This window comes from Cucurbita pepo, chromosome 20 (genome assembly GCF_057944985.1).
Source record: "Cucurbita pepo subsp. pepo isolate OVF chromosome 20, ASM5794498v1, whole genome shotgun sequence".
Classification (NCBI taxonomy): Eukaryota; Viridiplantae; Streptophyta; class Magnoliopsida; order Cucurbitales; family Cucurbitaceae; genus Cucurbita; species Cucurbita pepo.
The window spans coordinates 3,070,444-3,139,447 of record NC_141817.1 but is presented as its reverse complement, the minus strand read 5'-3'; the positions used below and the strand labels follow the sequence as shown (position 1 = coordinate 3,139,447).

The window sequence follows — 69,004 nt, the reverse complement described above, 5'->3', positions numbered from 1 at the left end:
GCAAAATAGAGAACAGGCTCTCAATTGAACAAGAGTGAATCAGAAACCATAGTTGTTGAAAAATTTGAAGTGTATACCAAGATAGAGCTATAAAGAAAAAAATTAAGAGGCAACGATATGTCGTCTTCCTACTGCTTCCTACTGCAAAGATTCTATTGTTCCTTTCAAGCCACAAGCTCGAAGCGGAAAAATAATATATATTAAGTGAATTGAAGCCATAGGACTTCTTTTTGTCTTTAAGGAAACTTCTAGACGAGCAAGGGTATGAGGAAACTTCTATTTGTGATTCTATAATACAGCAACGTTTCTCAATGTATTACATTGTTCCTCCATTCTTTAATGCTACGTTCTAGATCATTTTTTGTGCTTCCTTCTTTCCCAATCTCTACCTCTTACTCCATATCAAAGGGTTCATGTCTTTGAGAAACTTTAGGGACCTAAAAAGATGATACTCTAAACCACAGATGTCATATTAAAAGGGCAGTTCCTCCATACCGTCTTTTCCGATTTTGCATTTTCAGCAAGCACATACAGGTGGCTGAAGACATAGGTCACCACTGACTAGTTTATTATCAGTTCTATTCCTATATTTAGGCCACTTGTTACAGAGTTCTGATTTAAATCGGGACTGTGAGTTTTCTTGTAGACATTTGGCGAGGAGAGTTCCTCTATCATCCTTCATCCTTCATCCTTCATTGGTTGAGGCAAGGTTGTTCCTTCGGGGACATCCGATAAAATTGGAAGGTTCGTTGGCAGGGCATATGGTTCACAGTTGTTATGTGGGCTCTTTGGTTAAAAACATGAGTTTTCCTAAGATGTTAGAGATTTGTGCACTATGCCGCCCTCTAATGCTTTCTCCATTTGGCGGAGAAAAGAAATTTATCATTTTCTCATTGCTGATGAAATGAGTGGTGTTTCTATGTTGTTCTTAAGTTTGGTTTCCTAAGGCAAACTAGCTCTACCACCCATATGATGGAAAAGAGTTATTTGCCTGACAGGACTTGCATAAGAAGACACATAAACTTGACTCTTGAGCTTCTGGCACTTAAGCTGTCCCTTTAAGCCCACATTCGGAGGTTTGAAAGTCATCTACCCATATTACATTGGAGGTTGTGACAATATACGTGCTTCGATGAGGTTTCTTTTCTTACCCCCCAAAAAAGAAGGTTTTTTTTACCTCCGAGACGAGGTGATTTTCTCCCACAAAAGGCACGCACTGCACCCTTTTTAAACAGGGGACAAAATAAACTTCGCCAATAAGGTTATTGCACCATAGATTTCTACAATGATGATGACAACAACCCACAAAGTTAAGGAGTGCAATTTTAGGGTTATGCTATTAAGTGCCCTGCAGCCATAATTTTTAGCTTATATAGAATCAAGAACTCATGTATTGCTTCAATGAAAAGAGAAATAAGATCTGCTTTCATTTTTCTATGATTTGTAGAAAGACAAAATATGTATTATAGAAGGAAGCCAACCTTGTAAAGAGATGCTGCTGATTCAGATTGCAACGTCTGAACTCCTGTACGTTCGAGGGACTGCAGAGCATTGAGTGCATCTAACGTCAGCTGCCAGCCACTTAGAGCAACTGCATCGACATTGGAGCCACTACTCGTACTGCCAGCAGCAGCAACATTTCCATTTACCCAGGGGCAAAATTGATTGTGATGGACAATCGGATCAAACTCTATTTCATAACTGCTTTCCCCTTTTTGTGGCTCTGAAAAAGAAGGGTTCAACATCACAAACAGAAGAAAATAGGAATAAAATGTTTCATGAGGCCAAATCGCTACGTCAGAGATTTAAGAAACAACACATACACCTTCCAATCAGCCCATATCAAATGGTAGATTAAGTTATAAATCCAGATTATCGCGTTAGTTTTCAAGATTCTACAGCCACAGTATCAGTAAACTATTCACAAGCTAAGTTATTTGAGGTAACGAGGACAATTGAAAACCGAAAGTAAAAGGACCGATGTTGAAGGAGGTAGTAGCTAGGTTTCTCATTTACTACACCAGGTTCTACTATGCTGAATTCTAAAACTATACCTGCATTTGGATCGTCGATCTTATTTTGTCCATGAGTTGCTCGTGTATCAGCATTGTGACTGCTATTCACTAGGATTGTTTTGCAACTCTGACTTGTCTTTCCACCACTTTCAACAGAATCGTCTTTAGCAGAGCCATCGATTTTTGATCCACTATCAGCTCTTTCTACTGGCCGAGAAAACATCTCTTGGCTATCACCATGAGGGTCTTCCCTGATGATGTCCTCAGGCACAATCTCATCCATTAGTCCAGGATCAGGGGCAGACTCACCAGTTTGTCCCTGATTCTCGGCATCTTCTATTCTGGGTTCAACATCACCAACAACACTATCAGTCCTATGAACCGATGCATCAGCCCCATGAATTTCAGCCTCATGACTTGCACACATTCCAACACTTCCACCACTTATTCCAAAACTAAACACATCCCTTGCCTGAGTAGTGATGGTATCAGCATTGAATATTTCTTCACCGTTATTTGTACTACTCACACCCATTTCACCAGGAACTTCAGAAGCCGGTCGAAGAAAAACGCTCTGCTGAGCTTGATTGCTATGTATCAATTCTGAAGTTTCATTATTATCTAAATTCCCATGTGTACTGGAAGAGGGGAAATGAACATCATCAACATCCCCAGGATAATTCTCAACACTTTCCATAGAGTCCTCACCATCATTATGACACAATGTGTCCATTGCAATGACAGATGATGCACGGGTCGAATCCCTAGCTGATTGAATTCCAGTACATTGATCACCTCCTTGCTGAAATGAATTAAATTTTTCCCCATCCATGCAAAGGTCTAAACCCATGGAATGACTTGGACCAGCACCTGCTGAATCTCTTTGATACGAACAAAAAGTGTCAAAAAATTCAGAATCGCGAGTACGTTTTGAAGGGCCAGCTGAATATTGTCTATCGTCTGTAACTTCATCACCGTCACGATCTATAACAGTTCCTTCAACACTATCGGCTTGATGCATCCTTACTAGTGCCCTGTCATCTGAACTCCCATCTTTATCCAAACTGCGTTTGCGGGAGCTAGGACCTCGTGATTCATATGAAGCAGCACGATCACCAACCTCACTGCCTGAAGGTTGCCCAATCATTAGATCCCTTCCCAAATCCCCGTTCAGAATATGTTCATTGGTTGTATTCTTATCTGATTGAGAAACATTTAAGCCCCCTCCCATTGTCAGATTCAAATCAACATCCATGTTCGGTAGTAAGCGTGCCTCATTTGTTGTTGCTACTTCATCACGATCTTCAATACGTTCTTTATCGGCATCATCCGCAGTCACCCATCCATTAATTCCACTAGCTGCACTTACTCCACGAGTCAGTCCCATTTTCTTACTTGAAGAAGGAATGTCAATGTTGTTAGGGGCAAAATGAGCCGGTCGAGCAATCGTTAGGAAGTCCAATATCCTAACTGTAGCACCACATATGCTACAATCTAGTATAGGTGATCTAAATTCACTTCTAGGGTCTTCAACCACCAATTTACCCTTTCCAGTGTCCTTTTTAACGGAAGTAGAGAGTGCTTTCTTGCTTCGAGATGCATCATGTGAAAGATGCAACTGAGCCTCAGTAGGACCAAAAGAACATCCATTTCGAGCTGATTGTGCAGAATGCTCTTCACAGTCTTGAACATCTAAGTGCCATCTTGGTTCCCATCCACAAAGGCTAATAATTTTCTGTGCCTGAAAAATGAAAAAACAAAAAATAATTAGATATGATAAAGCATCAGCTGAAGAATAAATGGGATTTAAAATATTGACCAAAAAATATCATAAACAAATTAGCCTACTTGAGAATACAAATAGAATGCTCTATCTTGAGAGCTTTCAAGAAGTTCACGTGTACCCTCCGGTTTTACACCTACTTCACCCATGGTGAAATTCGGGGATTGTGCCAAAAAGCGATCAAACTGTGCACTCCGACAAATACGCATTTGTTCAATTGCAGAAGCAGCAACAGAAGGCAAAGATTGAAACTGCAGAAGTCCATCACATCTATCCTTAAATCCTCCAACTAAAGCAGACTGGGGTGTTGGAGGGAACTGCACCAAACTTTCAGGGCAGCTATTTCCTCTCCAAGGACAAGAGACTTTGTGCCCAGAATCCAGCTGCTTTGTAAACTCAGCAAGTTGAACTTCAATAACACCCAAAACGGAGAATCAAGGGTCATTATTATCAGCCATTCAGAATTCACGAGTTAATTAGTGAACTATCAAAAAAAAAACCTCAGAATTCACGTGTTGATATACTTTTTCCTTTTATGTGTGTGTTTGTGTGAGTGGGAGGGTGCCTAACAGATAACCGTATATATTTTAGTAATGGCTCTCCATTAATGAATCTAACCTTCTGCAGATGTCCATGACTGTAGTAATTCAAAGCTCAAACTGTTACCACAAGATTCACATTCAATTTTATCAACATCGACGTTCATCCAACCTCTCTGTGCACATGCAAGTGAATTGACTACCTGCGAAAGTTCAAGAAAGAATAATGTTCCTAAGCTTCAAAATGCATTGCCAGTCGAATATTTTTCATCGGTACTTTAAGTAGTTTAAGAGATAAAAATAACGTTGTAAGGAAAAAGAACTGAGATATAAAATCCCAAGCAGATTCCTAAGTTTCAATTAATTCATAAAACTATTATTATTTTATAAAAAATGACAACCTAAACCATCACTTTACATCGGTTCTACCTATAAACCAACTGAATTTATCCAGTAGTTAGAGAATTTTTCTTCACTTAAATTAAGCTCAAGAGATCACCTATGTATAAATTAACAAGATAAAGAGATGACCAGGTTTGAACTAATTCATGATGAATTGTTAATACTTCCAAGAATAAGGCAACAAAGAAAGACTAAAATCTGCTCAATAATCCTCCCAATAAACCCAAGAGAACAAACAGTTTCCTGTTTAAGCGAGAAGTAACAAAAATCCTACTGCTCTAACGAGCTAGTTCTAGAACTGAGGTTTCCATATCAAACACAATCAGCTCCAGTTAAAATGTGAGTTGAAAATTATATAATTGAGCTTCATGCAATGGGACCAAAGGTAGCCAAGTAAAACATATACTGCATGATTTATGTCAATAATCATAAAAATTATAACCTTAGGTTTTCCAAACCAATTTCCAGGCTTAAAGGTAGCCAAACGCCTTAGCAAATCCCCCCTTTCCCATGGTCTGCAAGAGTATCTCGACATGCCGAAAGCAGAACCACCAACACCAGTGCTCAAGGAAGGCTGAGGTGGTTGTGAACCAACACAAGATAAAGACGCAGCTTTTGAACCAAGTCCACGAATTGATCCATCAACACTTCCAATATTTGTTGGAACAGCAGGTGATGAAGCTCCAGCAGAACTGATAAGATTCAAAGAGCAACAAGAACTAAGCAAGACAATGTGAATTCAAATGATCAAACTGCATCTAACCCTTGGATTATTACCCACTCAGATAATAACATGTATACTTTTAGAGTTGTGTTGAATATTACCCTCGATATCATATACAGCTCCTAAAGCAAAATTTTATTCAACCCAAACATGTGATTTAAGCTCCCTCATTGAGCACAAAAATTCCTAGCCGTTGCTAATCATGTAACAAAAGAAACCCATAACCCTTCCGCACCCGCCTCACATTACGAGCATAAACACAGTAGATCTTCTTCCGCGCGACAAACACCTAACAACCGGAAATTAACAATTTCCCTCTTCCTAAAAAAACAATTACGAGGGAAGATTTTCAAACTTCACTTTCATTCTAAACAACGAATTAGGGTTGGCGTCCCAAGTTGAACAATTTCCCACCACAAAATCGCCGCAAAACAGCGGACAAGAAGAAAATTGTAAAACCCTAGGTTGACCAAATACCAGAGACTCGTAGAAGTAATGGAAGGCGGAGCGGTACCTGGCGGCCGGAGTTGGATCGACAGTTCCAGCTGAGCTGATTACCTCTTCCCTCATTCTCACGAATTGATTTTGTTCTGGAATTTTTCAGTAGCTGTGTTGAAAGAAAACAAACAGGTCCAGAAAAATTGAAACTTTCCTCGAGTCTTTGTTGCTTTTATAGTTGAGACCGCTAACTGACATTTGTGCCATTAATTAATTTAAATTTAAATTTAAAACTATCACGTGGATTTTATCATATCATATGGATAAGGTCCAAAAATACTCAATTTTCTCTTTCATTTCAAAATTATTTTTATTTTTCAAAAATTTTAATATTAATTTTTTTAAAACTTTCTTTAAATTAAAAATTCTTTCACATTTCCACACATATTATGTGATATAATATAAATCTTAATTTTCATTTAAATTTTTTTTAAAAAATATTTCTTTTTAAGGGTAATTTTGTAGAGTTTTAAATTTTCAAAATAATATTAAATTTTAGAATTATATTGAAAATTCAAAATTTTCATTGAGCTTTTAAAAATACTCGAAATAGTAGTACTTAACTATTGATGTGTGAATCCGAAGACCAGGTATGCCTCAAGTTGGCTACCCATGTCGGTCGTCTAGGGGTTGTTTTGTTCTATACAATCAATCTAACATTTTCTATGGTCTTATATATATTACGCTTAATGGGATTGATTCTCTCTATTACAACGAGCAAATAAGAATTAGCAATTCAATTAACACCTAGAATAGTAAGGTGCATCCCTTTCTTGGTAATCGATACTTTAGTTTGGTCTAAGAGATAGCTAGGAGACCTTTTTCTATTCGAGAGTGTATGCCCTAGGTGGGTCCCGATGGACCTGAGGCCATTCGCAACATAAAATTATTCTTTTAAAAAAATAAATATTTATAATTTATTGTTTGTCATTACTTTAAAAAAAATATATTATGATTACATTTATGTTACCTATAAGTTTACAATCTTCATACATCTAAACTTTATAATTTATGTTTAAAAGGTATTTGAACTTTAAATAGTGTAACAAGTTCATAACTTTCAATTTTGTGTCTAATACACTCTTGTACGTTAAAAATGTCTAATAATTCTTTAAACGGTTAATTTTGTATTTAAAATGTTCTTAGCAAAATTGAAATTTATAAGAATGAGTTGTTCTTTGGATAAAAATGCATATTTCTATTAGAAACTTAAATGTTTTATTTTATATCTAACATAATTATAAAGTTAAATAATAGGTCAGATCCATTAGACACAATAAAAATTCAATAAAAATTCAATGATGTCTTAAACAGACAAGTTTTCTAAAAGAAGTTAAGTATCCTATCCTTGTGTGTTCCAAGTGTTCAAAAAGAAGTTAAATATCATCCTTTGTTCTAAGGTTACCGTCCAATTCATAAAAGATATCTTGGCGTATGGTCTCTGATGAATCGCTTTTGATCACAATAGTATAGATGGTAGTTCGAAACCTATTTCATATGAATTTTCGAACAATACACTAAAGCTCAATGAAACAACAAATGAGGCCTTCATTCATCTCCACAACCAGAAGAAAGGTGTACATAGCTATGAGATCCCGATTGGAGAGGAGAACAAAACATTATTTATATGGATATAATAGACGGAGAACAAAACATTATTTATATGGATATAATAGACACATTATAAAATCGTGAGGCTGACGACGATACGTAATGAGCCAAATCGAACAATATTTGCCAGTGAGTTGGAGCTGTTACAATAACAAAATCACCGAGCTTTCATTACTCATCTCTATATGTGGCACCAAGCAGCATGGTTTGAGAGGCTCTCACAATACCTCCCCTACAACAGACTTTCTAACCCTAACTCTACTCCCTCTTTGTTCATAGAGATTCAATACACTAACATGGATCGCCATAACACAATCCAAAGATCTAAAAGTAGTCAAACGCATATTGAAATACATCAAAGGCACACTTGGAATGGTTTAATCTTAAACAAAAAGGGTTCACAGAATCTTTATGGTTTTTCTGATGTAGATTGGGTAGGGTGCCCCAACACTACAAGCACATCAGAAATCATATATATTCCTAAGGGAAAATTGCATATCGTGGAGCTCACCAAAGCAAACCACAGTGGTGTCGTGAGTTGAACTCACCTAGATTATGTTCTTACTAAGGGATGTCAGAATTCAACTGCTAAATCCTCCACAACTCCTATACATATGGTAAAGAATCCGTTCTTCCATACCATACACAGAAATTTTGTCGCTCGTGGCCACCTAATTACCAAATTTGTGTCATCCACAAATCATGTAGTTGTTATATTCACCAAAGCACTACCTAAGGCAAACTTCAAGGATCTACGGAGCAAATTAGGAGCGTATAAGATACCCACCGGAAAGATGCAATTTTGAGACTGTTATTTACAAACTGTCAAGACAAAATGGCAGTAAATTCCTCGCAAATTAAACTTCTGAAATGAGAAGGATTGGATGAAGAAAAACAGAGTAAAACTCTTTTACCATTGTTCAGATATTTAGATATGGTATTAAGAATGAATAAAACACAGATACAATTATTATTCTGCAAAAACTTTATTCACGTATAGAAACAATATTTGATTATTTATGGATGGAACCACAATACATTGTTCAAATATGCTGCTGTCAGTAAGCAGGGAGAACTTCTTGGCTAAATCAAATGACAGAAAAAACACCATATGAGTTTAAAATCAAGGTACATGACTGTATTATCCACTATCTCAAACTTCAACCCGATATCAAACAACTTCAAGAGAAACATAATTACCTCGGCTTCGAGACACTCGCACTCGCACCTGCAGCAATAGAGAGAGATGTTTATTCTTTTGTATTCCTTTTCTTCGATCATAACCAAAACCATTAATGTTATAATCAAGCCACAACAGCAGGGTGCTGCCATTTGTATGCACAGACTCAAGATAGCCTCATACTACCAAGTGCAATTAAATGTCTCCTAATAGCTGCATGGTGAGGGAGGGGAGATTTGGTTTTGTATCCTTGTCTTTCGTTTTGTATTGGATGTGCATGTATGTGTGCGTGTATGTCTATTGGACCCAGATCCTGGTTATCAACCGTTCACTAAAATATATAGTGAACAGTCGGTTCTAAAGATGTCGATTTAGAATGCATATCAAATCTGTATGAATTTACAATATCTGAAGAGACAAACCTAGAGGATGCGAAAAGAAAGCACGAAAGAATCAAACGGAAGTTTATGAGTGAATTACAAACCACTATCTCCTTCGTCTCCATCCTCTTCATGTTTCCAGACAATGTCTTTCAGCCCAGTTTTGAGGTTCTTATAAAACTGAAAATCAATGGCACATCACATTTAAATATTAAAAAGAATCAGTACTACACGGGCAAAATCCCAAAGCACTCAGCCAATTAAATAGGTTTCTTTCTACAGAGACTCTAGAATTGCTTATACTTCAAGGTTGCTGATAATTTTCATTTCACTTGGGATACATAATTGCTTGATTCAATGCACATGGACTTCTCAAAACACGTGAAGGTCAAAATCACTGGACCAAACAGAATCACGTTTATTAAGGAATCACATATACCTAAAGACAGATGTTTTAGTCTCTTAGATACCAAGAGTTCATTAATGGTGATCCTACCTTGTGAAATTCTAATGTATCTCCTCCCGCCTTGCGGAGCTCAACCATATACAGTGACGGAGCAACCTCGTAAATCTGTAAATAATACCATCATAACTCAACTAATTGGCATACAATAGAAGCTTCTAAAATATAAAGAAGTAAAAAGAGAAGCACCTCTGTTGCAACTGATAAATGCCCTTTACGACCTGTTTTTTCACCTTGAAGTTTCATCTGCAAGGAATGCATCAGATTAAGATATACTCGGAAGACAGAATTTTGGATGGAAATCAAATTTTAATGCATAAAAAATAATTATTAATGACTTCGATAAACTAAAGAGTCGAAATTGGTATCCATCATGTCCTCCACAACTTGCATTTCTTTTTCCAAATTTATCATCATCAACTTTATAAGGAAAAATAGTTACCTTGTAGTTATTTTTCTTCACATCAAAACCCAAAGGTGCTGCAGTTTCCTCAATTTTAGAAAGGATCTCTTTTGCAGGTCGATTGGATGTGAACCTTGTTTCTCGTTTAACAAGCCCCTGGTACAACAATTTTCATCAACTCATTTCAAATTCAAAAGTAATGTTTGTGAACAAATCATCACAAAAGAAGTTGGTAGGTATGGATAGCTCAACTATTAGATTGCAGTTTAACATTTTTTATAGCTAGAAGTAAAAACTATTTCATTGAAGAGATACAATGTGAAAGCTTTTTCAATATTGAAGTACTAGAGGGAAACACACCATTTGTTTCTCAAAAAGAGAACTGAGGTTGAGGCCTTGAGATTTAGAGATGAGCTCGAATGCATTCATCGTAAGAGGGGCTGCAGGTCTTTCCTCTTTCCTTTCCACTACGAGATTACCCGAAACCTGAATGTCAAGGGCAATATGAAGATCCTGCTTAAATGATGGATTAGAAATACCCAATTGTACTTTGCTTACCCCTGTTTCATTGAAGATAGCATCCACATCATCCAGACTAATATCAGCTTGTTCAAAAGTGGGGGGCTTATAACCTTTTCTAAACCATTCATTTTCAATGACCTCTGGAATGGTAATTCTCTGTTGCAAAAGTCAAGCTGGTATATTAAACATTAAATAATGGAACACCCATTTATTAGTCGATAATCAGCAGCTGTAATTTTTTAGAAATACATAAACACATGAACTATAAAATTTTCTTATTGTATAATAATGATACATATTTTTTTAAAAACGCGCCTTTTCTATGTCAGTGTCATAACTGTCTCATAACCATATCTATGCTTCTTAAAAATTCTGTCAATAAACTAGCATGGTTTTGGAATCTTTGTACTTGAAGAGGAAAAACACCAAACCAAATTGAGAAAGGGGTCAGAACTCACCGTAGCGGGATTGGGATCCAAAATTCTTTTGATTAATTTCTTTGCGTTTGTAGAGAACCATGGTGGACAAGTGAACTCAGCCTTGTGTATCTGATGATAGAATGAACGTGGAACTTAACAAAGAACAATTCAATGGCATACAATCAAGGAATTTGATGTATAGCCGGGGAACACTACAGAACTTGAAATCCTTTTCATCGTAGTTATCCAAAAAAGAACGTTACTCAAGAACAGAGAACCATTCATACATACATGCGCATATACATAAACAAGTAGCAAATAAACATTGTAGCTGTCAAGGTAATTTTTTATCCCGGATTGATGCTTAACCAAGAATGGACAGTTGCAGGTTTAAGAGAGTAAAAGAACAATTGTCAAGTTTGAAGGATTCTTATCCCTAGTCAGAAAATTTTCAATCATGGTAACAGAAAGAAGTGTAAAGAGATAAAAAAAAAAAAAAAAAAAAGGCAACATGATGATTTTACAGGAATATAACATGATTCAATTAAATTTTAGCAGAAAACCCATCAGAGGTACTAATCTGGTTGTACTTATGCCTAAAAATTAGACAATTCGAAGAGACAAAGGGTATATAACCATGTACTTAACTCTCGAATGGTTTTTTTATATTTACGGAAGGAACAAACATATTTTAATTCATCAATCCATTTTCCCATCCTATTTTTTAAAAAAATGGCACAGATCTACGTCAGCTAAGGGAAAACACCTGGAGTTATGATTCCTCCAAGAAATGCCAATGCCTGAAAGCCTAATTTAATCAAATTAGAATGGCTGACTAAGGACAAGACAGAGCGGTAAAAATAGTTTGGGTGAGTCCTAAAGTTACTTGAAAAAAACGTATTTATTTTCTTATTATTCAAGACAAAATATGAAAACAAATAAGGATTAAAGCTTTAGTGAAAATAAGTTCGTTTTATCTTTTCTTTTTCATGTTGCCTGTAGGAGGTTCAGGAAAGGGAGTCTTGCCTTCTTATACAAGGCAACCAGGTTGGAATCTTCAAAGGGTAAATAACCAGCCATCAAAACGAAAAGAATTACACCACATGACCATAAGTCAGCCTTTGCCCCGTCATAGCCTTTATTATTGATCACCTAAAATACACATTTAAATGGATTAGTTGTGTGTAAACGAACAAATTTTACTCAAACCAACATTTAATAGAATATACCTCTGGAGCAACATAGTTTGGTGTTCCACAAGTTGTGTGCAGTAATCCATCTTCCTGAAATAGAGTATCGAAAATCAGTTACCAATATTTCGATCACAAAATTAACGAAAGATGGCCATTACAGAAATTGAGAAGTAAACATTTCACGTAGTTGAGCATTTTTTAGTGCTAGGGATGCTTATTTTGGACTTGAAATAAGATCACAAAACTACAGTAACTATATAATAAATTAAATCTAGCCAAGCTCACCCGAACTTGCTGAGGTAGTGCACTCAAACCAAAATCTGAAACTTTAAGAACGCCATTAGCATCAAGCAGCAAATTCTCTGGCTGAGATTGTAAATCATATTAACATTTGAATCTAGTATCATCTAAAAAACTTTGCTTTCAATGTCTCGAGTCAGTTAAGAGGTTCTCATAAATATTTTAAAGAAATGCACCTTTAGATCTCTGTGAAAAACACCTCTGCTATGACAATAATCCACAGCATTAATAAGCTGCTGAAAATACTTTCTTGCTTCATCTTCCTTCATCCTGCCTCTGCTAACCTAATCCCAAAATAATAAACAAGAAATTAGGGGGAAGAAAAAAGAAGTAAAGCAACCACCCAAAGATTGTTGACATGCACGAAGGCAGAATACTGAAGCAATCACAATCTTACTATCTTATCAAATAGTTCCCCACCAGTGACAAACTCCAACACAATATATATTTTGGTCTTGCTAGCCATCACCTACACAAAAGATCTGCTAGATGTCATCTCAGATGCAAAATGTACATCAAATAACAGTCCAATAACATAAGTAACCTTAAGGAAAGAGTACGTAAAAATGAGAGAATTAAAATATAGTTTAAACAACAACACACGAGTCTAACCTCAAACATACGGATAACATTTGGATGCCTAATTAATTTCATTGTTGCTATCTCGCGTTTAATCTGCATAAAGCAACCAGAGGAATGAATAATAATAAAATGATCATAAACTTATGTGTTACAAACTCATTCTAAATAAAATCTATAGAGACCTTCCAACGGTTAAAAGAAAATACGTAAAGTAAAAGCTTAAGTTAGCATAAGTTGACAATACCGGTGGCACTGTAACAACTGCCCCCGAATTCAATCAGTTTCTAACAGCAAGATGTTTTTTCTTTAAAACCAGTGAGTTGAGATCAACTAATGCGTGGAACTACTCAAGTTCTTTATTATTTACATTGGCTCTTATTAACCACCAGAAACAATCCTCGTGGTTACGATGCTCAAAAGTTCTCATCTCACGTGATGCTTTTACTCCTGTGTATTCCTTTTCCAGCCTACTCAAGTCCAAACCATGAGGGCCTCTTGAGGTTCTAACCAGAGAGCATACAATGCCAAAATCTCATAGTCTCTCCTCCAATTCTCTTGATATTAAGAATTGGAAATGAAGGAAAAAAAGGATTTCCATCAAGTAAAATCACAAATTGGCAAATGGCTCCATCCCGTTGAAACAGATTCAGAATCAGCAAGGGATATGCCATGAAATTGCAATCAAATAACTTCTTTCTTGGAGTCGAGTTGATCGTCCCAGCACGCACGGTGTTCTTACAAACTTCAGAAAGTTAAGCGTCTGCTAATATATACAGATTGGTGCCATAAATTCGATGTTAACAAACATAAGTTTGAAGTCAAAATTCCAAACCATGTTCTTTCAAATTCTTTAAGATCCAAAAAGAGAAATAGTAAACAATTACCCCAACTGGTTACTTCGTCAGAAAGAGACAAAAGCAAAAGTTGGCGTTCGAACTTTTGACCTCTTCTAACTTTCTCCTCAATTTTCTCGGCAACCAAACATTAGATTAGACAAACAATCAAGCCATATGCTTAAACAATCAAGGGGAAAAAGGGATATCTTGTAAATACCTGACTGATCATCTTGTGCTTAAGAACTTTCTCCTTGTCGAGAATTTTGATCGCCACGTTGTCATCGGTCTCCGTGTTCCGAGCAAACTTGACCTTGGCGAAGTTTCCTTCACCTAGGGTTCTACCCAACTCGTATTTTCCCACGCGGGTTCTACCACCATTGCTCGAACTCGAGGCCTTCAACCTCCCACCGCCGCCGTCCATTTCCGATGATCCTCTTCTCTCTCTGTATCCCTCTCTCTCGTTCTCTCTGTATCTCTCTCTCTCTCTGTCTCTCTAGATCCTTCCGATCAAGACCTCTTCTTCTTACAGGGTTGCCATATCTGAGACTTCATCATCCTCATATTTCCCTTTCCCTTCTTTAATAAGATTCTCTCTCTCCCCCCCCCCAAAGTACAAGAATCAAAATCAGGCAAAAGCCGAGAAAGATTGGTGGAAGAAAACGAAAATCAATGATGGGGGAAAAGGAAAGAGATAATTATACCCACCGTCAGATCAGAGAAACCACCCATTGAATTCGGGGAGAATCGATGGACCATATAAAATCAAACAAGGAAAATGACCGGATTCGCAGCAGGCAACAACCCAAGAATCAAAAAAGAAGATAAAACAACAAGAATCAAAGTGGGAATTTCATCAACAGTAATTCCTAAAACAAAGAAACAACACCAAATTCAATAAGGAAAACGATTGAATTGAACCAGTAAATTCAAAAAACGGAATCGCCTTTGTGATGAACTCCAGAAAACTCTGTAATTTGTGACGAAAATTAATCTCATTGGGAACATGGAAGCCTGGAACAAGCTAGGTTTAGTAAGAAAAGTCAAATCCCCATTGTTCCACTCAAAATTATTTTAATATTTTTTTTTATAAAAAAATTTATTATAATTATTAAATACCATTAAAAATAATTTGAAACATTATTAGGTTAAAATATTATAAATTATTTTTTAAATCTTACCATGTTAGATTTGAAAAAGATACTCATAAAAATATATTTATATTTATATATATTAATGGAATAAATCAACCAATAGAAATGAGACAGCTAGGAAATTAAAATTAATTGGATACAAATATTCAATATTATCTACTTTCATACATAAAAACAAAATATAATTGTAATTTTCTTTTATATATATATATATATGATGATAGTTATCCAAAATACTTAAATTATTTTATTTATATTTTAATAATTAAATTTATATATTTTAAACATTCTTTTTTGTCAAATTATTAAAAATATATTTATTAATTTATTTGAAACTATTTTATTAATAAGTGCAGTAAGATGTGAAGGAGTTGTTATATTTTATTGTTAAAATTGATATTTAATAAATTAAAGCCCATGCCGACCAATCAAATTTCATATTTTATTTTTTTAATTTAAATAAATTCGACCAACGTGACTGAATTATTCATATAATAATAATTCTTTAATTAAATTATTAATTCGTATATGATAACCGAAATAAATGGCATACTTAGATTACAACACAAAATATTTAATTACTAATCTCAGAAGACTTTTGTTCAACCAGTTTTTATAATACTTTATAATTCTCACATTAGCTCCTAATACATTATTAATTTTATAATTAGAGAATTAAATACTATATGACAAATTTGCCCTTTTTTTCTTTGTTTTGACCATACTTTTAAAGGGTTATTTTCGTCTTTCTATTCTCAAAATGTTCTGATTCTTTTTTTTTTTTCTTTTTTATGTAAATTTTATCTGCAATGTGAGATTAACATGGAAACGAATTGACCAAAATGGTCATTTTTTTAAAAATTACGATACCGAAATTAATAAAAGGTTAAGAATATGTCGATCAAGACAACAAACCATTGCAATACGTACAAGTGTTGTCATGCCTTGTGGTTTAAGCATGACCGTGGAAGTAATGAAAAAGAAGGTGTTATTTAGTTGGACCACATACTCGAGAGGTTCGAGTTTCGCTTCTCTAAAGAAGATGATACATTAAAAATATAATAATGTTCGGAACGCATACAGAATATTCTGAAAGTATTGAACAGGAACCATGCCAATATTAAAATTAGGTGACGTTTCTCCTAAATTTCTATGTTTATATTATGGATAAGTCAATAGTATACGATCAGATATTCAAATATTCATGAATATATTAGAATTACGACAAAATTGGAAAAACAATATTAATAATGGAATGAGATATTTCATAAATGTTTAATAAAATACATAGACATTATATAAAAATTATTTAAGTCATTTATTAGAATTATTCTCTATAATTAATATTGCATATCTCTTGCTATTAATTTTTAAGTTTTATCTCTCTCTAATTAATATTATATATATTTTGATCTTGTTTTCTCTAATATTAAAATAAAAAATAGTTACCAAAGATTTTATTTTTATTTTAAGAAAAAATCAACCTCAAATACTAAAATGATTACCATACGAGACTAAATAAACAAGATTTAAGTATGTTCGGTCTCGTTCTTACTTATCTTGTCTGTAGTATAATATTGGGTACATTGATCCACAAGGGTATTTTAGGTATAGTTTGAGGGTAACTAGCGTTTAAATCTTTTTTCTTTTTTTTTTTAATGTCAAACTCACCATTTTTTTTTCACAAACGCGCAATGGTTCTACAAATCTCATCCTACTCTCATCGTACAATCAACAAACGATCTATTCTTTTATTAATATTGGTCAATTGAAGCAACGTTATTTTTTACCGTCCGAGAATCAAATAGCTCCAATATTGTCTTGATCGTTGGCGACACAAAGGACAGTATAAACAACTTCCGAATACCATAGAATTATTTGATTATGACAAAACCTTTCCAATCGGAGAATCTTAAAGTAGAGAATATTCAAATTATGATAAATATTTTTAATAAAAAAGAGTAAATATATATTAATTTAATGGGGGAGATAAACATGGACAAGAGCATAATGGTAAGAAAATATACATCAATCCTAAAATAAATTCTCCTATTTATTTCATAAGATCTTATAGATTAGATTTATTTATAATTTGTTAAATATTTAATTATTACTTATTTTGTTAAAATAAAAATATTTGTATTAGAAAAATAATTAGTTAAGACAAAATCACATCAACGGTCAAAATATTTTTATTACTATTTTTAATTAAAAGTTAAAAATACATATTATTTGGCTTTTAATAAGTTAAAAATATATATAAAGAAAAATTGTATTCAAGGGTGTCTTGCCACGGTCAACCAGGATAATCTTGCCTCTAAGAGTAGCACATGACTTGAAAATTTTAAGAAATACTCAATAATGGTCAGAGAATGCAAACACATGCGACATGAATATGGACTTATTATTTAAAATTATAGTCTCTTGAGTGTCCTCTAGTTCAAACAAATTGACCCATACATGCGAGCGTGGACCCACCAAGCAGGCTTGCACCCCCTTGGACCTACTCATCGGGCTAACTCTCTAAGCTGTAGCCAGACGTCGGGAGGTACAGCGACAATCATGCATCATACCAAACATAATGATCATCTCATTATCATAATGTACGTGTTTGTACTCATCATAAAAAGAGAAATATCGTAACGCATGTGAACATGTAATTATGCATGAGGTCCCTATACTTTTCATCTTAAACAAATCTGGTAGCACAACCTCGTTTATTCCTCGCATTTTACTCTAGGTAACATGCATGCACAAGTTTTCATGAATCATATCATTCGTAACATCACTTAGGGGTTGTGCATCGTAAAACTTCTCATTTACGTACCTGTTGTAGCATGTCATACCTTTCATTGCCAAGTATATTCATGTCATAGTACAACAGAGTTGTTGGTCTATCTCTCCAACTAGAACATCAAACTATTTCCTTCGATCTCGTCAACTGTCGTACTCCAACGAGGAAAGTCGTTTGTCGTTGTCTTATCCTCTACATTCCAACGCTCTCAACAGGTAAGGGGGATGATTTGGTGACCGAATCGTTACGTGGGGGGTTTTGTAGGAACGTGGATCGTTTTGTTCCATGAGATCTCCGACGCCTAACCAAAAAATCTCGCAATTTCGGACGACTGATATTTTATTTATTATTTTTTCTGTACCGTTACAAATTATATATACTTTGTCCAAGAACAAAATGAATAACTGAAACGCAATTGCTCGTCTTCAGGCCATCTGAATCTCCAAGAATGAGTGCATTCAAAACTAAACCATTCTTGTAAGAATTCCTTTTACAAATATTTTCAATTTTATCTCTTATGATTATACTATGAATTCGTGTGCATCAAATGTGTAAACATTCTAAAATTTAATCTCCATGATGATAAAATTTCCGAATAAATACATAAAAATCACAAGTTATTTTATATTTTCTTAGAGTTTCATTGCATAAGACAATGGAGCACACAATACAGGACGACCACCATCACCGGCGGCATCCGAATCCGCCGTCGATTCGATATCTACAACACCATAACCGGCCGGAATGGACCCGATCCGATTGGCGCAAAAACGAAAAGCAGATTCCGAAGGCCATTGAAACTAAAAATAGAAAGTAATTAAAAACCGAATCTCAGTGCTCGAAAAGGGAGAAGGACCTCAAGGGGACCTGATTGAGAAAGTATTTGGAACTAACGGCAGCGGAAGTTGCAGGAGACGGCGGCGAAGCAGCCATGGTAGACGGCAGCGAAGAAACAGAGAATTTGTCGATCTTCAAGGAGGAAGAGGAGGAGAGAGCTTCTCTGTGATCTTCTTCGTTAATGGTGTCTAGAACTTTGGGGCTTCTGCGCCTCATTACAGAGACGAATTGGGGAGGGCAAGCTTCGCTTATGAATCTGGCCAATCGAGATGTGGCTGCCATTTTTGAAAATTAGGGTTTCGAATTTCAAGGGAAAAATGGAGACGAAGGAAGAAGGTTATCTTGTTTCCGTGGAAGGGGATTTTTGCTTGTGGAGACGGAAGCACGACGATGGGCTTTTATAGACGATGTGTATGGCTATGACCCTTCCACGTCATGTTTTTCAACGGTCAGGATTTAATCTTATGAAAAAAAATAACTGAGTGGATAATTCTGATTTATTTATTTATTTTATTCTTCCTCTTTTAAAATTTATTAAAAATTCTCATTTTATTAGTCATTTAAAATAAATAAATAAATTGTTAACCAGGGTTAATATAAATTTAATTATTATGTTATTTCATATTTAAATACTTGAGTACGTCAAAAACAAAAGCATATATTTATTTATTTTTAAATAACTAATAAAAATTTGCTAATTTTCAAATAATTAAAAATTATTTTTAAGAGTCGTAGGAGACTAAATAATTATAAAATTAAATAAATATATGTATATATCACTATATCATAAGCAAAAATGTATATTTTGAAATTAAAAATAATTTTGGGTTAGTTTGATTAAACTCAATCTAGTGATTTATTTTGAACATTACCCAACTCATATAAGTTCATAATCCAACCCAAATCGTACTGACTAGGATGAGTTGATCAGGTTTTTCGAGTTACAGAATTTTTTAGTGGAACGGAGACGTTTATTTTTTCAAGCAAAAAAAAAAAAAAAAACTTCAATAACTATCCAACATTAAATATATAAAGTAGTACGCTTTAAATAAGGGCAAATGATAGTGATTTTTTTGAAGCATACATGAAATTAGGTCATAATAAGTCTTGGATATGCATGGGTGGGTTGAGATCGTTTAGGTAGTCTAAGTCAAAGGCGAGACTGGGAAACCCCTTTTTGAGTCTTAACGCCTTGTGCCGCCCCTTCTTGCTTTTCGTATTAATTGCAAAAAATGATAACATTAATGTAACAATCCAAGTCCACCTGTACTAGATATTGTCTATTTACACGTTTGATAAGAAGAGGTTTACACACCCTTATAAAAGGAATGTTTCATTCCCGTAGGACCAATGGGATCTCATAATCTACTCACCTTTGGGGCCGCGTTCACGCTGACACTTGTCCTCTCTCCAACTGATGTGAGATCTCACAATGGTTATGTTATGAAGATGGTAACGACTTTAGGTTAGTTAAATCTAGAGTCGTTAAAGCTAAAATAAATCATCTCTGCAAAAGTAATCATAGTTCAACCGACATAAAATGTATACTTTAATCAAAAGATCTATGGTTCAAACTTCTTATCTTATGTCGAACTAAAAAAAAAAAAAAAAAATTAGAGTCACCCTTTTTAAAGATTTTCTTTTTAATGAACGAGATTTCTTTCCGGTCGATCCCTCCAAATTTTCACTTTATTTCGTAGTCTTGTCTCACACACATCCACTTCGCTTCCACGTTTCTATCTCTCTTTGATGGCGAAAACCCATCGCCCATTTGCCAATATGTTTCATGTATTCTTCTCGACTCATCCTTTAATGCGCTAACATGTATGTCATAACATGAGTTTGAACGACTTTTTGCGAATGTAGTTCTAATCAATTGCAAAAGTGCTTTTCTAAAAGCGTCATTTCCAGTTCATTTTCAAAGCAACTAGGTCGTTTTAAAGTGCATTTAGAACAAACACTGATTTACTTACGAATAAGATTCTAGTGAGGTGAATGAATTCTCGAGAGATTAGAGCTAAGGTAACTCGTTCTATACCTCTTAAGTTCTACGAGTGAATTTGAAGATAAGCCCATATCTTGGAAACACCCCATAATTGTCTCATCGATCCTCGACTGACGAGGTTCAAAATAAATAGAAAAAAATCGATATTTCCGTTATCTGGAAACGCGTAATAAAAAAAATGAATTGGGCCATTAGGATTAGACGAAGAAGAGATAATCCAACACACTATCCTTCTGTCATCTAAATCTCTATGAGCCTTTGCCCTCCAATCCAAGGCATCAACCTTTCAACGTCCTTCTTCCAAACGAACACTTTCTATTTAATGCATCTTTTAGATTCTTCTATTTTTTGGATGGGACTAAGCAGCCACCGACCGTTCCAACGCGTCTTTGATCTATTTTAATTAAGACCAAAGACTATATAAAAAAAAAAAGGATTATGTTCAATCTGGTCTAAAACGCGTTAAAAAAAGTTAATATGATTTGAAAGATTGAAAGACATTCTTAATCTCTTTTACGTTTTTTTAATGTTAAATACCGAAAAGATTAATTTTTTTTTTTGTATCATTCTCAATCTCTTAAAAACTTTTGAAAATTCTAATTATTCTTTGATTCCATATGGTCGAAACTTGGCCGACCAAATTATTTTGATACTCTAATTTAATAAAAGTAAATAAAAATAATTAATAAAATTGTTGAAAATACTTTATTTTATTTATATAAATTTCTGATAACATTTTTGGTATTTTTAAATATTTTTCATACATTTTTTAAACCTAAAGAAAATTTTCAAAAAAATAAAATTTTAATAAAAAAAAAAGAATATATGAGACGTAATTAACATCTACTTGAAATTCTCATGCATAGTCTATAATTCATAAAATTGTAAAAATATTTAAATATTTATATTATTAAATTTATATAAAGTTTTAGTGTATTTAATAAATTAATATTTTATGATTTAGATTTCAATTAAAAATAAATTGACCTATATATATACCATTTAATTAGAGTTCTATATATATATATATATATATATATAAATAAAGGAACATAAATATAATTAGTTAATTGTATAAGATTGTTCGTCATTAAATGAATAATATTGATTTATTTTAATTATAATACGATAATAAAGAAGAGTAATGGATATATAAAAGCTCGATGTTTTCTTCCTTTCGCTTGATAAGTAAGTTGGATCGATATTCTTAGCCGAGCATCCCCTAGAGCCAGAACATAGGGGCTGACCTCCAAGCTTTTCATGAGCACCGATACAAGTGAATAAGAGAGGATCACGTCTCCGAAGGTAGAAAAAACGATCACCAAAGTAAAGAAAACATATCTAAATACTCAGTTTTGCATATTTAAAACAAGTTCGACCGATTTTTTCTCGTGAGCTAATTCAATAAGAAACCGTATAGTTTAGGGATGAACAAAGAAGTATATGCTCTCCCTCGTTCGATAATAGGTTAGAGATGTTCAATTATGTCTCGCTAAGCTTTAAAAGAATTATTTTTCTTTAGAAAGTTTTAAAAAAATATTAGAACACGCAAATAATTATAAGACATACATGACATCATTCACATGTCATCCAGACCAACCAGGTTAATAAGACAATAAAGCAGCCAAACATCCCTTATTGGCTATGCCCACTTGACATGGACGGGTGTGGCCGCCAGAGCCTTCCGCCTGTCCACACATCCGCCGCTGATTTATCCATAAATTTGAATGTCAACATTGCACATGCCGTATTAACTATGTCACTCTAATTAATGCTTAAAGTTTTTCTTTTTTGAATTAATTTCTCTATTTCCTCATTTATCCGCTCCAATTTATTTATTTTACTTTATTTTAAGCCGAATAATGGATGAATTCATGAATTACGATAATTTTGATACTCTTTCTATCTTAAATCATTACTGAACTCAAAAGTTAGTATAATGAGATATGATTTATACAAATTTGTAGTGGATTCCATTTTCGGTACCGACAGTTGGTACTTTTCAAGTAATTTTGTGTTTGAACTGTGAATAAAACCATAAACGGTGAGAACGAGGCATAAATAGTGATGCTTTAGATCGTGAATGTCATTGAGACGGTCATCCTACCTAAACTCACCATCTCCCATCATCTCTGCCCTCCTCCTGGTGCCATGAAATTGGATAGGAACAACGAGATGAGCTCAGTTTTTGAAGTTCGTATCTATTTAGTCACTGAACTTCTAATTTTATATCAATAGGTCTCGACATGTATATTGTTGATTATATTCAATAGATTCTCGAATTCATCGATTTTGTATAAATAATAGATCTTTAATTTATTTAAAATTTATTAAAAATTTTAAGATTATTACACACAAACATCAAATCAAAATAATTTATTAAATAAAAAATTAAAAGATTATATAATTTATATATGATACATTTTTTAAGTTTAAAGAATTGCCTTCAAAATTTAAAGAATAACTTATGATTTCTATATAAATAAAAAAAATAAAAATAAATAAACAATGAAAGAATTGTTAATTTATTTAATATTTTATGAAAAGAATTGTTAATAAATAATTTTTTTTTTCTATATATTATTCATATAGAGACTTAACCTTTAAAATAAACAATATTAGTATTCAAAGTGATATATTTATTATTATTAGATTAAAAACATATTAGGTCAAAAAAAAAAAATCCATATTACAATAACATTGTAGGACTCCGCTTAGAAATGAGATTTGAAATCCAAATTTAGCACTTAATGACTCCGACATTTTTCAGCGACATGACCATATTACCAACCGTAGTCATTCCAACATGCTTTGTTCCCACTCACGTGCATTCTAGAAAAATTCTTAGGAGATCATCCAACATAAAATTGTTCAAAGTAAAACACATTTAACTATATAGTTTCTATGATTGAACCACTGAAAAAATGAAGGTGCACTTTGTCAGTATATGTAGTACCTTTCATTTCCTTTAAGTATTTCTTAGTCATCATATCGCGAGAACCAAGAACCGAAAGTGTCTTTTCTTTCATAATTTTTTAGTTCAACAATTATGAGGGTGAAAGATATTTAAATATCAATATTAATTAAGGATCGCTAAATGTTTTATTCACTAAGCTAAACTCGAACCAATTATTACCTAATAATCGAACTATTATAGCATTAAGTGTTAGGTTATGTCTAATAAAAGTACCGTGAGAGGGTGTCGACCTAAGCATCACTCGACAATAACGGACGTATATTGTTGAAACCTAAAAGGGTCTATATAATTGGCATTAGGCATTAGCCAAAAGAAACCCAAAATTGAGCCCCATGAGTCCAAGGCTCGTATACCCCATTTCACAAGAAATGCCCAACAACAACAATTCATCAAAACCCATCCTCCCTAACCCACCATCTTCCGGCCAAGCATCGCCGCCGCTAACCCGATTCTCTGCAATTGCGCCGCCACGCTCCGGCGGGATTTCCAGAACCCAAATCCAAGTTACTTTACAGACCATTTATGAAGACGAAAGCGAGGACAGAATGTGCCGGCGCCGGCGCCGCCATTGTTATGAGCGTAAACCATCTTTCTCATTGGCGGCTCTCTCTTGCTTTCGGCCTCTTCGATCGTTGAAATGCTCTTGATTGAAGCCCCACCCATCTGTCTCTGTCTCCTTGGATTTAATCATATACTTCCAACTCTGTTTCATCTAATTTTGTAATTTTCTTCACCGGCGATGAACTTCCTTTTGGGTTTTGTTTTTGGATCTTCAATTCCCTTTTACTCTTCTTCTTTCCATAACTTTTCGCCTCCAAAATTGACAGATATTATCCATTTTAGCCTATTAGTATCACCCGTGCACTTACAACTCAAGCACACCGCTGACAAATATTATCTACTTTGGCCTATTAATATCACCAGCACACCTATGATCCAAGCCCACCGCTAAAACAGATATTATCCCGTTTGGCCTATTAGTATTACCAGCACACCTATAACCCAAATCCACCGCTAAAACACAGATATTATCCATTTTGGCCTATTAGTATCACCAGCACACCTATGACCCAAGCCCACTGCTAAAACAGATATTATCCATTTTAGCCTATTAGTATCACGAACACATCTATGACTCAAGCCCAATGCTAACCAATATTATCTATTTTGGCCTATTAATATCACCGCTTTAAAATACATCGAGAGAGGTTTTCGTACCCTTGTAGTAAATGTTTCGTTTTCCTCTACCACGAGGTAATATCTCACATTTTTAATTAAAAAAAAAAGATTATTATTAGTTTTTTTTATTATTGATCTCGCCTTATTTAAAAACAATAATATAATAATTTTTCTTCTTTAAACTTGTTACATGAAAGTTCAACGGATTCTGAAAATTGGTATGAATTTGTGAAAAATGCAACAAATTTTATTCAATTTTAATGAAAATAATAATAAAGTCTAAATTGATAAAAAAAAAAAAAATATATATATATATATATATATATATATATATATATGGATTGTATGGATCATACAAATTTATTAATGTTCTAAGACAATTAAGAAACTTAATTAATGTTCTAACAAGTCAAATTATCTCCAGGGGCAACTCCGAGTTGGTTACAGTACTGAGTGTAGTACTCGACCCGTCGTTGAACGGTGGCAGAGTTAGCGCCGTCGCATTCCAGGGCGCCATTGATGGCCCGAATGGTGGCGCCGAAGCCCTGGTTTATGACCGGCCTCACGAAGTTCATCCAGTACCAGAGAGCGGTCTTGAAGGACACCACGGGGTTGGTTGCCACTATTTCTGGGTTGTTGAGCCCATCGAACCCGATGCTCTCCCCTGCGGGCCCGTAGTTGAAGTTCCAGGATAGCTGGATTGGGCCTCTCCCGAAATACCCCTTGTTTGGGTTGCACGGATATTGGGTGTTCTCTTCGTCGCAGTAATCCTTTGTTGCCCCATCTATTTCTTCAATGAAGCACAAATCTGCACACGAAACCCTCATAAATTGTATGAACTATGACTCACCGCAATGATATGATATTGTCTACGATATCCTTAAAAAGTTTATGGGTTCACCACGACTCTCCACAAAAATTCATGAGTTCGACTTAGTTTTAGAGATATTAGAAACCACGACTCTCCGCAATGATATGATATTGTCTATGACTCCCCACAAAAATTCATGGGTTTACTACGACTCTCCACAAAAATTCATGGGTTCATCTTAGTTTTAGAGATATTAGGAATCACGACTCTCCACAATGATATGATATTGCCCACGACTCTCAACAAAAATTCGTGGGTTCGTCTTAATTTTAGAGATGTTAGGAACCACGACTCTCTACAATGATATGATACTCTTCATGGCTCCACACAAAAATTTATGGGTTCACCACGACTTCCCACAAAAAATTCATAGGTTCACCACGACTCTCCACTAAAATTCATGGGTTCATCTTAGTTTTAGAGATGTTAGGAACCACAACTCTCTACAATGATATGATATTGTCCACTGCTCCCCCACAAAAATTTATGGGTTCACCACGACTTCCCGCAAAAAATCATAGGTTCACCACGACTCTCCACAAAAATTCATGGGTTCGTCTTAGTTTTAAAGATGTTAGGAACCACAACTCTTCGCAATGACATGATATTGTCCATGACTCTCCACAAAAATTAATGGGTTCATCTTAGTTTCAGATAGGTAGTTGGAAGGGGACGAAGAGAGTGTTTGGAACAACGACTCTTCACAGTGGAATGATATGTTGAGGATTGTTGGGAGGGAGTCCCACGTAGGCTAATTTAAGGAATGATCATGTGTTTATAATCAAGGAATGCATATTCATGAGACTTTTTGGGGAAACCAAAAGCAGACCTATGAGAGCTTACGCTCGAAGTCATGAGGCCTTTTGGGAAAGCATGATATTGTCCACTTTGAGCGTACACTCTAGTGACTTTGCTTTTGGTTTCCCCAAAAGGTGTTATGGTGACGTATTTCTTGGTAATAAAATCATGATCATCTAGTTAATTAGTCAAAGTCGAACATCATGAGCCAAAATGAGATTATTTCTTTCAATAATCCTTAACAGAGAATACTTACGTCCAGTCTCGTGAGTAACATGGCCGAAGAAGGCGGCGATTTCTCTCTTCGAATCGTCAACGGACCCGATTCTTCCAAATCGGTCAAACGATTGGAGGGCTTCAAGGAAAGTTGCTCTGCTGTAGAATCCCCGACCGGCGCAACCAGCATCCGCCTGGTTAATAATGCCGTTGAAGAACTCCTCCGTCACGAAATCAGCCACAACGACGTCGTTCACACTGGGGGTAAGAGGCGGGATGTTGCAGGGGCCTTCTCTGCATCCTGTCCCGCAGAAATCGTCACCGGTACCGCAGAATCCAAACCTACTGCAGCACAGCCCTGCCGCGCAGCCGCAGTTCTGCGCCGCTGCTCCGGCGATGATTCCGACCAAAGTCACCGTTAATAGCAGTGCCCTTTGCATGGCTGTGATCGTTGTTTAGAGATTGATGGGAGGGAAAGGAGAAGAGAAGAGGAGATTTATAAGGGAGAGTGAACTTTGACTTTTCAAACGAGAAGACATTTTTGGTCAATTTTGTAGTCTCAATAATTGAATTAGTCAACGCGTTTGGTCAACTTTTGGTGCGTTGAAAATTTAGGACCCGAACAATTAGATTAAGTCTAAAAAATGTCCTAACCCAATCCAACTCAACCCATAAACACAGCTAATTTCAGTAAAGTAATTTATTTTTTAAAATAAAATTTGTATTTATTGTATATACTTATCTAAACAATTAATTTCTAATATTTTAATTTAGTATTTAATAGATTTGTAAATTTAAAAAATGTGAAATAAATACGACTAATGTTACCTATTTTAATAAATAATTTAATTTAATTTATTTTATAAAAGAAAAGTCATGAATCCTAAGCAATGAAAGGTAGGGGAGATGGTAATGTCTAATTTTTGGATAAGTCAAAAGTGGAAATAAATAATCAACAAATGCATCTTATGAACCATATTTTCTCCAATTACATAATGGGTTCTCATTTGAAAAATATTTGAGCCACCCAAAAATGACTTTTCTAGATCAATATTATTGAAATTCATATCAACAAATTAATGAAATAATTATAATTCTTGTAATTCTTGTACTAAAAAATGAAAATTAATTTTGACCATAAATTTAAATAACTGTAATAAATATATATTTTAAACGTTTTAAAGTATAAGAATTTATGGAAAATTTTAACTCAGATCATCTCGAAAAAAAAATTTAACGAAAATAAGAAATGAAAATTATGTAAATTTAGATGACAATGTGGAGTGGAGTTGACCTAAAGACATCCATTATTAGAGAGTGTTATGGCAAACTTCTTCCAACTCTCTATTCAACTGTGCATTTTGTGGACTTCAAATATTAATTTTAATTAATTCAATAATTATGCCTGAATTATTGAACCATCTAACTTTTAAAATATTAATTGATATTTTTATATATTAAATTAGTTTCGGGTTGTCTGGTTAATTATCGTGCACGTTTTATCAATATTTATATCTACATTTTGTTGATATTCAAAACCTTACACCATTAAAACGTCACATAGCTTCCACCAAATCAATAAATCCATCATGTGCCTTGTTTCTAAGTCAATATATCCATCGTTTTAAAACGTGAGAAGTTTTCGCACCTTTACGAGGAATAAAATGTTTCGTTCCCTTCTCCAGCCGATGTGGGATCTCATAGTTACGAAGTGCTCTGGTGAACCTAAATGCAAATGCATCTTATTTCAAGCATGGTCTACTAGTTTTGAAGTATAAACATGGGAGGATTGGATTAAAACATGATCGGTATTGCTTCCTTATTTGGTAGCAAGGGAAAGAAGTGGTGATGGGGTGAGAACATCTCTTAGTTTGTGATCATTGGTTGTCTATTCTGTTCTATTCTTCGATCAGTAGAGGACAAAATGAAAACAAAGAGTTCTATGATGGTGGAGTGGTGATGGGGGCGGTGGCAGTGGTGGTGGCGGGGATAGCTCTAGTGGATGTGAGGATGATAGCAGCCTTGCAGGAATTATGGAAGAGACGCTGCAAGTGTGGTACCTCTAGACTAATTATTCATATGGTAACAAGAAGTTACAACAAAGCTTGGCTTATCTTTTCCTGTTTATTCATGGTAACATGAAGTATCTAGTTGGAGGAGGCAAGAGCGCTGGTTTGAAGCGATCAATGTACCAATGGGGAAGGTTTTACTAAAAACTCACTCAAAAGAAGCTATATGATGATGAGAATGTTCGAAACCACGACCCTCTATAATAGAATGATATTGTCCACCTTGAGTAAAAGTTCTCGTGCTTGGCCCTCTACAATGGTATGATATTGTCCACCTTGAGTAAAAGTTCTCATAGCTTGGCTCTCTACAATGGTATGATATTGTCCACCTTGAGTAAAAGTTCTCGTAGCTTTGCTTTTGGTTTACCCAAAAAGGCGCATACCAATGGAGTTAGTGTTCCTTACTTATAAACTCATGACTTTTCTCTTAACTAGCCAATGTGAGACATCTCCTCTCAATAATCCTCAACAAAATTCAACCCGTAAAAAATCAGGGGAAAGATACCGTTCAAATGAATTATCACAAGAACTATGAAACTCCTAACAGTTCCAAAAACCTTGACAAAACTGGGTTGGGAAGTCTGTATTCTGCTTAAATGAACCAAAAGTAGTTACTTCCAGACAATTCTACAGTAAAATTACATGTATATTATAAATCTTGTTGTAAGTAAAAAAAATGGCCAAGCAAAGGACAAGATCAAGTATTCTTCCCTCTTCATTCCAAGAAATTATGGGAAAGCATAACACTCATCATCAGGTCAAAGGATCATCGTGAAAACAAAGGTAACAAAGAAATAGTTACACTACCTTGAGGACCTACAGAAGCAAGAGAGCCTCTCTTTACACTTTCCTGGGTTTTTTCTTCAGACCCTTCTCTGCCTCTGCTGCCTTCTTCTTGTCCTTTCTCTCTCTCTTTTTGAGAGCAGTCATGTGGGCTTTAAGAATGGTTGAGTAGGAAGCTTGAAATCTCAGGTGATCTTTTGCTCCAACCTAGCCAGTTCATGGGAAAATGTTACAAATGCTTCGGATTCAAGTTCGAAACCTCCGAAATAATAAAGATAATAAGATCTGAAGCATGTGAAATGGCTACATGCTTATTGAAGTTCTAATAAAGGGTTTGGTTTATGATTGCCAAAAAGAATGAAAACGAATAAAAGATGATTCAAAACTCAAGCGGAAGAAAAAACTAGTTCATAAAGAAACGAGGTCTAAACACAGCATCCTTAGCTTGAGTAGATTTAGAATTTACTAGAAAAACTTGAATGCTGAAGCCAAATTTACAATTAAGAAGAGAGAGAGAAGAGGAGAGGGGGGAAGACTGTAGGAGATGAGTGAATACTTACAGAAGTTGAAATTGTCTTCTTTCCGTCAGTTGCACGAATGAGGCATCGATACTCGATGGGTTGACCAGCAGTGGTCATTTTATTTCTCTGCACTTTGGACTTCAGTGATGCTACAACAATATGAGATACAAGATAGTTTAAACCTAATCAGACTCCTAGATATTACCAAAAAAGTACATGAAACAAATCAACAACGCTGATATGCACATACAGCGTTTTAGAGTAACCCAGACTGAACCCTTCTCGGTACTGCGCTCAAACAGGCTGGTAAGTTCATTGAGAAAAGGGTCTAGCTGCAGTAGAACCTAAATCAAAAGAATAGGAACTTAACAACGTCAAAATCAAACTAAAGTATCTTGTTCTTGAATGAAACATATGATGTTAATTATGCATACATTTCAGAATTTGGATGGATAGATTCCATAAACATATGATTTTGATTGTTGTCCCAATATCAGTAAAACAAATAATGCCAATTATGCGCATCTCACTGTTCGGACAAATAAATTCCATAAATCAAGCCAGTTCAAGTATTGTTCAAATACCAGTGAGACAACAACTAAACCTGATACTGCAATTGTGTTCTTGCCACTTTTCCATTTACTTAATTTCTCGGTTGTTTGATGTTTCTTGTCATTTTCTGCGACATACAGTCAATCCTATCAAACCTTAGTTATTTTCAGACTCTACAAGCGTACATCTTCAATAGATTTGAAATCTTCTGCTAATCCTACACCGAAGTGATATGTAAGCACCATGATCCTGGTATGTACACATGACTTCCAAGTAGAATCTGCAAGATTTTAGCAACAACATTTCCGACTGCAGTAAATTTTTGGCAACTGTACACAATTCCAATAGTGAATCCTCTCTTTGGTGGAAACTCATGAGTGTATATGCCTGGGTGAGCTCATATAAACAGTGGGATCACTTCTCTTTGAACTCTTTGAAGAAAGAATTTGTACGTTCAGTGATCATTAATCAAACCATAAGGGTCGGTCGATCTGGCTTTTCGATTCAATGGAAGCTAAAATTTCAATCAAACAAAGTTAGAAAGAAAACATTGGGGAACCTATTACAGTGCTTAAAATATAAACACCTCAACATCAGGACTTATCCTTAGCTCAATACATATTCAAATTTAACAACAGGATAGTTGAGTCTATATATAAAGCCTTGAGTGAGAGAGATCCTAAAATTCTTTCTATTGGACCATTGGCAGAGAAAATTACAAGGTTGCATGAGGAAGTGTTGGGAGAAAAAAATCCCCAAGACTAATCCAAAATATGCAGAAGCTGCAAATAAACACAGGGACCATAGGACAGTGTGATGCAGCGAGTTTGGGTATGAGGCTAAATCCATGTCCAAACAGGAGAAATCCATCCCAAAAGTTGAGAGAAGACTTTAAGAACAAAGTTCTATTTCAAAATGATTCAAAAGCTTCCTATTACAATCCGAAAGTGGCTATTTATAGTCTTACAAGAAAATAAGATAATTAACTAATTAATCTAACAACTAAAGTAATGTTAAATTATGTATACAAATAACCTAACAATCCTTCTACATCACGGTATGTCTTGTCCAATAGGAATTTCTAACAAACTATGGATTCAAATACCATATAACTTACATACTTCTAAAGTTTAGCTACTCAAGACTTTGCGAAGTATCATGAACCATATGAATACGAATTGGCCGAATAAACTCAAAAGCGAGTGTAACATTCAAGGGAGCAAATGATGTGACATAGCACTTGAACCGTTTATCCTAGTTCAGCCAATACCATCAACCAGTCGATATATTCTTTTGTCATTTTCTACCATAAGGGAATAAGTCCATTGATTGGTAGTTTGTTACGGACCAAACTGCCATTGAAGAGTCTAACTTGACAAATTCGACAATTCTTTTTGCCAAATTTGAATGAGAGAACTAAAATTCGTGCAACAGAATTGATTCATACCAAGATTATCAGCCAATAAAAACCCAAAAATGTGATCAACTAGACATTATATCATGATTAAGATCAGAAACACACAACTAGGCCCAATTTTCTCCGCTCAAATAGAAAAACCAACCATTGAAAAGGAGACCCAGCTGAGTAGTGCCCGTGGAACTGGAGAAAGTGTGCAATGCAGTACACGCAACTTGAATTTGACAGACCCATAATTCCAATAATTAACAAGAAAAATCCTGAAAGAACATGTACACATATATCCAAACGGAAGTAAAAACTAATTTCTCCGACCGACATACACTCCGTTAATTAGGTCAAATTCTGTCATCAAGATCAATGATTAAAATGCAGATTAGAACAGCGTTTTCAACAATCGAGGTAGCTGTATCGTGAAAATGTAGAAGAGTTCAATCAAGACATGAGTAAGACGAAGAGAAAAGGAAACTACCATGGCGATGGCGATGGCGATGGCGATGGCGACGGCTATGGTATGGATCTTGAGAAGCACGATGGCCTGGTCCGATCGACGTCCGTTCAACGGAGTAGACGATCCAGTAGCGACAGAGAGAGGGAAAACAATTATACTTTTTGTCCGATAACAAAATCGGACCTCCTAGGGGTGTAAATCAGTTCGGTTTAATCGAACCGACCGATTTGGTTGTCTGTATGAGTGAACCAATCCGAACCAGTCGACCAGGTGGATCGAGTTGGTTCGGTACGTTTTCCGTTGGTCACTTGATCTGTAAAAGGGTAAAAGGGGGATTTTGATTTTGAAAATTCTCGACAGAAATGCTACTCAATTCATACACCTAATAATTAAAACTTTAAATTAATAATCGGATAAATTTAAATTTTAAAATTTTATAAATAAGTTAATTTAGACATTTACACCCAAACCGAAAAAAATACGGCTCAAGTAGCAATTTATGAACTCGAGTTACTCAAAAGGGTTAGTATTCGAGAATACATTTGGTTTTTTATTTGATTGGCTCGCCTTGACCTTTCTAGATTGTTCTCGAAGCGCTTTGATCGTTAGTGTAACGACTTAGGCCCATCGCTAGCAGATATTGTCCTCTTTGAGTTTTCCCTTTCGGGCTTCCCCTCAAGGCTTTAAAACGTGTTTGCTAGGGGAAGGTTTCCACACTCTTATAAATGGTGGTTTGTTCTCCTCCTCAACCAATGTGAGACATCACAATCCACCCCCTTCGAAGCCCAGTGTCCTCGCTAGCACTCTTTCCTTCCTCCAAGATGTGAGACCGCCCCCAAATCCACCCCCTTTGGGGCCAGCGTCCTTACTAGCACACCGCCTCGTGTCTACCCCCCTTCGGGGAATAGCGAGAAGGCTGACACATCGTCCAGTGTCTGGCTCTGAAACCATTTATAACGGGCCAGATCCACCGCTAGTAGATATTGTTCTCTTTGGGCTTTTGGGCTTTTCCTTTCGAGCTTCCTTTATGATGTCCCACATTCGTTGAGGAGGAGAACAAACCACCGTTTATAAGGGTGTGAAAACCTTCCCCTAGCACACGCGTTTGAAAGTGTTGAGGGGAAGCCCAAAAGGAAAGCCCAAAAACGACAATATCTGCTAGCGGTGGATCGCCCATTACAATTAGTATAGCCAATAACTGAAAGAATTTTTTTATTAATTTAGTGAATTGTCACTCAACTAAGTTACAAATGTCAAATATTCTTAATCTTTATAATAATTTTAAAAGTACTGTAGGGTTAGACTAGATTGAGTTATAACACTATTTTCGAGTTAGTTAGGTTGACCCAACCAAAAAAATGTCAACCCATGTATGGTTGAAGATTAGGTAGTCTTGATTGTTCGGATTCTTAGTCATAGGAATACTCTTACCTTTTTTAGTTCAACAGTATACACGAGTGCTGATTCGAACTTTGTATATACCTTAACCCAACTCCGTTCCTTCAACCAATAATTTTACTTAATCGACTCTCCTATCAATACAGTCAGAAATTACTATATATGAAAAATATTTTTTAAATCGGATGAGTTGATATCTATTATCTTCCATATATATACAAAAGAATATTAATTGGTTGGGTTTGCCATATATATACAAAAGATGAAAGTGTTCATCAATCATCGTCTTCTTTTGAATGAAGAATATCAATCCCACTTTAAGTAATTAAGCTTTTTCCCCCATTTTCCCATACCTCTTTTAAGTCATATTCATGTTCTTAATCAAATTCCAACCCTCTTTCTATTGGTGGATTCCAACCATTTTATATTCTCTACTTTTAAATTTCAATCGTCGGGATTAGATTAAAGATGTTCATCTATAATACCCGAGTAAAAGAGAGATATATGAACAAATTGAGACCACATATGAATGAAAGTTGTTAACTTTTGGTAGCTCAATCATACAAACTCCAAATTTAAACATAGTTGGGCGGTGAGAACAAGGCATCCTAACAATACTTGTGTGAGATCCCACATCGGTTGGAGAGGGGAATGAAGCATTTCTTATAAGGGTGCGGAGACCTCTCCCTAATAGACACGTTTTAAAACTTTGAGAGAAAACCCTTAAAGAAAAAACTCAAAGACAACAATATTTGCTAACACATTTCAAATCGTGGACGTGAAAATGGGTCGTTATTAGTATTGTTGGACTCGTAATCCACGAACTACAAACTAAAAATATCTTTATTCGTTGGAGGACATTATTTGCACTTATGGGAAAAAGGGTTTTGCATTTATCTTTGATTGAAGCACTTTATATGAAAGGAAACAATGCTTTTGGAGAAAATATTTGCATCAAATTGGAGTTTTGCATCAACTTTTTTAAAGCAACTTCCAAGAACCACACATCACACTTACCCGTTTTCACTTTCTAAATCGAACTAGTCATCCTATTACGTCCTTTTTTCTCCCCCTAAGAATTAGGTCATTATTCTTCGATACTTGTCACTCGTAATTATATTAACGTATTCTGAAGTATTTTTTGACTCTCCTTTTATAATTTGACGGAATATATTCCATTATATTTTGTTTTTTTTTCTTCTTATTTTTAAGAATAACATCGATCATATTTTAAATATTTATATTCCGAGTTAATAATATTAAAAATAAAATATTAATAGTCTTTGTTAGATTTTTTTTAATTTAAAAATATAATAACTAATTTAATTGATATACCAAAACTCTTCTTTTTTTTTTAGTTCTAAAAATTATATATAATTTTTTTTGACAAATTCAAATAAAATTACAAAAAGTATTAATTTTTTTAATTAAAAATTAATATATACTTCTTTTCACTTTTTTTTTTAAAAAAATATAATGCACATGCTGCATTTTTTGACTAAACTTAACATAAATTATTATTTAAATTGTCATATCAATAAAATTATGATTAATGGGATTAATCAAGAAAACAAAAATTTTAAATTAATTTTTGTGTCATTCTGACGTCATCCCTAAGTTTGAAAAATAAAGCTGATAAGATATTTTTTTTAGTATAAAGTTTTTTTTTTTTATTAAAAATCATCATTGTGCTATATTATTGGCCACAAAATTAATTTTTAAACACATGAAAAAAAAAATATTATTTATCGATGTATTTATATTTTCATTACAAAAAAAGAAAAAAAAAAAAAAGAACATTTTAGAAAAATCATGAACTTTATTTTAAACATATCATGGACTGAAATTTCTCACGCGTTGACTTTAGTCAACGTCCCATCCCCTGCCATTTCTTTCTGCTCCTCTTATTTATTCACTTCTTTCTCTTCCATTTTCTTCTACCCAGAAACCAAAAAGGACAGAAGAAAAAGACCCATTTCCAGAATTTTCTTTTATGGGTTAAAGTTCTTAGCTTTTGCTAGAAAACCCATAAAGAGTTTGGTTATTTCCTTTTGGTCCCTGTTTGTGTGTGGGTTTTTAGAAGGGGAAATGGAGGGAGGATTCCATGGAAGCAGTGATGGTTCAGCTTTCAAACAATGCTTCTCTCTGGCTTGGAAGAATCCTTATGTTCTTCGTCTTGCTTTCTCTGCTGGAATTGGTGGACTTCTTTTTGGCTATGACACTGGTGATTATAATCTCAAACACTTTTCTTCTCCATTTTTGCTTGGATTGAAAATCAAACGGTGTTTTTTTAATGGGTTTTGTGTGGTTTTGCAGGAGTCATTTCTGGAGCTCTTCTTTACATCAGGGATGACTTCAAGGCTGTGGATGAAAGCACTCTTTTACAGGTGATTAGTTGATTTATAAGCTTGTTTAGTAAAGAATTTAAGGTTCATCCCATGGGGTATTAAGAATTTTGATCCTTTTTTGTTTACTTTTCTATAATTACAAGCTTGTTTAGATAAGTTGTGAGATCTAACTTCGTTTAGGAGGAAACGAAACACTCTTTATAAGGGTGTGGAATCCTCTAACAGACGCTGAGGGGAAGCTCGAAAGGGAAAACTCAAAGAGGACAATATCTGCTAGTGGTGGGCCTAAGCAATTATAAATGATATCAGAGTCAGATATCGAGTGATGTGCCAGCGAGGAGGCTGTTCCCCGAAGGGGAGTGGGTAGACACGAGGCGGTGTGTCAGTAAAGACTCTGGGCCCCGAAGGGGGTGGATTTAGTAGTAGAGGTTCGAGATGCTGGGCCCCGAATGAGGTGGATTTAGTAGGGGTCCCACATCGATTGGAGAAAGGAACGAGGGTCAGCAAGGACAAGGACGTTGGGCCCTGAAGGAGTGTAGATTTAGTAAGGGCCGCTGGGCCCTGAAGGAGGGTGGATTTAGTAGGGGCCTCGAAGGAGGTGGATTTAGTAGGGATCCCACATCGATTCAAGAAAGAAACGAGTGCCAACGAGAACACTGGGCCCTGAAAGGGGTGGATTTAGTAGGGGTCCCACATTGATTGGAGAAAGGAACGAGTGCCAACGAGAACACTGGGCCGTGAAGGGGGTGAATTGTGAGATTCTACATCAGTTGGGGAGGAGAACGAAACACCCTTCGTAAGGACGTTTTAAAAACCTTGAGGGAAAGCGGAGAGCCGTTACAAAAGTCTTCCAAGTAATTTTGTGATTAGTTTTGGGGACAAGTGTCAATAGCTGATTGTCTTCATCTTTCAACCTTTCTCTTATCCACTAGATTTCTGTATTGTTTCTAGATGAGTCAATACTTACCTTGATAAACAAAAGTTAATTAGATGTTTAATTTTTCTTAAGCTTTCTAGAAAAAGTGTATGATAATTAAGAGTTTCTAGCAATGCAAGTGAAGCTCCTATTGATGATGGTATTAAAATCAAACAGGAAACCATAGTGAGCATGGCAATAGGAGGTGCCATAATAGGAGCAGCAATGGGAGGATGGATGAACGACAGATATGGGAGAAGAACTGTAATTCTCATAGCAGATTTGCTCTTCTTCATTGGAGCTGTGGTAATGGCAGCTTCACCCGCCCCTTCCCTTCTCATTGTCGGTCGAGTTTTCGTCGGACTTGGTGTGGGAATGGCTTCCATGACCTCCCCTCTCTACATCTCTGAGGCTTCCCCTTCAAGAATCCGTGGTGCCCTTGTCAGCACCAATGGTTTTCTCATCACTGGTGGCCAGTTTCTCTCCTATCTCATCAACCTCGCCTTTACAAAGGCACCAGGCACATGGCGATGGATGCTTGGGGTTGCAGGCATTCCAGCTCTCTTGCAGTTTATCTTAATGTTCTTGCTTCCTGAGTCTCCTAGATGGCTATACCGCAAGGTAATATCATCTTATCGCTTTCGAAAGTTCAAGAACCTAATAGACACGAACTAACCCGTTTCAAGTTGAACAGGGAAGATTAGAAGAGGCGGAAAGGATACTAAGAAAAATATATTCGGAAAATGAGGTAGAGGCGGAGATTCAGGATCTTAAGGAATCGGTTGAGGCCGAGATCAAGGAAAAGGAGTCTTGTGAGAGGGTTAGCTTGATGAAGATATTGAGAACCAAAACAGTGAGAAGGGGGCTTTATGCAGGGGTTGGGCTACAGATTTTCCAGCAATTTGTGGGCATAAACACAGTGATGTACTACAGCCCATCTATAGTTCAGCTGGCTGGCTTTGCTTCTAATGAGACAGCACTGCTGCTATCACTGGTCACAGCTGGGCTCAATGCATTGGGCTCCATTGTGAGCATATATTTCATTGATAGAACAGGGAGGAAAAAGCTTCTAGTGTTCAGCTTATTTGGTGTCATAGTTTCTCTTGGTGTGCTATCAGCAGTGTTTCATGAAACAACATCTCACTCTCCGTTAGTGAGCTCTGGAGCCAGTCCACTCAAAGCTTACACATGCCCTGACTACACTTTTGCTAGCAATGCTGCTTCTTGGGACTGTATGAAGTGTTTGAAAGCCTCATCTCCTGATTGTGGTTTCTGTGCTTCAGAAGCTAATAAGGTAACAAAAAAACACAATACCAATCTAATTATTAACCCGTTTAGAATGATTTTTCGTAGCTAAAACCACGTCAAAATGAGAGAGGTCTTAAGAATATGCCATTGGAGTGATTTCTTGAGAACTTCCCTATGAAAGGACTAGAGTTTAGGTAGGAATAGTCTTCACTCTCAGAAACAGTTCAGAGTTTGGATAGGTATAGTCTTCACTTTCAGAAACAGTTAGAAACCGTTTAAAGTTTGGGTAGGAATAGTCTTCACTCTTAGAACCAGTTCAAGACAAGTAGATAGCGTGACTAGGTCGTAGGGAATGCAAGAAAATGCTAGGGCTGTTAAGTGCGGAATTTTGAAACAATCCTATTTGAGTGGTTTCTTGAGAACTTTCCTACGAAAGGACTTGAGTTCGTTGAGAATTGTCTTTCACCCTCAGAAACAGTTCAAGACAAGTATGTAACAAGAGCTGTTAAGTACCGAATCTTGAAACAATCCTATTTGAGTGACTTCTCGAGAACATTCCTCTAAAAGAACTTGAGTTCGTCTGTAAGAATAGGGACATATAAATAGTGCGACTATGTCGTAGGGAAAATGCTAGGTCCGTTAAGTATCGTGTTCATTCTTTTTTGTTGATGTGTTTCAACATTATTGTTTGCAGCTGTTTCCTGGAGAATGTCTGGTAGCTAATGAGACCGTGAAGCATCTATGCCATAATGGAAACAGGCTATGGTACACCAGGGGATGTCCCAGCAGATTTGGGTGGCTTGCACTCATTGGTCTTGCTCTCTACATCATTTTCTTCTCTCCAGGAATGGGAACTGTGCCATGGATAGTGAACTCTGAGATATATCCTTTAAGGTATCGTGGAGTGTGTGGAGGAATAGCAGCCACAGCCAATTGGGTATCAAACCTTATTGTTGCTCAGTCCTTCCTATCATTAACCCAAGCAATAGGGCCTTCCTGGACGTTCCTGATATTTGGATTGATTTCAGTAGTAGCACTTATGTTTGTCCTCATATGTGTGCCTGAAACTAAGGGCCTTCCCATTGAGGAGATCGAGCAGATGCTTGAGAACAGGGCTTTGCATTTCAAGTTCTGGGAGAACAGGACAGATCTGTTGCCCAAAAGCTAAGACGCCTGAGAAAAACAGTACCCATAAGTAGTGTTGTATAACATGTGTTCATACAAGAGTGGTTCGATTCTATAGTGTTCGTGTTTGTTAATGGTGTCAATCGTGGGTAATGTGTTAATTCACATAAAGAATTCTCCAAAAGGGTCGCTGTGATTGCTTCTGCCACCGTCTATCTTGCTGGAGGAGTGGAATCAGGCTTAGTCGGTGGCCTTGGTGCCAATCGCCGCCACTGGGATTCAGTTCTACGATCTTCAAGATCGCCCAGCAAAGCCGTCGAGTGGCTGATTGAAGCAGCTTCCGAACCCACCATCATCCAATCATCATATTTAATAATAATAATAAAAAAAATCCATTTTGTTTCCCTCTTCTTTAAATCCATTTTTTAATGGCATGCCCTGTTCACGCTATTAAATAGGGTGCGGTCTTATAGACATCGGTTAGTGCTTAGATATCGGTTAGTGCTGGGCTTAAATTATTACAAATAGTATTAGAGCTAGACATCAAGTAGTGCGCTAGTGAGGACATTAGGTCCCGAGAGTATGAAAGGGTAGAGAGTGAAAGGAGAGGAGGGCGTGTGTTCGAGTTCAACGAAGACTTCATTTGACGTGCATTCTCAACTCTACCAAGCTAAGAAAAGAAGATGTTTCATGTGAGAAACAGCTAATTCATTCATTAATTATTGTTTATTTGATTAATCATTCTCATAATTGATGGATTCAAGCAGCAGCTAAGTCTGCATTATTTAAGCTGTAATTAGATGGATGATACTCATCTATGACAGGGAACCAAATATGACACGTGCATATAATATTATTCCATGTTTATGTATATACTATGATCATCCATCCAATGATATTAAAAATCCTGTTTTTTATTCCAGAAATAATTGACATACAATGATCATCCAATCTAAGAGAAACAACAAATTACCAGTTGTTCATGAAGGGTCAAGATTCTTCGGCCTAAACAATAACAAAATTGAAATTCGAACAACAAAAAAAAAAAAAAAGAGTGAGTGGAAATGGACTCCCATTCATTAGATAGAGAAGATCGTCGAGATTTCATGATCCGCAGCCAAACTTCAACAACTTCGTGCCAGCCAGTTGCCAATAAACTTTTCAACCTCAAATAAGAAATGATACTCTAAATCATAGAACTATAATGAAATATACGACCAACTAACATTTATCAAATTTGAAAACGGGGCAAAAGAAATGATTCGATCCTCTTATTTTGATTTTTCGAACCGAGAGGTCCACGAATCACCACAACATGTGCAAAATAGGACCAGCCAGCCAAAGTAAGGAAGTGCTGCACTAGTCCAAGAGTTGAAAAAGCAACCCTACTTACAACGTTTTAAGCCGAGTAGCATGGGGCACGTGGGATACCGCGTGAATCAATCAACCTGCAATGCACCTAATGGTCACCCTAGAGTCTAGAGCTCAAGGAATTTTCTCTGGTCAAAACATTCCAACTCATTTTCTACACTATCATTGATCAATTAACAAGAAAAGTGAACAACTTTCTCAAGCTGAAGCAGTGGATAAGCCATGAACACACCTGACCTACCAAACAAAAAACACTAAAAAGCTGTTCGAATGGCTGAAAGCACAGACGACATATTAGGAACAAGATAAGGTCCATCGCAGACACGCCAAGGCCAGTTTTTGAGTGTCGCCATTCAATTTCAAAACATGGTCAATGAATTTGGCACTTACAACTCAGCTTTCTCATATTGTGCCAATATTCCATGCCCCACTCACATTCTACATCTAATGATATGCTCAGTTGCATCATTGCACAATAATGAGAAATAGCAGTGTACAAAGCCTGTTGCCTAATAATAGAGCCTTTTCCCCATTCCGTGTGTTTTTCTTTCCTATCCCTTCCCGGGGAATCCCAGATCCCATATCCGTTGGGGAGGAGAATGAAACATTTTCTTATAAGGGTGTGGAAACCTCAAACTAGCAGACGCGTTTTAAAAACCTTGAGGGAAAGCTAAAAAAGAACAATATCTGCTAGTGGTGAGCTTGGGCCGTTACATTACACTCATCATTCAGACACTAATCATACGAGTTAACAAGTTCCAGGCCAGCATGAAGAGATTATTTAACAAAGGCTTACATTTATAAACTTCAAACTATATCACATGAAATCATAATGAAGAGTCTTACCTACAGTATTCACATATACAGGATGGACAGAAGTTAAGGGACTACAAACTCAAAGCTTTTACAACATCATTCTAGCTGGCTGTTTGTCTGCACTCCAAATAGCAAATGCCTGTAACAAAAACAACCAGCAGATGCATTTTTCACTATTACCTTTACCAAAAACGGTCAATCGTTCGTATTATGATAATGCCAACGACGAATGAGTTCTCTTTCTTTCCCCCTTTTCGTGCCACTCCAGTCAGAAGTTCGTTTCATTGCCTTCCAGTTATCCGAGGCCGCACATCAATCAATAAGAATCGTTCTTCCTCATTCTCATTTTCTAAAGGTATGCAATTTTCTCCCGCCCTTTGCACCATTGTTCTTCTATACCTGAAAACCCAAACTCTATACAGTTACAGAATAAGAAAAGTTAAGGACTTTGAAGTAGCCTAAACAACTAGACGAGGTCGAGAAGTAAAATGTCGCCAAACTCACCATGATATCAGATAACTAAACTCGTTCGATGTACTTAATACACATATATAAGGAGCTGCTTTTGAAAAACAGTATGAAGTGGAGCTAGTTATGATCAAATTCACTTAGAAAGACCCAACCATTCACAATAATTGACCAATGTATTATTATCCCGTTATGAATCGAAAAACAATATGCACAAGGTTCAGTTCACCCAAAAAAGAATCCAAATTAGCATTCTATAAACCATGGGGTCGAAGCCATGGATGACGAGTAAATTCGGTTGTACATAGACATAATATAACGAAGAATCCAACATATGAACACTCCTTGAAGGAATCAAAAACTAGAACGATGCTTGTATGCATTAAAGATTTACCTCGAATTACTAATGTGCTTTTAGAAAGAGTTCATCTCAAGGCAGTACGTTCGCCTCTTAACTAACATCTTTGCAGCAGTCCTATATGGTTCTTCAAAAGCTGTTGAAGCCCAGGAGCAATCAGGAACATCCTTCTTGACCGCAGACTGTTCACTAGGCTGAATAGCAACCAGTGTAGCGCCTTTCAATATCAACCCATTGGGCAATTCTAAGTGCGTGGCATACCAAAGCCTCATATTCAGAGCTGGTACAAGGGTTCTCTTAGATGCCGAAGAAGCAGACAAGGGCTTCACCCTCAACTCCTCAAGTTGATCTTTGTTCATGCATAGCACCCCTTGTCCATCCGCATCAGTTAGAACCAAACTATCCAAGGTCTTGTGATCTGCTATTATTGGTTGCAGCAGATAGTGCCTGGCTGAAGCCGCAATAAGCGAACTAATCGTCCACACTACTCTCAATTTTAGACCTCCATTTGTGTAAAAGGATTCGGGTATACTCCCATTATCATCGCTAACGCCGCCATTGCCAATACAGAACCCCCCATCAGTCCCATTATCTTGAAAAATCGAAGGCTTGAAAGAGCCGGGGTGAATCACCGAAGAAGCACCCAAAATCACACAATTATCCAAAGTGGATCCGAAATCGGCTCGCCATCTCAACAATACCCCATCATCAATACCCAATTCCCCACTCGGAAGCTCGATCCGAAGGAGTCGAATCTCATTGAAATTCTTGAGAACTTGGGTCGGAGAGTGATGGGTCACTCCACCTTGATCAATTTCACCATCCTCTTCGGTCCCAACCGCAAGAGAGGTGGTAGAGGAAGAGGAAACCAAACTCGAGGACGCTCGTGTCTGACCCAAAAACTGGCTCAACGCTTGGAGGGGTTTGACAATGCCACCAAATACTAAACGGAAAATATTAAAAAAGGGACCACGAGATTTACCAGAAGAGGAAGAGGAAGAAGACGATTCATCATCAGAAATAACACAATCCACACGAACAACAACGTTCTCCACCTGCGGCACAAGGCAATGGAACCTTCGAGAAACAACGCAGCATCGACCAAGAGCCTTCACGTCACCGATCTTGTTGAAAATAAGAAGAAGAAGGGAATCAGGAAGACGATCGAAGTGGTCGATACAGGAAGAAGTGGAAATGGAGGCGGAATTAACAGAGAACGGAGAATCAGGTTCGGGGTAGATCTTAGATGTCAGATCTAGGCGCAAGGACGACATTATTAAAGGGAAACACACAGAGAGAGAAAGAATGGCAGAAATTGAGGAACAGAGAAGATGGGTAAGGCGGAAATCAAAAGGGATGGCAGAAAACAGAGATGGGATTTGCAGGGGAGGCGGAAATGTGCGTATAAACAAGATGGGGGAGGGTAGATCCGAGTGGAAGAAGAGAAGAACCAGAAATTAAAACCCTAATCTGTTGAAAATCAGAAGAAATTGGGAGATGGGGAAGGAGAGGGTGGGAGAGAAGAAGAGAAACGGAGTGGAAAGAGTCGAAGAGAGAGAGATTAGAAGGGGAAGAAGAGATTCATAGATCCACGGTTTTGTCTTTTCAGAGAAGAAGGCGACATGAAAATGATGGAAGAGAGAGAAAGCTTGAGAGAGAAAATAACTCTGTTTTTTAGACACTCTTACCTTCTCCTTCCATTTTCCCACATCTTACTCTTAAATTTATATTAAACTCTACTACCTTGCCCAACGCTACCATTCTATACTCAACCAGGTTCATATCGTACGCTCCAAGCTACGTGGCTCCACCACATCTTGCATATTTCGTTATCGTACAAGTCATCAACCGTCCTCAAGCCAGCCTAAGTAAGAAGCAGCATCACAACATTCTATTCTCAACGAGGCTCATGTTGCACGCCCAAAAGCACTCGACTCCGCTCCACTGTGCTGTTGTCAAACACCCTCGACCTCCGACCACCACACCCACACCCCAAGCATATGTTTAATTATGTTAAGCATAATAAGAAAGGTTCTTTGGGAAATAATTATGTTATGTCATATAATTTTCGATTGTGTCTCAAGAAAGTAATTCAAGAAATTTACTAAGTTAAGTAGGAGAGAGTGTCACAATCTCACCGAGAGAAAGTAGGTTGTGACCTCACATGCAAGACAGATAAGAGACGACTTTTAAGTGGCGCCCATCCGACCACATGAGGGTCAAGATTGAGAAGTATCATGATGTGACTGAAAAAATCGGTGCATCATCCAACATATTAAGAGTATGCATTAAAAAAGACACTACATTCAAAGTAGGACGAAAACCATATTTGAACCAAAATAATAATTAATGGAGAAGAAGGTGTGACAATTAAAATAAATAAATGTGAAAATATGTTTGATGGTAGAAAAATAATATATATTTAATATAAAGTAATGTAAATTTAGATGAATAATGTGAACATATAGTATATAAAATAAGGCAATAAATAAGCATTCAAATAATAGAAACTTTAGTTATTAATGAAATTAAAATGGTCACATCAACAATATTCATTCTATTCACTTCCAATTTTGTATGATCATCAATACAACTATTATTTTTCTAATATTTATATATAATATATAATAATAATAATAATAATAATAATAAAATGAAGAGAGAGGAAAAATAAACAATATATAATGGGAGTGTTAAGGTGGGGGCAACTACTGCATAACTTTGGTGTGGTGGGTCTAGGGTCATAGCCAAGTTGTGTTGGGCCAACTGGTCTAGAGCCTATCTTTTAATTATTTTAATATATATATATATATATATATATATATATATATTTATTTATTTATTTATTACTACCTAAACCCCTATAATCCTAACTAATATTAAAGTGTCACTAATAATTAATATTGTTTTTTTTCTTCCAAAAATATTATTTTACTGAATGTAACTCAAGTGATATAAAATTTAGAAATAAAGGAGAATATATATATTTTCACTCAGCTCACGGTATATATATTCCGTCAAAATTTGAATTTTTAGAAATTATGTTAAATATTATTATATTTTTATTTATGATATATTATTAAATTAATTACGATCTCTTACTTTTTTTTTATATAGAAATTAATCGTAAAATTTGAAATTATTAAAAATAAAAAAAAATATTAAAAATAGTAAATTATTTCAGCTATGTTCTCTGAATTCCTCGTGGATAATTTTTGTCTCAAAATTTCTATAAACAATATATGTAGAGGTTAAATGTTTGAATCCTTTCTGCATTATGTTATTTAATGAAAACACAATAATTAAAGTGCGATTTGATAACGATAATTTTTTCACCTTCTTTTAAAAACCCGTCACATCATTTATAACTATAAAATCAAATTTGCTATATATAGTACGACAATACGTAGAGTTGAAAGATTCAAAAATTTAATCTTTTTAACTAGAAGTATATACATAAATCAATTGAATTGAATTGTATTCAAGTTGATGAGATATAATAATTAGAGTAAGTCGAAAATGGAATATTTTGCTTAACTTTTTGTATGGACGTTCAACTATTTTACTTAATTCTCTATTAACTACGTATATATTTATTTTTTTATTATTTTTTTTTGTTTCAAATTTTTGCAACAAGAAAAATCCCACGTGCCAAAAATAAAATATTTTTATTAGATGGAGTACTTCATATATATATATATAGCCATATATAGCCATATTTATGCATGTAAATAATTATAATATCCTATCCAATATAAATAATTTTAATTTTAATCTAATAAAAATATGTGTTTATTGTTTATTTAATTTTATAGCACATCAATAAATGTGGAATAAAAATTATTGAAAAACTAATGACCAATCCCATCCAGGTATCACCCACGAAGGGTTGATTGGATTAGATGACATAAAAAAGAATCAATGATAAAATCAAAATTATAAATAAATAAATGAAAAAAAAGGTATTTTTGCACGTGCCATATCTTGGAAGCAATTAATACAAAGTGAATAAAAACTTAAAAAAAAAATAAAAAATTGCCTAGAAAAAACAAAAATATAACATGATTGAATTCCATAAGGTATAAATCGTACTAAACGTACATAACACGATCATAGTAATTTCAGAAATTTATGATATTAAATTCATGAATGAATAAAATAATTTGGGTACTTATAAGCTCGAGAAAAATTGAACAATTCTACTAGTTCAACCACTATAAACTGGTTTTATAGTGAGTTAAGTTTGATTTTGGTAGAAAAATTAAAATCTCTCCATTTTTTAAAAATTAAATATTAGCTCTAAAAATTAATTTATAGACTGATAAACTGACTTAAAAAAAAGTCATATTACTTATTAATTAAATAAATAAATAAATAATAAGAAAATGCTAAGTTAGCTTGAGAGTGAGAAAGATGACTAAATAAAAAAATAAATATACACGTAGATTAAATTATACGTCGGTCTAATATCTTTTTATTTTATATTAATTATTATCCTAACTTATCTTAATAATTATAAATAAAATGATAATTAATAAAAAGGGATAAAGGGAAAAATAATAAATAAGTTTAGGAATACATTTAATATAAATGGCGTAAGCCTAAAGAGGAAATAAAGACCAATAAGAACACGTGAAACAAAAATTTGGAGTGGCAATTCAAGTAATTATGTGGAAGTGAGGGGTGGATTTTATTTTTATTATTAAAAATAATTGAAGTTTGGAATTTATATATTTTTCAATTATATGTAAGTATTTGTCATGTCATTTGATTGGATAATTTTGAGTCAAATTGCTATAACATCTTAAAATTATATTTTGGAATATTTTATAACAATAATATTGATTTGATTCCATAACTAATTGATTATATTTATTAGTGCTCAAATGGCTCGAGAATTTGATCCACTCGGACTAAACAAGTCAAATCATAAAAGTTCATTTCGGTTATATTTTTTTTTTCTGGTTTGGGTTAGGTCGATTTTTTGAAATTAAAAAATTTAGATTAGTTCGTGGGTTGACATTTGTTTAGTTAAGTCAACCCGATCAATCTAAAACATGGCTTTTTAATATTATTATGAAAATTAAGAATATTTGACATTTGTAATCAATATTAGTGAGGCTGAGTTGTGAGTATTTGATATTTGAGTTTTATGACATTTTAGTTATTAAGGTGACGATAAACATAATTTTTTTTAAATAATTAAAAGAAAAGAATAATTCAACAACTCAACCCGAAAATAAAAAAGTTAGATTTGGTTTAGTTGTAAACTCTATATAGATTGATTCCGTCACCAATCTAACTACCTGACATTTTGGGTTAGTTCAAAAGATTGTCCAACTTAATTAGTTACGCCACTACACATAAATATACTATTAAAAATATGTATTTTTTCTTATGTTTAATAAAATTTTTGAATTTTAATATTTTATATCTAATAGATATTGTAATATATTTTTGAGTTTTGAATTTTATGTTTAATAAGGCACATAATTTTAAAAGTTTAAAATTAATTTTATTTTTAATAAAATGGGATCTACTATTATTTAAATAAAATACTAAATTCGTCAATAACAAAATTAAAAGTTTTTAAACCCTTGTCAAAATAGCACTTTGATAGCAGCGGATTGTACAACATCAACTTCTAATCAACAAGTGAGTTAAGCTTATTCGTTCTCACGTCGCCTACGGCCAAGCAACGTATGCTCGAACTTTGGCCCTGGTTCAAGAAAAAAGTTTTAGAAAGCGGGGCAGAGAGATTTTGAAAAATAATTTTGAAACAAGATTTGAGGAATTGAAACTGGTATTATATGAGAATGTAAGCAAAAGGCAACAACAACGACTTACTGCATATAAGTATTGGATAGGGAGAAGTTGACAACTAATTATATCCCATGTAGTACATTTTGGGGCATTTTAGCCCTGGTAGGTGTAGACATGATTTTGGTGAACGATCATACACCTTCATACTAACCCAATATGAAACCGTAAAGACCTATCTACGATGAAAGCATGTAAAAGGGGTTTGAAACGGGCATGCAACCATGGAAAAACACGTCCTGGACAAGCAAGACCGAGACATCTGTCATGCAGCCATTGATAACACGTCTTGAACATACATGACTGTGACATCCTTCCCTACTCAATTGATTGACGTCCTTGTCAACCAATCCAAACAAGCAAGACTAGGACATTTATCATGCAGCCATAAACAATATGCTTTGAACAAGCATGATCGTAACATACTTTTAAAAATTTAATAAATTTATTAGGTATAAAATTAAAAGTTTATGGATTTAAAACTTAAATTGTTTATTAACTTCTTTAATAAAAAAAAATGCAGCTAGCAAATAAAAAAAATAATAATTAAAGTACTCTTATTTCCCTTACGTCATAGCATAATTTAAATAATTCATGATCATGAACTTTATTAAAAATAAAACTCCAAGAAAGAAATAAATATTTACACGAATCATTCAAACAAATTAAAAAAAAAAAAAAAAATGACGCCAAAAATAAAATTGTGGATATTTATAATTAGAGATATATAGCAAGAATAATTTGATACACTTGCATAAATAAATCCAAAATAAAAATTATTGCCTAAATATTATAATAATACAGCTAAGTTTATTTATTTATTTATTATTTCTATAAATTTTCAACATACATTAATGTAGTCCAGCTAACTTAGCATTATAAATATTTTAGGACATGACCCACAATATTTATTTATTTATTTATATTAAAATTTTCTAATAATAATAAAAAATTCAAATTATTGTGTCTCTAATATGTCCCTTCTCTTAGTGTAAAATGTGCATGTCTCTTATATTATATACTTCCTCTATTAATTATATATACAATTCTACATGATTTGAAAGAGTAACCATTAAATAAATCTAATTACTCCTTAAATTATATAATTTTCATTTAATTCAAAATTAAAATATTAAATATTAATGATTTCGATCATCTGTAAGTATCCGAATTGAGTTAGGTCAGATTGTTTTGAGTTAGTTCGAGTTATTTATTCAAATTTATTTATGTATTTGCAAATTTTGATGTAAAATTTATTACTCAGCTTTAATATATATTTTAAAAAATTATGCAGTTAAATAAATATACTCACAAATGTATCAATTTTATTTTAAGTGGACTCAAACTAACCTAAATAAGTTGATAATTCAGATAATTCAATTCAAACTAGACAAATTGGGTTGACTTGATCTCGTTGTTCGGGTTATCGAATTATTTGAACACCTCTGATTTATATTGATTTAAATAAGATATGTTTAGTGTAACAGCCCAAACTCTCCATTAGTATATTATCTTCTTTAGACTTTTCTTTTCGGGCTTCTCCAAAAATTTTAAAACGTTGCTGGTGAGGTTTTCACACATTTATAATAATTAGTTCCCTCTCCAACCGACGTGGGTCCCACAATATATATGTAATGCCCTATAAACCAAAGATTATTATTAAAATAAAGCCTATAGTAGCCTAAGCAACTGATATATCAACTTATAAATAGAACAGAACATTGTTGAAGCCATGCGTTGAACACATATCTATATCAAACAGATTGATAGCAATCCCACAGTGTGAGTCTACGGTACACAGTGTTTAAGAAAAGTTTCAGAGAAAACCCAGAATTTATTGGCTTAGGATTGGGGGGTTGAAGAACACAAGAAGTTGAGAGCTTTTAATCTTCAGAAGCATATAGGTTTCTTCCACAGCGATCACATATGTTGGGATCACTTGGGGAGGAACTGTGTGGCTTTTCCTTCATCAGCTGTGGAAGATCAATTTCCAGCACATCATGGAGTGCCTTGGACCCTTCTTTCACCTCATCCAAACTGCACAACAAATGCTTATTTATTATCACAACTGAGACGTACTAATATTGTTCGGGTTTTTAAACGTGTCTGCTAGGGAGAGGTTTCCATATCCTTATAAAGAATGTTTCGTTCTCCTCCCCAACCGACGTGAGATTTCACAATCCACCCCCTTCAGGGCTCAGTGTCCTCGCTGGCACTTGTTCCCCTCTCCAATCGAGGTAGGATCTCACAATCTTCCCCTCTTTGGGGCCCACGCTGGGCACTCGTTCCTCTCCATGGTCCAGTGTCCTCGCTGGCATTTGTTTCTCTCTCTAATTAATGTGTGATATCACAATCCACCCCCTTCAGGACTCAACACGCAATCAATGTCTGGCTCTGATACCATTTGTAACAACTCAGGCCCACCACTAGCACATATTGTTCTCTTTGCGCTTTCCTTTTTGGGTTTCCTTTCAAAGTTTTTAAAACGCGTCTGTTAGGGAGAGGTTTCCACACCCTTATAAAGAATGTTTCGTTCTCCTCCCCAACCGATGTGAGATTTCACAATCCACCCCTTTCAGGCCCAGTGTCCTCACTGACACTTGTTCCCCTCTCCAATCAAGGTAGGATCTCATAATCCTCCCCTTTTTGGGGACCACGCTGGGCACTCGTTCCTCTCCATGGCCCAGCGTCCTCGCTAGCATTCGTTTCTCTCTCCAATCAATGTGTGATCTCACAATCCACCTCCCTTCAAGACTCAGCTCACAATCAATGTCTGGTTTTGATACCATTTGTAACAGTTCAGGCCACCGCTAGCACATATTGTCCTCTTTGCATTTTCCCTTTTGATACCATTTCCTTTCAAAGTTTTTAAAACGCGTCTACTAGAGAGATGTTTCCACACCCTTATAAAAAATGTTTCGTTCTCCACACCCTAAGCATATGTTACAACAGTTATAAAAGATTTGACATACCTTATGGAAAGTGGAGGAGTTAACCGAATTATAGAATCATGTGTCGGCTTAGCAAGAACTCCCCTCTCCTTCAACTTCATGCAAATATCATATGCAGAAACAGGAAATAAGGCTTTGCTTTTGAGCTCCACAGCATTAAACAAACCTCTTCCTCGAACGTTCTTGATGTATCGTGGGAATCGTTCCTGAATTTCGACGAGCTGTTTTCTGAGCTCCTCTCCTAATTTAGCTGATCTGTACATTATGTCGAAACCCGTGTTCAACATTTATAATATCATTAAGAGAACAAAAAACAAAGAGGAAAAAGAAGGCAACAATTCATCATACCTCTCAGCAAGTCTCTCATCTTTGATCACTTCAAGCGACGCAATAGCAACGGCACTCGCCAACGGATTACCCCCGAACGTACTACACATTGTAAGATAAAGGGCAAGGTCAGTTTTAATTGATATCACTACACAGCAGCTGTTCCACAAAATTTGAGAAGAAGAACAGGTAAAACACTGGCTTTAAAGAGACTTCAAACACGTTTTACTAGAAGTTCGATATGGACTATTCTATTGTTCGAGACAAAGTACGTTACAGACCTCCCATGCTCTCCGGGTTGGATACAAAGCATTACGTCTTTGTCAGCAAGAACAGCACTTACAGGTATTACTCCACCTCCCAATGCTTTTCCCAGAATCTGAAATGAACAACCATGTAGAAGTTTATTCGCTGACGAAATTCTCGTACTAACGAAACGTTTAGGTATCCATATCAAGCAGTTTAAGCTCGAGTGATTTCTTTTAAAGGGTGAAGGCTCGAAAAGAAAAAAGCTGGTATGAACAAATATAGACAGAAGTATGGTTAAGAAGCTCAGTATACCATTCCTCAATTAGTCCTTTTTCCTTTTTTTTTCCTCCTATTTTATGACTCGATCGTCAAAGCTATGAACGTTACACTTTTTATAGTCAAAACATGGCTAAGAATGTAGCAACCAACTTCAGCAGCACCGATACAGTCGACCCAAAAACATGCTTTAGATGCAACATTTCTTATCTTCATTCGACGTGCTTTCGAAACATTGCTATAACATATTCTAGTAAGAATCTTCCCACTCGCGACATTTGTTCAGAGTCAAATGACCTCGTACCAAACATACTTTCTCAACATGAAAGGATAACTTAAGTAAGAAACAAATTGTAACAACCCAAGCCCACATTAGCAGATATTGTCCTCGTTGGGCTTTCTCTTTTGGGCTTCCCCTCATGGTTTTTAAAACGCGTTTGCTATGGAGAGGCTTCCACACCCTTATAAAGAATGTTTTCGTTCCCCTCTCCAACCAATGTGGGATCTCACAATCCACCCCCTTGAGGGCCCAACGTCCCTGCTAGCACACCATTTGAAACCTGGCTCTGATATCATTTGTAATAGCTCAAGCCCATCGCTAGTAGATGTTGTCCTCTTTGGGTTTTCCCTTTCAGGTTTCCCCTCAAGGTTTTTAAAACGCGCCTGTTAAGGAGAGGTTTCCACACCTTTATAAGGAATGCTTCGTTCCCCTCTCCAACCAATGTGGGATCTCACAATCCACTCTTTTGGAGGCCCAACGTCCCCGCTGGCACACCATTTGGAACTTGGCTCTGATACCATCTGTAATAGCTCAAGCCCATCGCTAGTAGATATTGTCCTCTTCGGGTTTTCCCTTTCAGGCTTCCCCTCAAGGTTTTTAAAACGCGTCTGTTAGGGAGAGGTTTCTACACCCTTATAAGGAATGCTTAGTTCCCCTCTCCAACCAATGTGGGATCTCACAATCCACCCTTTCGGGGGCCCAACGTCCCTGCTAGCACACCATTTGGAACTTGGCTCTGATACCATCTGTAATAGCTCAAGCCCATCGCTAGTAGATATTGTCCTCTTTGGGCTTTCCCTTTCGGGCTTCCCCTCAAGGTTTTTAAAACGCGTCTGTTAGGGAGAGGTTTCCACACCCTTTTAAGGAATGCTTCGTTCCCCTCTCCAACGAACGTGGGATCTCACATGATCATTCCTACATTTGTTGGTTTTTCATTATTTCCATAACTAAAAGCTTTCAAAGCGAATTGGTAGATCTAATGCGTTTTACAAGAATATAAAACAAAAGAAGCTAATAGGCCATTGATTGTACTAAACCAGCCTAATCCAGAATGAAACAATATGAATGAGGTAAAGGGAGAGAATGCATTACCACTAAATCTGGTCTGACATTTTCCCAATCACAAGCCAATAATTTTCCTGACCTTGCTAAGCCAGATTGTATTTCATCAGCAATCATCAAGATATTATATTTCGTGCAAAGATCTCGCACGGCTTTCAAGTAACCATCGGGGGGGATAATAACCTAAAAGAATATCAAAATATCCTTATAAAAATGATTTCGAATTCAGAAAGGAAACAGTAAGAGTCCATAAATTAGGTAGCAATCCTAATTCATCAATGTAAGAACAGATAGGAACGATGTAAGATCCTTTTAACCCATTATTTTATTCACTATAGTTGGTGAAAACCCCCGATATAAATGCAGCTGAAAACATCGATCATACGTACCCCTGCCTCTCCTTGAATCGGCTCAAACAAAAACCCAGCTATTCGGTCTCCGTGTTCTGCATTCCATAAGAATGACAAGCAAGAAGTTAGACCAGATGCCTAAGTATAAATCCCCATTACCAAGCAAAATATATATATATGTAACGCCTCAAGCCCACCGCTAGCAAATATTGTCCTCTTTGGGCTTTCCCTTTCGAGCGTCCCCTCAAGATTTTTAAAATGGGTCTGTTAGGGAGAGATTTCTAGACCCTTATAAAGAATGGTTCGTTCTCCTCCCCAACCGATGTGGGATCTCACACACACACACTATATATATAGATACACACATACATATACACACGCACATATAGGGCCTCTTTCATAAATACATGAGCAAGATGCCTCTTTCATAATCCTTTTAGTAACAAATTTCTTGACATGTAAATCACAAACATGAGAGTAACCATGTCTTGGAATAATATATTCGCCTAACCTTTAAAGATTTTCTCAAGGGCAACTGCATCACCAAAATCAACTTTAAGATGTCCAGGCAACAATGGCCCGAATTCACGGGTTGCTTCATTGTCACAGCTCATGGATATAGCACCCAATGTTCGGCCATGAAAGCAACCACAACAAGAAACAATAATAGCCTGCATATGCAAGAGAAGAGATGAGACTTCAAGTGCTCCCAACTAAAATGGAGTACAAATAAACTTTCAAATTTTGAAGATCACGATCTGTAACAACCTTAACCAATCGATATCAGATATTGTCCTCTTCGGGTTTTCCCTCAAGGTTTTAAAACGCGTCTGCTAGGGAGAGGTTTCTACACCCTTATAAGGAATGTTTCGTTCCCCTCTCTGACCAATGTGGGATCTCACACGATCTAAATAAGAACATAAAAGTTCCTGATACCATTACCGTACCTCATCTTTGGGAATTTTCTTCTTCTTGTAACCCCATTTCCTTGCCAACTTCAAAGCAGTTTCCACTCCTTCTGCACCAGTGTTCATTGGAAGCACCATATCATAGCCAAAAATTTGTGTCAAGTACTCAGCAAACGGGGGAAATTTATCGTTATAGAAGGCTCGAGAGCTAAGAGTGAGTTTTTCTGCTTGTTCTTGGAACGCTTTGACAATCTTTGGATGACAATGTCCCTACACGAACAAGGCAATAAAAAAATCAATTAAACATTGAATAAATGATCAAACAAGACAGTTAATGTTGAGTAATTTCTAAAACAAACACCTATTATCAGAATTAATAATGCTAAAAAAGATCGACACGTTTAAGGAAACTTTTCGAATGAAGGTTACCATAACCAGCCCCCATTTACTTTGAGATGAAACGAGGAAACACGCCATCATTCAAATAACTTTCACATTTGATTCACATAATGCATGGAGGTCAATTACACTAATGTACCTGGTTGACAGCAGAATAAGCTGATAGAAAATCCAGATATCTCTTACCCTCTGGGTCCCATATAGATGATCCCTTTGCTTCAGAGAATACAACTGGAATTGGGTGGTAGCTGCATCGACGAAAAGTAGCCATCCATAACGGCAAAATCGACGTAAAGAAGCACATTCACAACTAACAAAGGATATAAGTATAGACAATTTACAGACAACAAACAGCAAATTCAAGGCTTTTGAAGGGCATTGGATATGGCATAGACTTATTTAAAATAATGTCTGTCGCAGAACTTCATGTTAGGAATCACGAATCTCCACAATGGTATGATATCGTCCACTTTGAGCATAAGCTCTCACGACTTTGCTTTGGACTTCCCCAAAAGGCCTCATACTAACGGAGATGTAATCCTTACTTATAAACTCATGATCATTCTTTAAATTAGCAAATGAAACTCCCTCCCAACAATCCTCAACACTTTGGCCATTTGATTAGTAACCAGACTACAAAAACTTATGTCTAACCAATAATTTAAGCATCAAACACTCTCTTACAAGCATTCATTTCGCAAGATGATAGATATCTTCTGATAGACAGCTTTCAAGCACGAAACTCAGAAGCATCTGATAGAATGAGACAGTCCACTAAAAACTAAGCATGTCAGGATTGAAACAATAGATATGGAGAGAAACAGAGAGAGCCCACAAGCTAAAACAACAAAAACCGACAGAATTCATTCAATTCAAGATAAGAGCAAGAGTTCAACAAGATAGGAAGCTCACTTATGGGCACTATGATCTTTTTCCATATGGATGAGCTTCTCAGAAGCAGGAAAAGAAGAGGCACTGCTTTCAGGGACCGTAGAAAATGGCCTCCTTCCCCTGCAAACCAACCCGACCAAACATTGCAGCTGCCTCCTGGACGCCATTAACGAAAGGGGTTTTTTCAGAAAAGCTTGTAATCTCAAACAAATTTCCCTTCTGGGTTTCTCCTCACAGCATCCACAGAAGGAAATATCCAAACCCCAGATCCCAAACTAAGGCCTTTTATGAAATGGAATCGAGTAGGTTAAACAACAGACTCTTAAAAGCGATTGAAATAGGGAACCGTTTTTTCTTAAAATGAGTGTCCCATTAGCTCAACGCTGTGAAATTTTGCTTGTCTTTACATCGCAGGCTGACAACCAACAAAAACGGACAACCTTGCCTGAAAAGAATTCGTATTGTACACGCAGCCCGTGAAGCGGCCCGGTATTCAAAGAATTCAGCTAAAAAAAGAATGCTTTAAAATTTATGAACATTTTGGTTGAGTTTATTAGTAATTTAATTAATTTTTTTTGTGTTAATTAAATGTTGTTAATGGGAAACTAATTTAACACTCTTTTTTAACTAAAAAAATAAGTTTTTATATATTTAAAAAATATATTTTTTTCTTTTTAAATATTAAATTTATATTTTCTTAAAAAAATATATAAAGTTAGCAATATGGCAAAAGATATAAAATTAGATGTTTTTTTTTATTTAATGAGATCAAATATAATTCTATAAATTTGTAATTAAAATTTATTAAATAGTTAGATAAAGATAAATTGGAAATTCAACAATTTATTAAAACATTATTTAAAAAGAAAACTAAATATTAAATTTTAACCCTTATTTCTCCGGTCTCATCCGCGACGGGAAGCTCAGAATTACAATCGGCCGCCAAGATCGCCTCAGTTCTGCCGACTCCCACCGTCTCTTTCTCTTCGTCCACTCCGGGTATGATTCTGGAGCTTTTATCTTATTGTTTTCCCTGTTTTAATGGCAGTAATCTTTCCTTAAATTGTAAACTCCACAATGGCGTCGCCGATGATGCCGATTCGTGGCTCTTTCCTCTGCGAAGTCCGTATTATGGATGATTCTATTGGGTGATATATTCGCTTTTCTTTCTAATTGTATTTGTTGTTTTATAAGCGAAGCAAAATGTTTTGAGTATTGTACTTACTCCATTTCGGTGGATCCTTCGAGCCTTCTAGGTAATTCAAAGTTGGTTTTCGTTTTTCCCTGCCTCAGATTATTGGGTTTCTGTTAGGTCTGAACATGAATTGGCTGACTGTTGGATTAGAAATTGTACCCTAATGCCACAACCATGATCCCCAATTGTTGCAGTGGAATGCTACAATAAAAAATGGTTTGATACCCAATTGCTGCCACAATAAAAAATGCTTTGATACCCAATTGTTGTACCAAAAGCACTGATACCACTTGTTGTGCAAAAAATGTCACAACCACAAAGCTCTGATACCAATTGTTGTACCAATAGTGGAAGTAAGATCGATTGTACTCACCCACCCACCAACTGAAATTAAACAAAAGACAAAGATTTACGTGGTTCGGAGAGAAGAAATTCCCCTACATATACGGGTAGCAACCAATCTCACTAATCAAAGTGTTGCAAAGTGTATATCTCACACTCTCACGTTACAAACTCTCTCAACAAATTAATATTAAATGGTTATAAACTAAATGGGAGTTATTAAATGAGATTTATGACAATTTACAATAATCTCCATCTTGTCAGAAGATCCCAAAGCAGATAATTGGTTTGGTTGTCACCCAGTCAACATACTACTTCTTCCTTCTAACATTGATAAGATTTTCTTGAATCTGCCTACCAAATCTCTAAACGATAGCATATGATTTCCCTAGGATTGTGGAGTTCCCACTACAAAGATGCTATTCAGAGCTCGGATAGTTTACACTGGCAAGTGGCTATGAATCAGGAGATAGAGTCATTGCAGATAAATCAAACTTGGGCCTTAGTACAACTTCCAAACGGTAAGAAGGAAATTGGTTGTAAATGGGTTTATGCAAAACAAGGAAGATTTCGTTATAAGGCGCAACTTGTGGCTAAAGGTTATGCGCAAAAGGAAGGTATTGATTACAATGAGATTTTCTCACCTGTGGTACAACATTCTTTCCTTCGAATTTTGTTGGCTTTGGTTGCTCAATTTAATCTTGAGCTTGCACAACTCGATGTAAAAACTGCTTTTTTGCATGGAGATTTGGGAGAAGAAATATATATGGTACAACCAATTGGGTTTTACATAGTTGGGCAACAACATTTGGCATGCAGATTGAAGAAATCTTTGTATGTGCTGAAGCAATCTCTTTGCCAATGGTATAAAAAGTTTGATCACTTCATGGTAGAGCATATGTACACTCATAGTCAATTTGATCATTGTGTGTATTATCGGTGCCTTGATGATGGATCGTTTACTGAGTCCCAAGTTTGATTTAACTGCAATGACTCTATCTCCGGATTCATATCCACTTGTCAGTGTAAACTATCCGAGCTCTAAATAGCATCTTTGTAGCTTGGAACTTCATCAATCATAGGGAAAGCATATGCTATCATTTGGAGATTTGGTAGGCAGATTGAAGAAAATCTGATCAATGTTAGAAGGAAGAAGTAGTTTGTTGACTTAGTGGCAACCAAACCAGTTATATGCTTGGAGATCTTCTGCTTGGCAGAGATTGTTGTAAATTGTCATAAATCTCAATTAATTTGGTTATTAACTCTCATTTAGTTTGTAACCATTTTGATTAAATAAGAATATTAATTTGGTTATTAATCCTCATCTAAGTTCATAACGCTTGATGATTCATATTATCATTTTGATACATGAATCATCCTTATATAAAAGGTTGTCTAGGATGATTGAGGGTATTGTTTTTTTATTGAGCTTGTGTTTCATTTTGTATTTGTTGAGTGTCATTTGGGAAGAACTTTTGTTGAGAGACTTTGTAGTGTGAGATATACACTTTGATTATTGAGATTGGTTGCTACCCGTGGATGCCGGGGAACTTCTTATCTCCAAACCACATAAATCTTTGTCTCTTTGTTTAATTTTAGTGGGTGAGTATGTGAGTACAATCGATCTTACTTCTGCTTTTGGTACAACACCTTAAACATACCAGCCTCTAGATGGGGAATTTGATATATTAACATGGGGATTAGGGGTTTAAGTTTCTGTAGATGCTTACTTGGATTGAATATTGTGTAAGTGGACTTAGAGATGGTACAATGGATTAATCTCAGGCGCTTGACTTGTAACGTTTGCATGTAAAAGTGAGATTCGTTTGCGTTGATTCAAAACTAGATAATCGAAGGTTCTAGTGAATGTGTATTCTAATTCCTTAACCAGAATTGCTATGAAATCCTGCCATAACCATTTTAATTTTTAACCATTTCCTCTAGTTTAAAGGAATAATGTGCTTGGACTTTACCTTGTCCTTGTCGAATCACTCATGCCTTAAGAGTCACAACTTGCATTAATCAGTCATGTCAAGAGCTCTAGACCACTTGCCTCCTCCCTCTGTACCTGCTACAGGGCCTCCTGCAATATCATCTGTAATGATGATCTTGAGAGACATTCGTTTGAGTTTTGACAAAATTGTTAGTATTAGCTGTATGCGAGTCTCTTCGATCAATTTACAGGTTCACCAGTATTGGTTTTCTGGGTTTGAGATAACTAGAGTACTAAAGTGGGGTTATTTCTCTTATATCATGATCTCTGGTAGAGTTATCATCATTTCCATCCATTACCTGTTGTTTGTATGCCCTTATTGTGGTGGAATGATGGTTGCTCTTATTGGGATTGTTCTTTTGGCAAATGCAGTTCTCTACATAATTAGAATACAGCTTTTAAGAACATTGTTTGTTATAATGAAATTATGTGAATTAAGACCTGATCTGTCCTACCATTAGTTTTCCATTGATGGATTCTGTGTCTGTTGTGTTTAGCATTCGTTACTTTTATGGATTTGATCTTTTCCTCATTTCACAAAATCCCAATCTCTCTTTCCGACAATTTTAACCCGTTTTTTTCACTCAGATTACAGTGACTTTAGTTGCAATTCTGATTATATAATTGGGCCTGTTCATCAATTACAACTACCTTTCCACTTATAGGGACCAATTGAAGTAACCATAGATGGAACAAGAATCAGGAGGATCCATGGTTCAGGTTGGTAGCAATGTTGAGTCTAATCCAGACAGTTTAGATCGTGTAGGAAAGGTGAGAAAGCTTCTGTTCCGTCGAATGCTCATAGGTATTAAAGATGGAAGGTTTTTCTTGGGCTCCTTTTACTGCATGGACAAGCAAGGAAATATCATCCTTCAAGATGCAGTAGAGTATCGTAGCACTCGACGTAGCTCGCCTTCTCCAATGGAACAACGATGCCTAGGTCTTATTCTTATCCCTAACTCTTGCCGTGTATCTTGTCATGTAGATAGTACCATTGATGAACAATTGGCGCTGTTATCTGTTTAGCTAATAAGATCAAGCCTTAGGCTAAGAGGGGAGGGGGGAAATTCTGCACACTTGTTTGAAGAGAATGTTTACGACAGTTTCTATTACTACAGAAAAATTCTAAAATAATATGATGTTTTAGTGGAAATATGGGCATTTTTTAAATTTGGTTTAGAACTCAAATGTGTTAACGTCAAAAGCTTAATGTAGACATTTAAACAAACACGAATCGCCACACTCTTCCCGTTGAATTTCATTAATCGTAGCTTCAATAATAGAATTACCCAACAGAGAGAAGAAGAATAATACTCGGACCAAGATCTTGAAATGCATATGGATAATACATTAGAGAAAGCAAATTCATTTACAGTGTGTTCTATGGTCTTGAAGAGGAGTTGGTTCTGCTTGAATGACTGCTGTGTTCCCTTAAGACAGTAAAACTCGTTCAAAATCTCTCACTGTAAGGCGTTCCATATACAATAAGATATGGCACAGTCCGTACAACTGTGTCTATTGGTATTGCAAAATTAACACCAGAAGACATTCCAGTTCCTGTAGTGAATAACCAAACATGAAACCGCAACTTTGAACTGAATAAGCACAAAAAATACCAATAAGACTGTTCTTTCAAGTGGCTATAAAAAGTTGAACTAGCTTTGATACTTAGGCAAAGAAATCAGCAGCCAGGTTTAAAGAAAAAGTGGGAAAGAAACATTATGGATTCATATTTCCACTGACAAACTAAGGCAGATGAAGAAATTTAGATCCTTCACCTTTGCGAGTGAAAGTTGCTGTGTTGACTCCAATTACATGGCCGTATAAGTCAACTAATGGCCCCCCTGAATTCCCTGTAAAACTTCTATGCATTATAATGGAGACTTGGGCAGCATAAACCAGAGACCGAATAGAAAGAACAAGATAAGCTGGAATCCATGAACACTTATAATATGAGTGATGAAAGGAGAATAGCTTTGAAAGGGAAGAAGAAAGAGCATGAAAAGATAACAGTGTTTGAAATGGAAAAATATTATTTCAGGAAGTTGAACCATGAACCTGCACTAATAGCAGCATCTGTCTGAATAGCTCCCCTGATGGCCCTTCCATTTGGGGATGGAATTTCTCTACCCAATCCGCTGATCACCTGCTATCCAAACCCTGAATGATTTACGGTTCTTAATTATTTAGTCAATCTGCTATATGACTCTGTGTTACTTGGTAAAGAACACCAGTACGAAACTTGATATGACACTTGAAGAAAGCATAAATGTGTGTGAGATGAGATATTATAAACTTCTATGATTAATATGTTCATTATAAGAGAGAAGTATTAGTTTTAGCTTTGGAATGGAAAACTCAAAGTGGGTTTCCCTATATTAAATGGAGGAAGTAACATTCTTGATGCCTTACTCCTGCTGTGAGTGTCTTCTCATAACCAAAAGGGTTGCCAATGGCATAGCAGCTCTGACCAACACGTAAACTTCGAGAGGTACCAAAGACTATGGGCTTTAGTTCATGTCCTTGAAGTTCCACCTGGATGTTACATGGAAACTTCAGAATCAGCCGATCATGGTTTCTAAGAAGCACAAACATTTTAGTTTGGGTAGTGTGTCCGTGTCCAACACGTTTCAAATACTTGGACACTCCGACACTTATTGGATACATAGAATACTTGTTAGCACATACTTTATGTGTTTGACACTAGCTGCACAAAAAGTCGATATAGGATCATCATTTGTGAGACATGCACTAAATATTTGATGAGTACTAAATAGATATATAATATATAGGACGAAAAATGTAACAGCTTAAACTCACTGCTAACAGATATTATCTTTTTTGGGCTTTTCCTTTCGGACTTCTCCTCAAGATTTTAAAACGCGTCTACTAGGGAGAGGTTTTCACATCCTTATAAGGAATCCTACGTTCCCCTTTCCAAACGAGGTGAGATCTCACATAAAATAATAAAGTTTGAGATCAAAATACATGACTCATTTTTTTAAATCATATAAACTGCACAATAAACTTATTGATTTTGAATTTTCTTCAATTAAAAGTTAGTATTCTTTCCACGTTTGTGCCTTAAATTTTTATAAAATCACATGTTGCTGTGTTCATGACGTATTTGTGTCTCATATCCATATATTTGCTTCTAGGAGATGAAGCTAAGAATGCTCTATACACAAATATAGAGCTAAATTAGCACATCGATAAAGAAGATAAAGAATTTAAATATTGGCACCAATTTCAGGAGGGATTTCATAAGTCGAAATTGAGAGAAGACATTCAACATTGTCACTGAATGTACAGCACATAGGTTTAACATAACAAAGCAAACCAGAAGCTTAAAGAAATTAAAGAAAAAGAAAAGCACAAGCAAGCTTGATTCAATACCTTAAGAACAGCTAGATCATACTCAGGATCAAATCCTACAACTTTTGCATCTCTAGAGATTCCATTTCCTTTAACATCGAGCAAATTTACCTACAGAAGCAAACAAAACTGAGAAACCAAGACTAGAGACTGCTAGCATGTCTAGCCACTAAGAATGCTTAACAATCCAAAACACAGAAACTAACGAACAAAACCTTACAACGCTGTAATCCACTATTATCAGTAGCCAATGCAGAAACGACATGGTAATTAGTAACCTGTCACAAGCATACATTCTTAAGCTAAAAAATTTGCAGCAGCAGGGCGCTAGAAGAAATGTAAAGAATCAAAGAAGAGAAGAGCTTACGATATGCCCAAATTTATCCCAAATAAACCCCGAACCAGTCCCTTTGACCTTGGCGTTTTCATCATCCTCAATAAGCATGGCCTCTTCAGAAGGGTTTTGGGGTTTTTTAGCAATTTCAAGATTCTTTATACAAACAACCGAAGGTGAAGTTTCCTACATTGCAATCAGAACCAACAGAACAAAACAGATGAAGAAGACCTAATTTCAATCGAAACAGAAGAATTCTAGAGTTATTATCTAAGATTATGAGAAGGGACCTGGAAAAGACCAACGATTCGATCTTCTTCTTGTGGAACCTCGTCTTGCAGTTGGGGAAGAGCGGCAAAACTGGGAACAGGGAAGGCGAGCAGGGAAGCCATTAAAGCAGTCGGGGCAAACACTATGGCTCTTCGCGAAGTGAAGGGTAAGGAAATTTCCGACGAATTAGGGGGAGATGAAACTGGAAGAACACGAATTCCCAGCGAGCCCGACGCCATGGATTTCCACTTTTCTTCCAATGAATCTTCAACTGATCAATCTTATCGTTGTTTTTTAGAAATACAATTATCTTCCATGGATTTTTTCAAGCGAAAAAAAAAATCGTATTAAAATTTATTTTTCATACAAATATTAATTTTTCAAAGTATTTATTTATTGATTTATTTATGTACTGCTTCACTTTAGTCGTGTGTCACATTTATATATAACTATCTAAAATATAGTATCTCAAACTCAATGAATAAAGCTAGAGACTATATAACAGCTCAAGTCTACCGTTCTTAGAGATTATCCGTTTTCACTCATTACATATCGTCGGAAACAGGTATCCACACCCTAATAAGGAATTGATATGTGGAAATCATTACAAGTGGAGTAAGATTCGGATTACCTTGTTGATTGAATATCTCAAGACAAGAATATTGTTTGAGATTTGAATCACTCCACAAACAAGATCGATCATGTCGAGCTTGAATGATTCTTATTGATCAAATATCTCAACGCGAACACTTGTTTGAGATTCGAATCACTCCATAAGTAAGATTGATCATGTCAAGCTTGAATAATTCTACATGCAACCTAAATTACATAGAATTGCAAAGAAACTTAGTCATTAGCTAAAGAAAGCACAAGTGATTTTTTTACTACATTTTCTAAGTTTCCTTATAAATACAACTTACGTTTTATATAGCCTCAAAATGAAACTATTAAAGGCATTTAGAGTGCTGTAACATTCCTACTTAATGGTCATAATTAACATTATGTAATTGTAACCTAATGTAAATAAAAAGTCTTAAAATACATTAATGAAATACAATAAATCTAAATTACTCTAAATTGTAATCCACCCAAAATTTATAACATGAATCTTCGTTCTTCTTCAATTTGACATGAATTGAAATATCTTTTGATAATTTCAACAACATTTTATTCCCTTGTTCATTGAAGTATATTGTATGATTGATGTCTCTTGGTTCATATCTATTCATCTCTCCAATCGATGTGAGACCTCATGACTACTCTTATTTTTTATTTTTTTTAATCTTTGTAAAAGATTAAGACCCAACTCCAAACTCTTTCTTCACGGCTCATAGGTTAGCTTCTCGGGTAATAGTGTCTAATTCTATTTCTATCTATAAATTTGAGTTCCGATCGAGATTTCTTCATTTCTTCTTTATTTTATCGAATCATCGACCTTTAAAATGGTAATTCATGGCTTTATTTATCGAACTATATATCAGATTGGTCATTTCTTCGTCCGAAAGGTAGGGCAATTATATATTAAAAGAATTGAAATGAGAGGTGTCAAAATATTGGGTTACTTGGTTTTTTTTTTTTTTTTTTTTTTTTTTTTTTTTTTTTTTTTTTTTTTTACCTTTTAATTCGTAGTGTGAAGGCTTTTCTTTATGGCCCTCCACAATCTTTTCCTTTGCAATTAAAGCAGCTACGTGGCACAATAAATTTACACTTCTTTTCCCACCCACTAAATTAAAGATTCAACACCTTTTTTTTTTCCTTTTTTTCTTATGGAAAGTATTTTCGAGTACACATAAAAATAATTTATCTTATTCGGAAACGATCCCGAAGTCTATTGACTTTATGATATTATAATACACCGTGTCGAAATTTCATTGAAGTTTCGAACAATTTTGAAAAACGCATCTTTTTATAAAGATTACTGTCATAATTTGTGAGATCTCATATCGATTGGAGAGGGGAATGAAACATTCCTTGTAAGGGTGTGGAAACCCCTCCCTAGTAGATTCATTTTAAAATCGTGAGACTGAAAGCGATTCGTAACTGGTCAAAGCGGACAAATGATATTAGAGAGCCAAACATGGGGTGGTGGTGCCAGTGAAGACGTTGGGCCTCCAAACGAGGGGGTGGATTGTGAGATCTCACATTGGTTGGAGAGGGGAACGAAGCATTCTGTATAAGGGTGTGGAAAGCTCTCCCTAATAGACGTTCGACTTCCAAGGGGGTGCCCTACGTTGGTTGGAGAGAGGAACCAAACATTCTATATAAAGATGTCAAAACCTATCCCTAACACACGCTGAGACTCCAAGGGGGGTGGATTGTGAGATTCACATTGGTTGAAGAGAGGAACGAAGCATTCTATATAAGGGTGTGGAAGTCTCTCCTACGTAACAGGCCAAAACTGACAATATCTACTAGCGATAGGCTTGAGCTATTACATAATCACACTTTTTTTGTAACTTACGACGCAATTGTGCAAAAGTAAACGTTATACGCTAGCAAGCAATAAGAGAGCACGATGACATCGATAGCATATATAACTTAGGTAGTCATTTGACAACCAGTTGTATTTCCTTCCGTTCCAAGCCTATCATTTCTCTCGTTCTTAAACGAGTTAGATCGATTATTTTTATTGCTTCCATTTCAGAAAGCTCGACTCTATATCACATCTTAGTATTGCTGGTAACTAAGATCGATCCAAGTCTAACAAAAAAAAAAAAAAAAAATCTTAAAATAACATAACTTGTATTAACTATATTTTATGGAATTTAAACGAAGATTATTGGAGATCCCAATAACTTAAAAGCATACATTATTAAACAAAAAACAAAGTTTAATAAGATATTAATCATCACTTTAAGTTCCATCAAAGAAATAAAAAAATTATTAAGGATTGATTAAATGAATGGGAAATAGTTCCACGTGTAATTCTTGTAATTATATATATCATTTAATATAATTAAATTACAATCAGATCAATAAAAGCTTATTGGTATGTGGTTAAGTAAATTAATAGTATTGTTTTTAATATAAGATAAAATTCCGATTTTTAAAAATTGTTTTTAATTTATTTTATTTTACATTTTAGTCCTTATATTTCATCCTATCGTCAACTTTTTATTACTGTACACTTTTTTTTTATTTAAATAATATTTTTTTTCTCTCCTTTCATCGAAGGCCACGACGGCTTGTTGTCACAATCATGCTCTTACGGGATGTTTGTACGCAATTGTGCGGTACTCACTCTCATCATCGAGTGAGTCAGCCAGTTCGAAATCGTGTTGCCTTTAACCTGACGATGTATACCCAAGCCTTTTGCCCTACTTTGAGAAGAAGGTTTTAGAAAACGAGGTCATCGAGAGATTTTAGAAAGAGAATTTTGAAAGTAAGATGTAGAGAAATGAAGAAAGTAACGTTATATGGCTATAAGCAAATAAACAAATATCACGACGTAGATAGCATGTAACCCAGGGTAGGAAGAATTGACGATCAGTCGCATCCCCTATCTAAGGCACTTTTAGGTCTTCCAGACGTAAACATGATTCTTCCGAAACATCATACACTTAGAAAGTACAAAAGGGAAATTATATAAAAGCGGAGAAGGAAAACAATAAAGCCATACAACATAAGGGTTTTGGTATGCAATGGGCATACAGTCATGGAAAATACACCTTCGACACGCATGACTATCACACCGTCATAGTTTCCTATCGACTCCTTCTCCCTTGACCCGAAAGGACGGGAACCCTTCTTTTAAATTTGAGACAAAGCAAGATTGGGGGAGAAAGAGACGGTGGGCTGGGAGATAACGGTATTCAACGGATGGGAGGAAGGAGAAGGAAGTATTGGGAGATATTTTTATTTTTTATTTAATTTAAGAACGTGTCACGTTAGCGTCCTTCAATTATACAATTAATATAAGGGATCAATACCGTTCTTAAACTTCCACGATTAAGATGTCATGTTTAAAAATTTAGAGACTAAAACGTTACCAAACTCGGACTTTAAAAAGATATATATATATATATATATATATATATATAGTTAATTTAAATATATTTTGATTTTACGAGAAGATTAAAAACAACAAATATTATAAATAAATATGGCCGAACGTGGTTTGATTATGATATATGTGTTGTGAATTTACTTCATTAAAATTTCTTCTTTTATCAAATATATTATGGTGGAAAAGCTCGACGAAATTGTAACGTGTTATATCAACATCATTCATGAACAATTGAGTTTCTATAAGCTATTTTGTTCGATTGTTACGAAAGAAATGAATGACTAAATGAATCAAAATAAACGCACCCATTGTTAGAGGAAACCTCCTTGTTCTTCGTATTTCATAGTCTTGTCGTCATTCACCAACATAATTGATAAATTTTCGCTTATAACGATTTAGTTTACGTACGTTTAAATTTGTAAATCTTCTCAGGTAAACGAGTAAAAATAATTCATAATAACAAGATATTAACTAGTTGAACTATATTCGAGTTGATAGAACACTAATACATTAAACCGTCGTAATATTGGTCCATTCTACTCCTCATTGCTATCTCCAATCGCTTGAAGTCTCATTTGTCTATTGAATCGTTCAATAAACTCTTCAACTCTTTTGTTCAGTTCTTCATTTGACATCTCCGCTAACTCATTCTTCGTCTCTTCTTTCTCATTTCTCGTCATCGTCTTCGATCTCCTCATCGCCATCTTCGTTTCCTTAGCAACTCTTCTCATCGCTTTCTCCGACTTGCTTGGATCGTAAGATTTTCTCGAATTATTAATCGAAATTTCTGAAATAATTAACCCAAATTCAATTTGGCCTAAAACATATCTAAAAAATTAGAAGAAGGACAATAAAAATGTTAAAAATAGAAAAGAGAGAATCATTGTGTGTGTACCAGTGGGAAGTGGGATTTGTTGTTGTTGATGATTTTCAGTTGGGTTGCCGGAATTGAAGTTATTTTGTGGTGGGGTTGGGATGATTACGGCGGCGGAGTTGAAGGTGGGGGGCGGAGAGAAAGCGCGGGAATGGGCGGCGATGATGAAAATGAGAGTGTTGGAGAGGCAAAACCAGAAGGTGGTGTGGCGGAAGAGAGTGGAGAGAGAGAGATTGAAAGCAGAGAAGTAAATGAAGAGGGAGAGAAGGAAGGCGGAGAAACAGAGAGCTTCCTCTGCGTATAAATGGAGGAACTTTCTTCTGGGTTTCATGGCCATTGATCACTTAGCTGCTGATGGAACAAGAACACAGGGAGATCAGGCTTTTCAAAATTAGTTGATGCTAGTTTTAATTTGCAAAACACTCCTTTTTATAGTGTGGTTTACCACTTTTTGTTAATTAAATACCTTTCAAAATAAAAGTAAATAGATGTTGTACGTGGGTACACCAACACGACTCTCCACAATGGTATGATATTGTCCACTTTGAGCATAAGCTCTCATGGCTTTACTTTAGGCTTCCCC

General features: G+C 35.5%; 10 protein-coding genes and 1 pseudogene across 16 annotated transcripts in view; 3 read left to right on the top strand and 8 right to left on the bottom strand.

Moving 5' to 3' along the window:
* LOC111782733 (uncharacterized) overlaps window positions 1-6,135 on the bottom strand; it is a 7,674-nt gene extending 1,539 nt beyond the window's left edge. For both annotated transcript variants that reach the window (XM_023663525.2, XM_023663526.2), the window contains exons 1-6: window positions 5,978-6,135; window positions 5,182-5,431; window positions 4,417-4,540; window positions 3,864-4,207; window positions 2,055-3,756; window positions 1,482-1,723 (exon numbers count right to left, since the gene is read on the bottom strand). In XM_023663525.2, coding sequence (XP_023519293.2) covers window positions 1,482-1,723; window positions 2,055-3,756; window positions 3,864-4,207; window positions 4,417-4,540; window positions 5,182-5,431; window positions 5,978-6,033 — 2,718 coding nt within the window. In that variant the 5' untranslated portion in view covers window positions 6,034-6,135. The remainder of the gene's footprint in view (window positions 1-1,481; window positions 1,724-2,054; window positions 3,757-3,863; window positions 4,208-4,416; window positions 4,541-5,181; window positions 5,432-5,977) is intronic.
* Window positions 6,136-8,539: 2,404 nt separating this feature from the next.
* CIPK23 (CBL-interacting protein kinase 23) lies at window positions 8,540-14,904 on the bottom strand. 4 transcript variants are annotated; one of them, XM_087120659.1, is made up of 16 exons: window positions 14,068-14,901; window positions 13,045-13,107; window positions 12,830-12,901; window positions 12,609-12,716; window positions 12,418-12,498; window positions 12,169-12,222; window positions 11,966-12,091; window positions 10,979-11,068; window positions 10,557-10,676; window positions 10,359-10,484; window positions 10,038-10,154; window positions 9,785-9,841; window positions 9,629-9,703; window positions 9,237-9,312; window positions 8,773-8,800; window positions 8,540-8,655 (listed from the first exon to the last, which is right to left on the bottom strand). In XM_087120659.1, exons 1-16 carry the CDS (start codon window positions 14,269-14,271, stop codon window positions 8,631-8,633), a joined length of 1,422 nt encoding a protein of 473 aa, XP_086976785.1. In that variant the 5' UTR covers window positions 14,272-14,901; the 3' UTR covers window positions 8,540-8,630. The 4 variants fall into 4 exon arrangements, with proteins under 4 accessions (XP_086976785.1, XP_086976787.1, XP_086976786.1 ...); XM_087120661.1 differs by having other exon boundaries at window positions 12,830-12,914; window positions 14,068-14,144; XM_087120660.1 differs by lacking the exon at window positions 14,068-14,901 and adding an exon at window positions 13,899-14,031.
* A 10,110-nt stretch (window positions 14,905-25,014) lies between these two features.
* Window positions 25,015-27,156, bottom strand: EP3 (homolog of carrot EP3-3 chitinase). The gene is made up of 2 exons (XM_023664295.2): window positions 26,719-27,156; window positions 25,015-25,601 (listed from the first exon to the last, which is right to left on the bottom strand). Exons 1-2 carry the CDS (start codon window positions 27,116-27,118, stop codon window positions 25,195-25,197), a joined length of 807 nt encoding a protein of 268 aa, XP_023520063.1. The 5' UTR covers window positions 27,119-27,156; the 3' UTR covers window positions 25,015-25,194.
* Window positions 27,157-28,267: 1,111 nt separating this feature from the next.
* Window positions 28,268-28,951, top strand: LOC147786383 (uncharacterized; annotated as a pseudogene).
* Window positions 28,952-29,437: 486 nt separating this feature from the next.
* LOC111782679 (signal recognition particle 14 kDa protein) lies at window positions 29,438-32,651 on the bottom strand. Its single transcript, XM_023663475.2, has 4 exons — window positions 32,493-32,651; window positions 30,302-30,395; window positions 30,091-30,200; window positions 29,438-29,737 (listed from the first exon to the last, which is right to left on the bottom strand). The coding sequence occupies exons 1-4, from the start codon at window positions 32,493-32,495 to the stop codon at window positions 29,588-29,590; spliced, it is 357 nt and encodes a 118-aa protein (XP_023519243.1). The 5' UTR covers window positions 32,496-32,651; the 3' UTR covers window positions 29,438-29,587.
* A 3,098-nt stretch (window positions 32,652-35,749) lies between these two features.
* LOC111782811 (putative inositol transporter 2) lies at window positions 35,750-39,910 on the top strand. The gene is made up of 5 exons (XM_023663615.2): window positions 35,750-36,093; window positions 36,186-36,256; window positions 37,311-37,754; window positions 37,828-38,427; window positions 39,076-39,910. The coding sequence occupies exons 1-5, from the start codon at window positions 35,958-35,960 to the stop codon at window positions 39,547-39,549; spliced, it is 1,725 nt and encodes a 574-aa protein (XP_023519383.2). The 5' UTR covers window positions 35,750-35,957; the 3' UTR covers window positions 39,550-39,910.
* A 1,744-nt stretch (window positions 39,911-41,654) lies between these two features.
* LOC111782812 (F-box family protein) lies at window positions 41,655-44,218 on the bottom strand. The gene is made up of 2 exons (XM_023663616.2): window positions 42,556-44,218; window positions 41,655-42,092 (listed from the first exon to the last, which is right to left on the bottom strand). The coding sequence occupies exon 1, from the start codon at window positions 43,791-43,793 to the stop codon at window positions 42,576-42,578; it is 1,218 nt and encodes a 405-aa protein (XP_023519384.1). The 5' UTR covers window positions 43,794-44,218; the 3' UTR covers window positions 41,655-42,092; window positions 42,556-42,575.
* Window positions 44,219-50,016: 5,798 nt separating this feature from the next.
* LOC111783359 (ornithine aminotransferase, mitochondrial) lies at window positions 50,017-56,501 on the bottom strand. The gene is made up of 10 exons (XM_023664284.2): window positions 56,054-56,501; window positions 55,281-55,389; window positions 54,782-55,012; window positions 54,346-54,505; window positions 53,874-53,929; window positions 53,515-53,667; window positions 51,899-51,996; window positions 51,639-51,719; window positions 51,312-51,545; window positions 50,017-50,376 (listed from the first exon to the last, which is right to left on the bottom strand). The coding sequence occupies exons 1-10, from the start codon at window positions 56,197-56,199 to the stop codon at window positions 50,223-50,225; spliced, it is 1,422 nt and encodes a 473-aa protein (XP_023520052.1). The 5' UTR covers window positions 56,200-56,501; the 3' UTR covers window positions 50,017-50,222.
* Window positions 56,502-56,879: 378 nt separating this feature from the next.
* LOC111783348 (Small nuclear ribonucleoprotein family protein) lies at window positions 56,880-60,715 on the top strand. Of its 2 annotated transcripts, XM_087120695.1 has the most exons (3): window positions 56,888-57,031; window positions 57,962-58,186; window positions 60,228-60,715. In XM_087120695.1, the coding sequence occupies exon 3, from the start codon at window positions 60,250-60,252 to the stop codon at window positions 60,586-60,588; it is 339 nt and encodes a 112-aa protein (XP_086976821.1). In that variant the 5' UTR covers window positions 56,888-57,031; window positions 57,962-58,186; window positions 60,228-60,249; the 3' UTR covers window positions 60,589-60,715. The 2 variants fall into 2 exon arrangements, with proteins under 2 accessions (XP_023520042.1, XP_086976821.1); XM_023664274.2 differs by lacking the exon at window positions 57,962-58,186 and having other exon boundaries at window positions 56,880-57,031.
* Window positions 60,716-60,787: 72 nt separating this feature from the next.
* DEG5 (DEGP protease 5) lies at window positions 60,788-63,877 on the bottom strand. Of its 2 annotated transcripts, XM_023664272.2 has the most exons (8): window positions 63,562-63,869; window positions 63,305-63,457; window positions 63,153-63,215; window positions 62,959-63,048; window positions 61,975-62,097; window positions 61,621-61,708; window positions 61,341-61,415; window positions 60,788-61,119 (listed from the first exon to the last, which is right to left on the bottom strand). In XM_023664272.2, the coding sequence occupies exons 1-8, from the start codon at window positions 63,778-63,780 to the stop codon at window positions 61,013-61,015; spliced, it is 918 nt and encodes a 305-aa protein (XP_023520040.1). In that variant the 5' UTR covers window positions 63,781-63,869; the 3' UTR covers window positions 60,788-61,012. The 2 variants fall into 2 exon arrangements, with proteins under 2 accessions (XP_023520040.1, XP_023520041.1); XM_023664273.2 differs by lacking the exon at window positions 63,153-63,215 and having other exon boundaries at window positions 63,562-63,877.
* Window positions 63,878-67,890: 4,013 nt separating this feature from the next.
* Window positions 67,891-68,796, bottom strand: LOC111783708 (uncharacterized). The gene is made up of 2 exons (XM_023664628.2): window positions 68,443-68,796; window positions 67,891-68,334 (listed from the first exon to the last, which is right to left on the bottom strand). The coding sequence occupies exons 1-2, from the start codon at window positions 68,756-68,758 to the stop codon at window positions 68,084-68,086; spliced, it is 567 nt and encodes a 188-aa protein (XP_023520396.1). The 5' UTR covers window positions 68,759-68,796; the 3' UTR covers window positions 67,891-68,083.
* Between the last annotated feature and the right edge of the window lie 208 nt (window positions 68,797-69,004).

Coding starts and splice junctions, on each gene's coding strand:
- CIPK23 (XM_087120658.1), bottom strand. CDS start 14,271: ATGGACGGCGGCGGTGGGAGGTTGAAGGCCTCGAGTTCGAGCAATGGT. Junction 12,902..13,044: donor ATGTTATCCGTATGTTTGAG/GTTAGACTCGTG, acceptor TCTTTTGTGTAG/GTGATGGCTAGCAAGACCAA. Junction 11,069..11,965: donor TGGTTGCCTTGTATAAGAAG/GCAAGACTCCCT, acceptor TTCTATCATCAG/ATACACAAGGCTGAGTTCAC.
- EP3 (XM_023664295.2), bottom strand. CDS start 27,118: ATGCAAAGGGCACTGCTATTAACGGTGACTTTGGTCGGAATCATCGCC. Junction 25,602..26,718: donor TGTTACTCACGAGACTGGAC/GTAAGTATTCTC, acceptor TTTCGTGTGCAG/ATTTGTGCTTCATTGAAGAA.
- LOC111782679 (XM_023663475.2), bottom strand. Junction 30,201..30,301: donor CTGGGTTACTCTAAAACGCT/GTATGTGCATAT, acceptor ATATTGTTGTAG/CATCACTGAAGTCCAAAGTG. Junction 29,738..30,090: donor AGAAGACAATTTCAACTTCT/GTAAGTATTCAC, acceptor TGAACTGGCTAG/GTTGGAGCAAAAGATCACCT.
- LOC111782811 (XM_023663615.2), top strand. CDS start 35,958: ATGGAGGGAGGATTCCATGGAAGCAGTGATGGTTCAGCTTTCAAACAA. Junction 36,257..37,310: donor ATGAAAGCACTCTTTTACAG/GTGATTAGTTGA, acceptor AAAATCAAACAG/GAAACCATAGTGAGCATGGC. Junction 37,755..37,827: donor CTAGATGGCTATACCGCAAG/GTAATATCATCT, acceptor CAAGTTGAACAG/GGAAGATTAGAAGAGGCGGA.
- LOC111782812 (XM_023663616.2), bottom strand. CDS start 43,793: ATGTCGTCCTTGCGCCTAGATCTGACATCTAAGATCTACCCCGAACCT.
- LOC111783359 (XM_023664284.2), bottom strand. CDS start 56,199: ATGGCGTCCAGGAGGCAGCTGCAATGTTTGGTCGGGTTGGTTTGCAGG. Junction 53,930..54,345: donor CCTTGAGAAAATCTTTAAAG/GTTAGGCGAATA, acceptor TATGGAATGCAG/AACACGGAGACCGAATAGCT. Junction 51,997..53,514: donor ATGTCAGACCAGATTTAGTG/GTAATGCATTCT, acceptor TGTTCATTTCAG/ATTCTGGGAAAAGCATTGGG.
- LOC111783348 (XM_023664274.2), top strand. CDS start 60,250: ATGGAACAAGAATCAGGAGGATCCATGGTTCAGGTTGGTAGCAATGTT.
- DEG5 (XM_023664272.2), bottom strand. CDS start 63,780: ATGGCGTCGGGCTCGCTGGGAATTCGTGTTCTTCCAGTTTCATCTCCC. Junction 63,458..63,561: donor GAATCGTTGGTCTTTTCCAG/GTCCCTTCTCAT, acceptor ATTGCAATGTAG/GAAACTTCACCTTCGGTTGT. Junction 62,098..62,958: donor ATGATCTAGCTGTTCTTAAG/GTATTGAATCAA, acceptor TGTAACATCCAG/GTGGAACTTCAAGGACATGA.
- LOC111783708 (XM_023664628.2), bottom strand. CDS start 68,758: ATGGCCATGAAACCCAGAAGAAAGTTCCTCCATTTATACGCAGAGGAA. Junction 68,335..68,442: donor ACAAATCCCACTTCCCACTG/GTACACACACAA, acceptor TAATTATTTCAG/AAATTTCGATTAATAATTCG.